This window comes from Amia ocellicauda, chromosome 2 (assembly GCF_036373705.1).
Source record: "Amia ocellicauda isolate fAmiCal2 chromosome 2, fAmiCal2.hap1, whole genome shotgun sequence".
NCBI lineage: Eukaryota > Metazoa > Chordata > Actinopteri > Amiiformes > Amiidae > Amia > Amia ocellicauda.
In genome coordinates, this window is record NC_089851.1 from 10432031 (window position 1) to 10504119 (window position 72089).

The 72089-nt window shown below is 37.5% G+C and overlaps 5 protein-coding genes across 5 annotated transcripts in view; 2 read left to right on the forward strand and 3 right to left on the reverse strand.

Moving 5' to 3' along the window:
- Window positions 1-604: 604 nt before the first annotated feature.
- On the reverse strand, window positions 605-12391 carry LOC136764098 (ras-related protein Rab-18). The gene is made up of 7 exons (XM_066717923.1): window positions 12187-12391; window positions 7912-7967; window positions 4734-4795; window positions 4103-4175; window positions 3702-3820; window positions 3218-3284; window positions 605-2439 (listed from the first exon to the last, which is right to left on the reverse strand). The coding sequence occupies exons 1-7, from the start codon at window positions 12252-12254 to the stop codon at window positions 2267-2269; spliced, it is 618 nt and encodes a 205-aa protein (XP_066574020.1). The 5' UTR covers window positions 12255-12391; the 3' UTR covers window positions 605-2266.
- An 8476-nt stretch (window positions 12392-20867) lies between these two features.
- Window positions 20868-26962, forward strand: LOC136712495 (patched domain-containing protein 3-like). The gene is made up of 4 exons (XM_066689130.1): window positions 20868-21593; window positions 21824-21945; window positions 22364-22509; window positions 24252-26962. The coding sequence occupies exons 1-4, from the start codon at window positions 20868-20870 to the stop codon at window positions 25886-25888; spliced, it is 2631 nt and encodes an 876-aa protein (XP_066545227.1). The 3' UTR covers window positions 25889-26962.
- Window positions 26963-29409: 2447 nt separating this feature from the next.
- On the reverse strand, window positions 29410-44386 carry LOC136764107 (phthioceranic/hydroxyphthioceranic acid synthase). Its single transcript, XM_066717932.1, has 7 exons — window positions 44215-44386; window positions 39418-39498; window positions 38326-38479; window positions 37993-38153; window positions 37364-37567; window positions 36766-36947; window positions 29410-35976 (listed from the first exon to the last, which is right to left on the reverse strand). Exons 2-7 carry the CDS (start codon window positions 39473-39475, stop codon window positions 30388-30390), a joined length of 6348 nt encoding a protein of 2115 aa, XP_066574029.1. The 5' UTR covers window positions 39476-39498; window positions 44215-44386; the 3' UTR covers window positions 29410-30387.
- A 4499-nt stretch (window positions 44387-48885) lies between these two features.
- On the forward strand, window positions 48886-54822 carry LOC136764117 (patched domain-containing protein 3). Its single transcript, XM_066717941.1, has 4 exons — window positions 48886-49721; window positions 50141-50262; window positions 51146-51291; window positions 51779-54822. Exons 1-4 carry the CDS (start codon window positions 49002-49004, stop codon window positions 53479-53481), a joined length of 2691 nt encoding a protein of 896 aa, XP_066574038.1. The 5' UTR covers window positions 48886-49001; the 3' UTR covers window positions 53482-54822.
- Window positions 54823-58395: 3573 nt separating this feature from the next.
- Window positions 58396-72089, reverse strand: part of LOC136764126 (mycocerosic acid synthase-like polyketide synthase) — a 19254-nt gene continuing 5560 nt past the window's right edge. The window contains exons 2-6 of the mRNA XM_066717947.1: window positions 69879-70032; window positions 68961-69121; window positions 68428-68631; window positions 66246-66427; window positions 58396-65663 (exon numbers count right to left, since the gene is read on the reverse strand). Of these exons, the coding sequence (XP_066574044.1) occupies window positions 60078-65663; window positions 66246-66427; window positions 68428-68631; window positions 68961-69121; window positions 69879-70032 (6287 nt within the window). The 3' untranslated portion in view covers window positions 58396-60077. The remainder of the gene's footprint in view (window positions 65664-66245; window positions 66428-68427; window positions 68632-68960; window positions 69122-69878; window positions 70033-72089) is intronic.

Below are 72089 nucleotides of genomic sequence, written 5' to 3' on the forward strand. Positions count from 1 at the left end.
TCCTCATCCTATTTTACTGTAATGTATTTCAAATACAATCATCTGAATATGGAAACAGGATATATGTCCAATAAGACAGGAAAGGCCTGACATTGGGAAGTAAAACAAATTTATAGTTAGTTTTTAATTGTTTTTAATATGGTTAAAGTAGGAAATAACTATGACATAAACAATAAAATAAAATTCAATAAAGTAGTCAACAGTAAATATATTTCAGTTTTAAGCCTTGTAAAACAATCACGGAAAACATTTAAATTTACTTCCCACCTTTTTCAGAATCCTATGGAGAAAAATCTTGACGATACACCTGGGCTCACACTTCTACCTTACGATACTAATGTATTACAGTATTAAGTTCAGGTATTTGATTCCTACTATATTTACATTAATATACATCGTGTTTTCCCTCCCATTTTGAGAAGTTGTAATTCACAGCATGTTGTTTACATTCCTTTTGCAGAGCAGTAAAGCCACCTTATGCAATACTACAATATCATCCCCACTTGCAGTACATTATAAAACACATTGTTTATATGTTTATGATTGTACTTAAGTTAGCATTTGCCCATATTACCAAAAAAAAAAAAAGAAATCTTGTGTACTCTTTAATTTAAAAACTCATATGTTTATTGCCAAAGAAAAATGTCATGACATACACCCGGAAAGACCATTTGTTTTAGGAACAAAAAAAAAGTTGTGTGGGAAGGTATATACCTGGTTTAAAAATAGTCACCAAATAAAGGACCCTTTATTAAGGAGTAAACGTGTGAAGAGTTAAATAAATTTTAGTTACTTACAACACAAATAGTCATACAATTTTTACATGCTATTAAAAAAAATAAAGAATACAAATGAAATATTAGAATGTTTTAAATAAACACAGGCAGAAGGCATGGCCTTTGCATCAGTCCTTACCACCCAGGTGGTCTCAAAGCATGATCGATCGAAATTAATTCCACCATGACAGCGTGGGGACTGCAGAATGTATTCCCTTCAATCAATCTCCATTCTGGCACTCAGGTACTACCAGCATGTTGGTGGTTAAATGTGAGCACATGACACAGGTCAAACGGTATGAATATGGACAAAACTACCCTCAACCCATCTAAGGGGGACAGGCTACATTTTTTTTGGGGGGGGGGGGGGGGGATTTTAGAAAAGGCAAAGAAAAACTAATGTACCTAAAATACTGTAGATCTATTATGTTCCAGCGAACCATAAAGGTTAATAGTTCTTTAAATGTTTCAGACCCAGGAATGATTTATATCCTAAATGCGACTCCGCAAGTTAAATCTTTGATATGAAGATTTTTTTTGTATTTTTTTTTTTTTAAGAAAGACAGATTGTGCATGGGATATGGATCATTAATGCAAGCGCTAAGGAAACATGGAAACCACACTAGACATGCATTTTTGTGTTTTTGCAGTGTACAATAGAAAGCCACAGTGCCAATCCGCTTGATTTATATACCCATCAAAACATGTTAAACTGTAGCTTCCAAGTTAATAAAAGTAATAAAACATAGTTCCAAAAAGCCCTTTACTATAATTTCAAACAAAATCGCCGATTCAGAGTCTCATACATTACTCCAAAGTCTCTGGTTAGATAGCGTGAAGCAGCAATTCAGCAGATAAAACAATAAAATCTAGCATTCCTTCGTTACTTTTTGTTTGCTCTCTTTAATCTGGAATACAAGCGTGATCATGCTGAGCATAAAGCAGCAACATACTACAGAAGATAAATTACTTTAATTCTGGATAAACTTGTGCTTAACTGGACACAATGCATTATAACATCTGCACATTCAAAACAGAGACAGGAAAGGATGATAACATTTTTGCGCTTATAGAAGAAACATGTCATCAAGTATATAAGATAAAAATAACATTTTACTCTAAAAGGCAGCGAGGATGGACGTGTTTGTTTTTTCCGTGACTTAATAAGATTGGGTTAGGACTCGTATCAACCACATTCATTTGCTCTTGCAGGACAAGTCCATTGCTGTTCAGGAGCAGTAACCGTGGACCGGGGGGTTTGCACTCGAGCGTCAGATCGTCCGTGATCTGGAAACTTTGCTCAGCGGGGGGGAATTAACAAACAATGAATGCTGCCATGATACCAGGAGGTGTGCAAACAGCAATGTCCCTATAATAGCAGCAACCGAATGTATAAAACACAGCAATACAATTCAGAAGCCGTTTAAATAGTTAGAAAATTATGTCTATTGTTTTTGTGTTTCCTTTGTTTTCTTCCTTTTTCTTTTCTTTTACACCAAGGAGCAATATCCCCCACAGCCTCCACCTCCCCTCTGCTCTTCATCGGACAGCCTCACGCCCCGGCTCTGAGTCTCGCTCTCCCACAGCCCCGGGGTCTGAATGATTTTCTCCACAAGCTCTTCAAAAGCACACTGCACACCGTCACAGGTTTTCGCACTCGCTTCTACATGGGAAGGTCAAAATGCACACAAAGCTCGTCAGTGTCAAATACAGATGTGAATTTAAATTGAACTTAAATTTAAAATGTACACTGTGGACCACCACCTGGCGCTTTAATTGAAAGGTTGTGGGGAAGTCTGAAATTCAAGGCCGCAACCTTTTTCAGTAAACAAACTCAATTATCGTTTGGACTAAAGTACATCTCAATGGCATCAATAGCTACTTGTGTAAGTTATTCCATTCAAGAACAGACCCTATCAAAGTCAAGGATAATTTGAATGGACCTGTACTCATTTTATTAAAAGTAATAGTGCCTAACATCTTTAGTTATACTGCTTTCATGGTTAAATGTACACATAAGTGAAAAGCAGGTAACAATGTGGAATGGCCTTGGCAATTTCTTACAAGTTGTATAGAGATAATATATTGTGAGGCACGTAAATGTGCTTCACACGAGAAAGAAAAATATGAAGAGTAAAACCCTGAATTAAAAAAAAAAAGACATCTGTAAACTACACTAGTAAGAATGGTTTATCACAAATGGGTTGTGAGGATGTGAATATGGACAATGACATCTTAACTGCAAAGCATAAGCTAAAACTGAAGGGAGCCGAAACGTAATTGTCAGTATGAGATAGCGTGTTAAAAATAGAAAGACAGCACTGCACGCATGTACACATTCCTCCACCGGCATGACATTAATTTAAAAAACAGTTTCCTCTGCATAATTGCCTGTCATAATTCATGGAAACAGTTGTTTAAGGAGAATTCTCCTGACTTACCTATAAAAAGCATGGAATGTTTTCTTGCAAACTTCAGGCCTTCATTCCTGTCTACTTCACGATTTTCCTAAAACAAAAAGTATAATCATTCATCACATGTGTCTTGAGTGTATATCAGACATTGTAAATGAATGAGGGCAGACTAGGCATTTGTAAAAGAGTATCCCATGAAAACTGAAAGAGTATAACAGGCACCAGAGGAATGATCTAAAACTGTCTCATACACACACCATTATGACCTATATTCCCATGAAAAGAGTACAGGATCTAGGTAATGCAGCAAAATATTTCTAAACACTAATGCACAACCAGATGAAGAATGCCAAGGTTATACAATAATTTATGAATACAGTTTTGGTTACCTACACAATTGAAATAGCTCTTAGCAACTTATTTCCATTTAGAGAAAAGTTATTTTGAAGGAAACAGCTTGTTTTTGTTTTTAGCTGCTACAGATAACATTTATAAAACACACATTTCTCACCTTATCAATTTTGTTCCCAACCAACATTTTCACTAGATCATTCCTGGTACAGTATGTCTCCAGCTCATTTAACCAGTTGTCAAGTTTGGTAAAAGTATCTCGTCTCGTAACATCATATACTAAAATAGGGAGACAGAAGACATATTTTAATCCACTTGTATTTAAATTGAACTCACTTTGATGCAAAGTTCCCCTTTAAGATGTGGTAGTCTAACCCATATTAAACACCCACAATATGCACACAGCTTTTTTGTGAGCAGTTAAAGAATCTCTGCTAGATCTCCTACCTGTTATATACATACTTACTTATACATAAAAAAAAAATATACTGAAAAAAAAGTCAGTAACAAGGGTTTATTGATAATGGCATTGACAATTCTGTAATAAAGTGGTTTGCCTACCCAGAATGACACCCTGTGCTCCTCGATAGTAGCTAGGTGTCAAGGTTCTGAACCTTTCCTGACCAGCAGTGTCCTGCAACACAAAAACACATTATTTGACTAAATATTAAGGCCAGAGTGGAAAAAAGAAAGAACTCCAACTCCAGCTCTGAAAACAATATGTTTTGATCCAACTTATATCAGTACAGGTTGTATAGTTATGTATTAGCACCATCTTCTGGATGACTGCATGAGTTGTGCCATATCTTATAATAAAACATAACTTCACTACTTTAGTTATAAATGAAACCCAGAAACCAAAAATATGTATATTTTAATTAGTTTGATCTATAAAATATTACGCAGAAGATTAAATCTTGAATGAGTATTCTATGGTATGGTTACAAAAATCTCCTTCCTTCTAATTATTATAAAACAATTGTGTTATGTCATCTATTATATGATCTTTACGATCTGCTTAGTTTCACAAAATAAATGCATAACTAATAATTATATAATATTATTTAATAATAGTGAAAACAGCATTACTAAAATACAAAGATAAGACCACATTTAGAAGAATGCATTTATAACCTGCTTCAGTTTATTAAAACACAAGCAAGCAACACACACACACACACAAACTGCTTACCCAGATTGCAAGTTTAGCCTTGTTCCCATCCACTGCAATAGTTTTTACTTTAAAGTCAACACCTAAATGCACAGTGAAACAAATGTAGTGGAATTAATATCAACATTTTTACAAGTGTGGAATTAATATCAACATTTTACAAGTGTGAAAGTCTGTTCTGGAAATTGGAAAAAAACATTTTAAAGATTAATTGATGAAACTTAAAGGAAAAGTATACAATCCCCATCTATAACTGTATTGCTAAATTCCAGATAAGCAAGATTACAATCAAGAGGGAAAAAAAAAAAAGGTTTTAATTCCACCACTCAAAGAATTAAAAACGTAAAAACTCCTCTCAACACATGAAAATGTTGGAAGACATCTTATCCATGATTTTAAACATGTATTGAAAGAAATTGTCAGTAATACTTAAATCAAATTTGGGATGTTTTGACATCTCTATCAAATTTCAACCATAATGAAAACAGAAGTGGGACGGGTTGTTTAAGCTTAGCGGGATCCCACCTCCCTGACCTTGAACACTGTCAATCTTCATACAAGCAGCCGTAACAGAGCCTTTATTGTATAAACAAGCTTTTCGACATTTGTCCGTACCGTACACAAATTAATCTAGACGTGGCAAGATATACAAAACACGAGAGGTTTTTTTCAGCAGGCTATTTTACGAAATGTACATTCAGTAGCATACATCTGTACAAAATATAAAAAGGTAAATCAATGACAGCTCTCTCAAACCACCAAGGCATTTTGCTTTAGGAACCTGAAAGTACACCATAGAGCCAAACAGACTCACAAATGGGTAAGCTGGCTGTCCAAATGTATCACACGTACAGGGCGAACACAATTGAAGGTATTGGTTTTATTTGTAGAACATACAGCACAATTCCTGATCTAAATAGTTTATTTTAAAAGTTACAATTTGACTATACTGACTTTATTTCACTGCATCTAATGACCTGCTGTTGCTTTCAAACTATTTCACTTATGTAAAAAATTTAAAAACATGCCAAGAGCTCACAAAATATTTTGAACATTATTCTGTTGACTGTAAAGCTGTAATAATTTTTTGTTTAATGTATATTTAGCTACTCCTTCACTATACTCTTGTTAGCATTGCTTGTTGTAATGACAATTTTTTGGCATTCTTTTTAATTGCCTGAGTTCAGGATATCTAATTCTATGTTATTGTTTGTTTTTTAAAGGGCAATTGGCAAGCATTCAAAGTGTGCATATGATTTGACCAATTTAGTTTCATGTAGGGGTATTATCCCTTTAAAAGACTCCAGGGATATTAACTCCACTTAATACTGTACTGCTACAAAACATAGAAAGAGGATGAATGTCTTAGTGGCTCAGCAGACAGCCTGTGGAAGAAACACACAGCCCGTTCCTTTGATGCTGGGTCTGGTCCAGCCACACTCGTGACAGAATTCAAACAGCTGATGTAAAATATAAAGGAAACTTTGTGAAAGCAGTGCCAACTTTACAAAGGTGGATTTGTTTTCATTTTCCAAAGGACAAAATCTGCTTGCCTAACTGCCATAAAACAACAAACACAAAAAGTAGTTTCTTTTGTTTTTAATGTGGCAAGGAAATGACTGCTGCTAATGGCTGGGAGAATATTATCACTGGCAGGACGTTCACTGGGTTGTATTTCTTCTTTTGTTTTTATACCACCTTCTCGTTCTGATTAATCCAAAAGTGAAATGAAACTGTTTGAACAGATATTTCCAAATTATTTAATTTAATGTTTTCTGTTTTATGCAGTACATCTTACCCCATCCAGGAAAGAAAAATAACAACTTGCCTAACTGGCAGTCAGATGATATTGTAAGTCGTGATATGAGGAGTTCTGGCTGAAGGAAGGAAACTCTTATCGTTTTAACATACTGAAGCACCCTCAGGGGCACAGCAGCATCTGTTTGGTTAGAAATACATAGATAGCCATACACAATGCCACAATATGGCGCCCTATTAAACAATTCAAAATATGTCTTATTCACTTGGCTTCCTAGTGTTAGATAGGCCACACATTAGAGTAAAGTTACAAATTTATTTATGCATTGTCAGACACCTTTATCCAAGTTGACTTGCAAGATTTCCAATGAAATCAATGTAACTGATATATAATAGTATGTGTTGATCTTAACACTGTATCACACATGGAATTACACACTGTATGTTTTTTTTTTACATTGAACAGTTATGGGATTTGACACCGAGACTGGTAAAAAAAAGTCCAGTTCTGCTGGATCCCACAGCAAGTGTTTAAGTCTGTGATAATAAGAAAATAAATAATAATAATAATAATAATAATAATAATAATAATAATAATAAATAATAATGTGAAGATTTCAAATGAATTAATGTTAAAAGTTCCTAAACCTTTGGAATCAAACCTCTGGGGTGAAAAAGAAAAACAACGCAAAACATTTATTTCATAACTGCTCTGTATAAAGTCAGAGGGATACGATTCAATCACGATGCTGGAGGCTGTTTATTAGGAGAGGTACTGGGCCAAACCAGGATGCAAGTCCCAGAGGTACAGAGCGGGCTGCTCGGGCCTTGCCCAGCCACAGTCTTCCCCAAGCTGCTTCCTCAGACACCTAGAGCACAGCACGGTGTGAATACCTCACATTGCTTAAGGCCAATACCCCCCCTCCCCTCCTCTGTGCGTCGCACTGCCCATTTCCACCTGTAACCCATATGTGAGAGAGTGAGACAGAGGGAACGCAGAGCTCAGCCAAGAGCAGAGCATTTTACACCTGCACTGGCATGGTTTTACTGGATGACGTCATAAGGTGCAATCCAAACAGCCCCAATCAGGCAGAAAACATCATTGTGCTGGTCATTTCACTCATGCAAAGCACTATAAAATAAACAGTGGTAAAACTGAGGTGATTAATATATGCTGTATTTATATAAAGGAGTCATTTGACAACGGTTAAGCCTATACCAAGATGTCCAATCTAGCAAGGTGGCTAATTAATGACTGAATAAATACATTGAATATGTAGGTTTAAGTTGGTTTATACCAACTAAGAAAACAGTCTTGGTTAAAATTTTATTTTTCTTAAGAAAACTTTGCAACTCTCTTTGCTGAAGACATCCCTGATAAATAAACACAGACACAGACCTTCTCTGATGTGATGTGATGACAGGACTCATTTAAACTTACCAATAGTTGCTGCAAGTTCTGGATCAAACGTATCATCTGTGAATCTTAGGAGAAGACTGGAGAGAGAGAGAAAAAAAAAAAAACCTTTATGAAACATTATGAAAAAGTCAAAGTATGAATTAAATCGATTAGTCCATTGTGACGCATCCCAACATAGATCCTACACAACACTTTCTGTTCTTCAAAGAATACATCTTACTGTGGGTTTCTCTTGACATTGAGGTTTTTTTAAATGTACCAATATTATGGAAGACACGAGACAGTACCATTGCCACAATATTTGGATTATCCACCACACAAAGAAACATGCCCTTCTACTGTAATTCTTTCATTTCGATACTGCCTTCAAAGCAATGTGTCCGCCTAATATTCAAATTCAATTCTATTCAATTCATTGTCCTCCAATATGAAAAGGTATGGAAGGCCAGTAGGATGACATGTTGTATTTATGCCCTAGGAGAGATGCAAAGACATTTCTTTAAGGTCAACTGAAAAGCACAGCAGAAAGAGGATCCATTTAATTGCACCCTGTACTTGTCTACTGTTCTTGCTGCTTCTGTCTAAATTGCTCCTTTTTGCTGATTTCACATTGCAGTATACATTTGTATAACTCCCAGCAAACTACGTCACTTAGAAACCACTTCCTTTATGCAGTTCTATAATTACTAGTCACACTTTTCCAGTCATTTATTAAGGATTTGGGTCATACATTTCTCTGTCATTTTACATAGTATGCCACACTGGATTCTGGTCCAAACTACTTACAAAGAAAATGGCCAGTTATGTCATATTGTCTGGAGTGTGCTCAAATATATTAAAACCAGGTCACTGGGAAGTTCCCTTCAGAGAAAGAGTTTGCAATCTTATACTTATACTGTAGTATTAGGTCTAAATGTTCTACAGAAAAGGAATAAAACACACACACAAATGGGGTTAATTTTGTACAGAGTGTAGGACTACCCCAACTATTAATTTCCTTCATAATAATAAATTAAATTGTTGAAGACCGACAAACAAAATTGGCCTTTGAATTACAAATACAATTGTAATTTACACTCAAAGCCTTGTATTATATTAATTTTAAACACTTCACAGTCCTGAATTTACTAATTGTAATGATTGGGTTTTGACATCTAAAGTTAAATTGAAAGGAATTTATGATATGAAGTGCAAGCAGTTCAGATGACATCAGTGTGCTTTAGCTCAATAGGGCAGGGTTCAGGCAAACATGCATGACGAGACCAGGACAATAGGTAAATGTACGTTAATCTCAACAACTAACTGAGAGCAATAATTTTTTGCAACTTTGTTGCATAACATGTAGGTATATCTATGTGTATAATGATATATTTGCATGTACCAAATAACTGCAATTCATTAAAAAGCAAATACTAGATTTAACGGAACCACTTCATCATTTCAGAAATAAATTGTAATAAAAATCTAACCTTAACAATAAGATAATTTGAATGATAAGTACATTTTCACCTGTAGCTATCCAAAGGTGGCGATTGGAAAACGGACCATAAATATGTGAAAGTGTCAAAGTGGTCCACCTATAACATAGCCTATTTTAACTAATTTATATATGTGAAGGCTAGGCCTACTTTGTTATTTTATTAATAGGTACTAATTTAATCAAAAATAGAATCACTCAAAAATATTATAGGTATGTTAATTTCATCGTGTTTACCTTACACTGCAAATAACATGGCAAATTTCAACACCTATATTTATTTTTACTTATTTAAATTTGAGAATTGTTAAACAAAAAACAAAACATGTATTATATATATTTTTAAATGGCATAAACATTGTGTTATATAAATCCAGTTTTTGAAAACAAGAAAAAAAAAATTTCAATTGACAGAAATCTCATTGTAAGGCCTTCCAACAATTCACATAAGTAATCTTGCTAAAACATTATCAAATCCTGCCAAATAGTACAAAAGGATCATAAAAATGCCTGAATGGGCTTCAAACCACAGAAAGCAACAACTGCCCTTTGTAAACGAACTGGTTATTGAACGTCTAGCAAATCAGATTGAGAGATGAGGTTTCAAATATATTTTTTACAATTTTAACTTTCTTCATATGAGAATTAATGAACTGTCTAATGAAATAAACTGTCTTTTTCCATATGGAGAATGTATCAGGTTCTAAGGAAAAATTGGCTTTGAGATTAGGACTCAATGATACTTTCAGAAAATGGCTCTGGGTCAATATATTTTATTGTACAGGTGGCTCCAATATTTTAATACTTGTGTTGCATGAACCCTCAATCTGACGTCTGAATTCAGCTATTTGGGTAGGGTAATATAGCACAGAATCTGTAAAGTGTCCAAAAATAAAATCTACTGATTCATCAAAATTGACATACTTCTTAATGTATTCATGTTATATTTGAGTTCAGTAAAGAATAAATGGCCAGTAAATTGGATCAGTTTAAGGGCTGGTTTCACAGACCCAGACTAGCACTAGTGTTTTACTACCCCAAAATATTTCACACAGAGTCACCCAATTGAGGTATTTGCTGAAGATATATAAAGGAGTCCATGTGTAGTAAATCCAGCATGGCCAAAACTACTATGCAATGGGAGTCTAATGTCCACCGCAGCTTGCTATTTAAGCATACAGTACTGTTTCATAATGCTTCACCTAATTTGTTGTACTTTCTGTACATTGTACAGCTTTTTGCTATGAAAAGTCATTATTAGGTTCACCTCACAATTAACTGTAGTTAAAATGTTTTTTCAATGTGAAAAAATAAATAATTCAAGCACAATTGTTGCATGATGTTGTAAAATGTTTTAGTTTGAGCTAATATCAAATTAAACAAATATGAAAAAAGTAAGGTACTTTTTTTTGTAGGGCTTAAAATAAAAAATCTGTAGTAAAGTCATGTACATTACACTAACCAGAGCATGCACTTCATAAAATAAAATACAAATATCTTGTGACTGTTGATTTGTTCAAACAAGCATTTGAAGAATCCATGTAACTCTTAAAGTGATGCTAAAGACAGATGTTTATGTTGTCAGGAATTGTGTTACCCAGGCTGCTTTGTTTTTCCTGATGCATCAGTAGGATTAAAGTTCTGGGAGCTGTTCACATTTTAAATAACATATTTTAAGTGAAAACAGTGGTTTGGAGATGTGGGGAATATGGAGAGAGTATGTAGGCCTATATGCTGCTACAATACTAAGGTTTATAAACATGTACTGACAGAACGCAAGCATTAAGATGATGAAAACTGTGATTGACCTTTCCCCTGCTCTCCTCTGTCCCACTGCTGCCAAGCCCAGAGCCCAATCAGACACGACAGCCCCTCCGTGACCCAGGGTGTCGTCATCCCGGCCGGGTTTGCAACATCACTCCGTGACTGGTCTCTGGTGCCAAGCTGTAACTGACTGCGTACCAACAGCAGCATGCACTTTCATAACTGGCATCTCTTATGGTGTGTACTCAACCGGGGACATGCGTTTGGGTCGCCGTTTGGTTCCACTCCAATTTAGTTTGAAGTTTAAAGGTAGCAAACACTCTGGTCAAGAAGTGTACAATAGAAAAGCGATTCCTGGAGGACCGCCTGCCCTGCTGCTTTGTGTTCCGACCGAGCTCTTAATTACATACTTAACCTTATATTCCATTCTTAGTTCAATTAAGGATCCAATTAAGCAATTAAGATCTCACAATTGGAACACAACCCAGCGGGACAGGGGGTCCTCCAGGACCGATTTGGAAATCCCTGCACCAGAAAAAAGCGAGAGACGCGTCTGTTTACATCACCCATGAACGGACCCTGACTTCGCCCGGATCCTCTCGTCTTCAGGGAATAATTGTAAACACATCAGTGCCAGTTAGCAAGTTACTAATGTGCTTAACATATTGTAAACACGAATCCAACTACAGACAATGACCTCATCAGAACCAAACTTAACCGGTTGGTTAACTTTTCTCCAAGCCAAACCCCAGATGTAATCCCGACTCCCTGTAAACAGGGCTGGGAAAATACACCCAAGCCATTTGAAAAACAACAATGCCTTTGTTTCCCGAAGTGTTGCAATTTCAAGTCGACCCTATCAAACAGTAAGACCGATCCGACTGCGGGACAGTCAAATAAAGACATAAAGGACACAGCACTAAAGATACAGTAAAGATATCGGGTATGACGATACAATGTGGCAGCACTGTGGGGTAAACAAAGCGAGCGCCGGAGCCGGAGCCAGGCCTGCGGGCTCAGCTGCTCTCACAGGCCACGACCACGGCATCCCTCACCTTGACTTCCCCACGCCGCTCTCTCCGATTATCAGTATCTTCAGAGTGGTTAGCACGTCGTCGTCCATGTTTCCCAGTGGTGTCTGTGTTTTGGGAAGCTGTCACTTGACAGAGGCGAGGCTGACGTTGCTGTTTCGCGGATCACAAGGCCCTGCGCTGAGTGGAGAGCTGCTCGCTTCTGCAGCAACTTCCTATTGGAGAGGTGACGTGGTGTCGTCAGTGCGCCTTTCAGCACAGAGCGGCGGTTCAGGGCACGGCCAGAAGGGGGCGTCGAGAGACAGAGATCATGTTTTTGTCATTTTCTTTCTTTTTATTATTATTATTATTATTATTATTATTATTATTATTAGTAGTAGTAGTAGTAGTAGTAGTAGTAGTAGTAGTAGTATTTGTATTTCTTGGCAGACGCCCTTATCCAGGGCGACTTACAACAAAAGTGCAAAAATACAGAGAAGTACAAGGCATCAATCATTACAAATTCAATTTAGCTAAAACATAGCAATTCAAAATAATACATTTTACAAATTCCAATTCACAATTTACACAAGTACAGTAAGTGAGGTCCTACATCCTGGACAGTGAAAGCTAAGTGCTGTCAAGATGTAGGGTCACAGTCAAGGGCTACGGGAAAGGGAGCAAGGAGGAAAACAATCAAGAATGCGAGGAGCATAATAAAACTGTGAAGTGATATCTAGCAGGGATAGAGGACTAATATTACAAGTGCTGTTGGAAGAGATGTGTTATGAGTAAGCGCGGAATGAGGTCAAGGACTCTGCTGTTTTGACTTCGGTGGGCAGGTCGTTCCACCACTTAGGGGCCAGGGATGAGGAGGAGCGGCTCTGGAGGAGGGAGAGTGGAGAGGAGGCAGAGTTAGCCTTCTGGCACTGGAGGAGCGCAGTGGTCAGGAGGGGATGTATGGAGAGACGAGTGTCTGAAGGTATCTTGGTGCAGTGTGGTGAGACAGCAGTAGGTGAGGGTCAAAGTCTTGAACTGACTTTCTTTCTTTCTTTAAAGTAAATGATTTAGGAAAGTTTAAAAGTAACCCAAGGCATGTCAATTCTCCCTGTTAATGGATTGACAAGGTTGTGGCAGCATCAACAATATATATCAATAAATCATATAAAAGCTTGAATGATCACATACATATACACTCACCTAAAGGATTATTAGGAACACCATACTAATACTGTGTTTGACCCCCTTTCGCCTTCAGAACTGCCTTAATTCTATGTGGCATTGATTCAACAAGGTGCTGAAAGCATTCTTTAGAAATGTTGGCCCATATTGATAGGATAGCATCTTGCAGTAGATGGAGATTTGTGGGATGCACATCCAGGGCACGAAGCTCCCGTTCCACCACATCCCAAAGATGCTCTATTGGGTTGAGATCTGGTGACTGTGGGGGCCAGTTTAGTACAGTGAACTCATTGTCATGTTCAAGAAACCAATTTGAAATGATTCGACCTTTGTGACATGGTGCATTATCCTGCTGGAAGTAGCCATCAGAGGATGGGTACATGGTGGTCATAAAGGGATGGACATGGTCAGAAACAATGCTCAGGTAGGCCGTGGCATTTAAACGATGCCCAATTGGCACTAAGGGGCCTAAAGTATGCCAAGAAAACATCCCCCACACCATTACACCACCACCACCAGCCTGCACAGTGGTAACAAGGCATGATGGATCCATGTTCTCATTCTGTTTACGCCAAATTCTGACTCTACCATCTGAATGTCTCAACAGAAATCGAGACTCATCAGACCAGGCAACATTTTTCCAGTCTTCAACTGTCCAATTTTGGTGAGCTTGTGCAAATTGTAGCCTCTTTTTCCTATTTGTAGTGGAGATGAGTGGTACCCGGTGGGGTCTTCTGCTGTTGTAGCCCATCCGCCTCAAGGTTGTACGTGTTGTGGCTTCACAAATGCTTTGCTGCATACCTCGGTTGTAACGAGTGGTTATTTCAGTCAAAGTTGCTCTTCTATCAGCTTGAATCAGTCGGCCCATTCTCCTCTGACCTCTAGCATCAACAAGGCATTTTCGCCCACAGGACTGCCGCATACTGGATGTTTTTCCCTTTTCACACCATTCTTTGTAAACCCTAGAAATGGTTGTGCGTGAAAATCCCAGTAACTGAGCAGATTGTGAAATACTCAGACCGGCCCGTCTGGCACCAACAACCATGCCACGCTCAAAATTGCTTAAATCACCTTTCTTTCCCATTCAGACATTCAGTTTGGAGTTCAGGAGATTGTCTTGACCAGGACCACACCCCTAAATGCATTGAAGCAACTGCCATGTGATTGGTTGGTTAGATAATTGCATTAATGAGAAATTGAACAGGTGTTCCTAATAATCCTTTAGGTGAGTGTATATATATATATATATATATATATATATATATATATATATATATATATATATATATATTGTATTTTCCCCTCAAGAAGGTATTCTCATGTTTTTAATGTTTCTTTTGAAATTCAATATAGTACAGACCTTTTAATTTCAGAAATACTGTACATTTAAAATAAGATTTCATAAACTTGGGTAATTAATAAACACAGGTAATTAGGCACTTTTTATACGTAAACAGGTAAACTGATCTACACTGTACAAATTTATCCTTAAGCACTCAATGAATTAAGACATTTGCAATAGGTTCGATGCTATAAAACACCTCAGCGGAAATGGCATCCAAGTCCAATAGTAGCATGGTAATACAATTGCTTATTTCCCCCCCCGTTACAGTATTTTACAAGAATCACCAACAGATGGCAGCCTTGTTTCATGCATCTCATTGTCTCATGTATTATGTCTTTCTGTATCAGGAGTTCCCAACCCTGGTCCTGGAGGACGCCCAACCCTTAATTGAACCTTAATTGAAGTAACAATCTGCTTAGATTTGACTTTTTTAATTGTGTAATAAGAGAGTTGTTCTTTAATAAGTTATTTATACAATTCTAAACTTAAAACTCCTACTGTTTAAAATAATGAAAAGGCTCTGATATAGGAAGCAGAGTAGGGGTCCTCCAGGTCCAGGGTTGGGAACTACTGTTCTACAGTGTTAAACCAATGAAAACACATGTCCTTACCTTCAGAAAGTGTGTGTATAGGTGGGGGTTCCTGACAATAACTATGTAAAAATTGAAGAAATAAGCAATTATATTGTTGGTAAAAATCCTCTGTTTTTTTCATTACTTAGATATTTTGAATATATACACCGATCAGCCATAACATTATGACCACCTGCCTAATATTGTGTAGGTCCCCCTTTTGCCCCCAAAACAGCCCTGACCCGTCGAAGCATGGACTCCACTAGACCTCTGAAGGTGTGCTGTGGTATCTGGCACCAATACGTTAGCAGCAGATCCTTTAAGTCCTGTAAGTTGCGAGGTGGGGCCTCCATGGATCGGACTTGTTTGTCCAGCGCATCCCACAGATGCTCGATTGGATTGAGATCTGGGGAATTTGGAGGCCAAGTCAACACCTTGAACTCGTGATTCATCAGACCAGGCCACCTTCATCCATTGCTCCGTGGTCCAGTTCTGATGCTCACGTGCCCATTGTAGGCGCTTTCGACAGTGGACAGGGGTCAGTATGGGCACCCGGACTGGTCTGCGGCTACGCAGCCCCATACGCAACAAACTGCGCTGCACTGTGTGTTCTGACACCTTTCTATCAGAACCAGCATGAACTTTTTCAGCAATTTGAGCTACAGTAGCTCGTCTGTTGGATCGGACCACACGGGCCAGCCTTCGCTCCCCACGTGCATCAATGAGCCTTGGCCGCCCATGACCCTGTCGCCGGTTCACCGCTTTTCCTTCCTTGGACCACTTTTGATAGGTACTGACCACTGCAGACCGGGAACACCCCACAAGAGCTGCAGTTTTGGAGATGCTCTGACCCAGTGGTCTAGCCATCACAATTTGGCCCTTGTCAAAGTCACTCAGATCCTTACGCTTGCCCATTTTTCCTGCTTCTAACATATCAACTTTGAGGACAAAATGTTCACTTGCTGCCTAATATATCCCACCCACTGACGGGTGCCATGATAACGAGATTATCAGTGTTATTCACTTCACCTGTCAGTGGTCATAATGTTATGGCTGATCAGTGTATGTTGTATGTTATATGTGTGTGTGCGTGTGTGTATGTAAAGTAGCCTTCAGATGTATCAATACATTTGTTGAAATGTAATGAAAACTTGGTTTAGCAAGAAAAACCAGTTTACACATAGTATTTTCCAGTACTAATAATCAAAATAAATAAAAATGAAATCTAACTTTATAACTATGAATACAGTATGTGTCAATGTAATGTCTGTCAATAGTACCCACAGTGATCAGTACATTGTGAATACTCCACTGGCTTTGGTGACATAGGGGAGACACTTCCTGTATGTTTAAATAGATGAATCATCTCAGGAGACTTATACGACCACTTCCCTGTATAGAGACTCCCATGTATTAAACAGCCTGGAAACCAGTATACACACACACCATATATCCTGTATGACGTGTACATAACATAGTCATACCAATCATTACTGTTGCTCTGAGGCTCACACTTACAAATAATTCATAATACTCCAATCAAGAATCATGAAATAAACAAGGGAAATTTAATAGCACAGGAGACCAACAGACATTTATTGAGCATTTATGTCTTTGGCTTTGGTTTACAGAAGTGCACACAATATCATTATGAAGCCAAAACTATTTGATAACTGAATGACAAAATAATTAATGAAGGCTGATGGACTGACATATGATTATTGTGTTTTCCCATGTACCAAAATATTTTGGAAAAAATGGTTGTAGTCAGTTTATTTCTTTACAAATGACATTATACAGTGAGGGAAAAAAGTATTTGATCCCCTGCTGATTTTGTACGTTTGCCCACTGACAAAGAAATGATCAGTCTATAATTTTAATGGTAGGTGTATTTTAACAGTGAGAGACAAAAAAATCCAGAAAAACGCATTTCAAAAAAGTTATACATTGATTTGCATGTTAATGAGGGAAATAAGTATTTGATCCCCTATCAATTAGCAAGACTTCTGGCTCCCAGGTGTCTTTTGTACAGGTAACGAGCTGAGATTAGGAGCACTCTCTTAAAGGGAGTGCTCCTAATCTCAGCTCGTTACCTGTATAAAAGACACCCGTCCACAGAAGCAATCAATCAATCAGATTCCAAACTCTCCACCATGGCCAAGACCAAAGAGCTGTCCAAGGATGTCAGGGACAAGATTGTAGACCTACACAAGGCTGGAATGGGCTACAGGACCATCGCCAAGCAGCTTGGTGAGAAGGTGACAACAGTTGGTGCGATTATTCGCAAATGGAAGAAACCCAAAATAACTGTCAGTCTCCCTCGGTCTGGGGCTCCATGCAAGATCTCACCTCGTGGAGTTTCAATGATCATGAGAACGGTGAGGAATCAGCCCAGAACTACACGGGAGGATCTTGTTAATGATCTCAAGGCAGCTGGGACCATAGTCACCAAGAAAACAATTGGTAACACACTACGCCGTGAAGGACTGAAATCCTGCAGCGCCCGCAAGGTCCCCCTGCTCAAGAAAGCACATGTACAGGCCCGTCTGAAGTTTGCCAATGAACATCTGAATGATTCAGAGGAGAACTGGGTGAAAGTGTTGTGGTCAGATGAGACCAAAATCGAGCTCTTTGGCATCAAGTCAACTCGCTGTGTTTGGAGGAGGAGGAATGCCGCCTATGATCCCAAGAACACCATCCCCACCGTCAAACATGGAGGTGGAAACATTATGCTTTGGGGGTGTTTTTCTGCTAAGGGGACAGGACAACTGCACCGCATCAAAGGGACGATGGACGGGGCCATGTACCGTCAAATCTTGGGTGAGAACCTCCTTCCCTCAGCCAGGGCATTGAAAATGGGTCGTGGATGGGTATTCCAGCATGACAATGACCCAAAACACACAGCCAAGGCAACAAAGGAGTGGCTCAAGAAGAAGCACATTAAGGTCCTGGAGTGGCCTAGCCAGTCTCCAGATCTTAATCCCATAGAAAATCTGTGGAGGGAGCTGAAGGTTCGAGTTGCCAAACGTCAGCCTCGAAACCTTAATGACTTGGAGAAGATCTGCAAAGAGGAGTGGGATAAAATCCCTCCTGAGATGTGTGCAAAACTGGTGGCCAACTACAAGAAACGTCTGACCTCTGTGATTGCCAACATGGGTTTTGCCACCAAGTACTAAGTCGAAGGGGTCAAATACTTATTTCACTCATTAACATGCAAATCAATTTATAACTTTTTTTGAAATGCATTTTTCTTGATTTTTGTTGTTGTTATTCTGTCTCTCACTGTTAAAATACACCTACCATTAAAATTATAGACTGATCATTTCTTTGTCAGTGGGCAAACATACAAAATCAGCAGGGGATCAAATACTTTTTTCCCTCACTGTATATGTTATACTTGTTTTATTACTGATGTATTTATTGCAGGGGAACAATCCATAATAAGCTTACTGTTGACATTAATCTTTATCAGCTGGCTTCTATGGAAATAAAAAACAAAACAAATGGGAACATGTCGACAGTCTCCAGAGACCTTCAGCATCACACATTTTAAATAAGCCTTGTTTTCTATTCTTTAAATACATGTTCTGTGTTTGTTTAATTTAAAAAAAATCTAAGACATTAGTATGGCAATCCTTACAGCATAAGATGTGATATTAATATTGTTGATAAATGAAACGTGTATAACCACCACCAATGATGAGGAGACAATTCAAATTAAATGTATGGGAATTCATGTAAAATAATTTGTATAACCGTTAAAATATATGGCTTTCTATTTGTATTGCTTTAGTTGTTTTGGTTGCTTCATTCAGAAAAAATATCAGACATATTCAAATCTGAGGAAAATGAAAAACAGGATTTTACTTTTCTTTCTCTAGAGCAGCTGAATAATTTCCCTGAATAACAGGCGGTCATTTTATGAACAAAGAGGCTTTACAGTCACTAGACCACTGACACTTAATGTTTTAAGTACAGGGTGAATTCAACCAGCTTCATGACTTAGAACAAGCTGTCTATTGACCAGCGCTGCTAGTACTAGGAAGCTCCTTTGAGTCGGACAAAAGAGAAACCTTACAACAATGTGATTGTGGCATTAAACTTTTAAATCATTAAATATATAACAAACCCCACTGTATATATGTTCATTGAGAGTTTAAAAACTATAATTGGAAATGTGTTGTTGTTTTAGGTCATTTTAGGAAGTAGAAACATTTTTATCAGTGAAAAACATTAAATTAATCTAACTGCATAAGTATGATAACCCAGTGATTTATATATACCGGTTACTTAGCGCTCCCTAAAATACACAAGAAAAGCGCAGGTGGTAGAGCATTCAGTTATAGGGCCCCGAAGCTGTGGAACGATCTTCCAGCCAATGTAAGAGATGCCCCCTCTGTCTTAGCCTTTAAATCACATCTGAAGACTCATCTGTTTAGTCTCTGTTTTTCTAGCCCATAGTGCCGCCGGTGTGCCATGGACATGCAATTGCACAACTGTCTTTGGAAATGTCCTGCACTGCATGACCAGTATCTGAGCACGACTGCCCTCTTGTCTTCCAGCAACAGCCTCCTCTGAGGGTCCAACGAGGCACCTCGTCCCCCACCATGGAAGTCTGATGAGGCACAACCCATCCCAGAAGCACCTCACCACGGAGGGTCAACGAGGCATCCACACCCAAGGTTTGACGAGCCATCGCAACCCAAAGCCTGTTGATGGTCCAAACCCTCCACCCCGGATGGCCAGCGAGAGGCCTCCTCCAGAGGGAAGAGCACAGCCAGCAGCACCGATAAAGAACTTTCTGATCTCCTGCTGCTGTAACAACTATACTGCCTGGAGGGGAGGCAACCATTAGGACTTGTTGACTAGGCCCTAAGCCGTGGACCCCCAGAGATTCATTTTCTCCTACATGCCATCCATATGAGTTTTTTGTTTTTCTCTCCTCCGTGCCTAAATGGTTTATTTATTTAAATGTTCACTCACTTTATTCTAGATCATGTAAAATGTTTACAGGTCTATATTTGATTTGATTGTATTTATGTTTTTTATTTTGCTATACGTTTGTTGTATGTTTACCAGTCTGTAAAGCGCTCTGTGGCTACCCTGCGAAGGGCGCTATACAAATTAAAATTGATTGATTGATTGATTGATATTGTCTTTGGGCTCGAAACAAAGTTAAAAATGTAGTGTATTTTTAGCTGTAGAGTCATTTCCAATCCAATACGCATTTATCAGCATTTCCTTGAAAACTTTACGGTCCTTGTTTAAAAAAAACACACACACTCACACAGAGAACACAGAACAAAGACAGTTCTGAAATGTCAACATTTTAACAAGCTATAGCATTGTCTGTAAGTGCCAGGCACATAAAAGACTATGTTACTCTGGGAAACTATACTAATGATAACAGTAGTTAATTAGCAACCTAATATCATATTTCATTATAGTTCAAGGTAACACTTACATCACTTTTTATGCAAATCTGTGTGTGGAATACTTATAATATTGGCCTGTGGGGCTTATAACGTTTTGATTCCAGGACAGCTCGGACAGTACAGATAGTATATTGGTCTAGAAGCACAGATAGATAATAATTTAAGCAAAATATTAATACTTACCTCTAACAGATGAACATGGCTAGATGTCACACAGACTGCTTAGAAAAGCCCATTTGCAGGGGGTTTAAGGCATTTGGTGGTGTTGTAGGAAGGAAACCCTGGTGGTTTCTTGTCATCCCTTTGCTGCTGTCGGCTGGGCTGGGAGGAGGTTTTTATCGTCTGAAAGAGACAGAAGCAAATGACATCGAGGACCAGTTCACCCCAATGAACGGTCCTGCGAAGGCTGAGAGGGAGTTGGTGAAGAGCAATTTCCCGCAGGATGATGCAGACTTCTCCAGTCAGCGGCTGGTCACTGAAGGGACATATGCGTCTCTCATACTGGTGTCGGAATCCGATATTTTAACAAACAAGACTTTTATGCAAGTACAGAGTTTAGACAAAAAAGTTAAAAATATAATTGCAGTGAAAGATAACGTTCAGATTAAATACGAAAATATTTGTGCCACAGTCAATAAGAAATGCGTCTCCAATGCAATATTAGATATTGTAGAAATTAATTCGGGTTCAGTAGATCAGACCCCAATTCATTTCCCTATGCATTCCTTTGAAAACACTAGTATTTTCGTGGGGACCACGTTGGGTGGGGTGAACACTACAAGTCAAGGTGTTGTGACATCTGCAAAGGCAATCAGACTTTTGTACTATTTGAGAGAAAATAGCACGTCAAGTACTTTGTGGCTCCAAGAATTTATTGAAGTGTTTAAAAATGAATCGACTGAAATGCCGTATATTAAGGTAAGTAGACTTTATTATTTGTACTTCTTTATTCTAACCTATTAAAGGTATGATTAGTTACTGTTAAATACAAATATAATGTGATAAACACTGGGGAAGTAGTAGTTCTTCTCCTTCTTCTTCTTCTTCTTCTTCTCATTATTATTATTATTATTATTATTATTATTATTATTATTATTATTATTATTATTATTATTATTATTATTAACAGTTAATTATTTTTCCCCCAGGTAGCGTACTTCACCTCTATATCAAGACAGGAGGAGTTCGAACAAAATTCAAAGACAATCATCCCCTTATTCGCCATCACATATTTCTTGGCCATTTCATTTTCAATCGTTTCTTGCATGAGGTTTGTCATTTACTCAATACTGCTGTAAGAACATATATGAAATATCTGGATATGCCTTATGTGTATGTGTATGTGTACACAAATATAAAAATGAACAAACATAAATTATACTTTAAGTATTTATTGTATATTATTTCTTACAAATATAACCCTTATTTTAATTAATAACAATTTTATATTATACTGTCATAAGAAAACGAAGTTGAATTGTAATGTAATATGGGCTTATTCACTCTTTTCAATATTGCAATTTCTTGAGTTGATACCTGGGCAAAAATTGCATAAAAAATCTTTAACAGTAATTGTAAAACACCAATGATATCATCAGCATACAGTATACTTGCTTATGAATGCTTGCTTGTTATGAAGACATCACACATTGAATAATATTGTTGTTTCATTTCGTGATTTTGTTTAGACTGGACTGTGTGAGGAATAAAGTATGGGTGGCCACAGTTGGTGTCGTGTCAGCAGGCCTATCAGTGCTGTCCAGCTTTGGGTTGCTGCTCTACTGTGGAGTGCCATTTGCTATGACTGTGGCTAATTCCCCATTTCTGATTTTAGGTAAGAATCTGTCCATTCTTTGGGTTTCAGTGTTTATTTTGCTTAGCACTACTTAAAATCTTAAATCTTACACTGTCCTTAAGATGTATATGCACACTAAGTCCAAGAACAATTTGTTTAAATTGTGGTCAAGGACAAAGCACAATGAGAAATCTGATACTGAAGGCAAAGAAAACTAAATACCAATTAAAACAGTATCAGAAGTGATTAGAGGGAGTAATGAAATTGAATATGATTGGTATCATTAAAAAAAAACGTCCATATGCTAAATATAGTACATATTGTACAAAAGCACCTAGTGTAAAGGGTGTCCAGTTTGCATAAATCTACAATCTTATACATAATAAAGTCTTGATCTTATGTAAGAATGTACTCTTGCATACAGTGACGCTGCATAGTGTACTATGATGGCAGCACTGTGGAGTTGTGGTTAGGGCTCTGGAAGGTTATGGGCTTGAATCTGGTGTGGGGCAGTGCTGTTGTACCCTTGAGCAAGGTACTTCACTTAGATTTGCTCTAGTAAAATGCCCAGCTGTATAAATGGGTACAAATGTAAGTTGCCCTGGATAAGAGCATCAGCTAAATGACAAATAGTGTAATGTATGAGTTTATAGGTGTACAGACAAAGTTCAATATTGATTTGATCTAGTTTTTCTAATTTCATAAATAATACTGAACACAAACTCCTCAAACTAAATGTGTTTCTACAAACAGTCAAGATCAGGGTTTAAAGAAGAGAAAATACTTACATAACCAGTTAAAGCATCTATATTTAATTGATTTTACAAGCATCATTCACAAAGGTCTCCTATAATGAAATCTACATTGTTATAAAAGTACAAATTGTAAACAAATCTATATTGTGATGGGAGTCCAAAATATATGTCTGTGACTGGAGTTTGCTCTCTTGGTCCAAAAAACAAAGTTTGAGATGATTTTCCTGTCAAGAATGGTCAGAGAAAAAAAGCCCAAGTACACATTTATTCCAACAGGCTCAGTTTGGGTTCTCCATGAAATTGCATTCCCTAAAACAAACAATAGGAAAGTCCAACAGCACTACAAACAATTTCCAGGATGGCAGGCTGAAGGGGTCTCGGGTCTCGGGTCTCGGGTCTCGGGTCTCGGGTCTCGGGTCTCGGGTCTCGGGTCTCGGGTCTCGGGTCTCGGGTCTCGGGTCTCGGGTCTCGGGTCTCGGGTCTCGGGTCTCGGGTCTCGGGTCTCGGAGAACAAACACAGGCCCAAGAAAAAACACCACCCCATTGTTCTTCTCACTCTGGTTATATAGCTTAGGCCCCTCCCTCAACAGGTGCACTAACTTAGCCCACGTAATTTAACAAGCCACACCCCTCCATTCTGTAACCTCACCCATTTAGTTTGCAGTGCTCACCCTTACACACACACACTCTCCTACCAGCAGGTAACAAACATCAATAAGAAATAACCACCACAATAATAATATAGTTTCCCCATTTCCCCACAGATTAACACACATGGATTCAAGTTATAAACTTTACAATGCCATTCCTAATATGCAGTGTTCTTTCTTGTCTCTCCTCATGGCTCTTGGTGCACATCCGATGAACCGCCTGGCCAGGTAAGTTCGATTGTCCATTAACAGTCCATAGCCCCAGACCATAAGTCAATAGTGAATAAAAGTCAGATGACCAGGCCTAGTGACATTCTCTTTCACAATGTCAATATACAATCTTATAAACAATAATGTCTTGACCTGTGTTTTCTAGGTATCGGCGTTGACGACATGTTCATTATGATCTCCTGCTGGCAGCAAACGCAGGTTCATGATCCAGTTGAGGTCCGTTTGGCAGACACATATAAAGAGGCCGCCGTGTCCATCACGATCACCACTCTGACTGATGTCTTGGCTTTCTACATCGGCATCATGACGCCCTTCCGGTCTGTGCAGTCTTTCTGCCTCTATACTGGCACTGCTCTTCTGTTCTGCTACTTTTACAGCATTACATTTTTTGGGGCTTTTATGGCTTTGAATGGAAGAAGAGAAGAGAGTAACAGGCACTCTCTGACCTGTATGAAGGTACCAACAGTCTGCCCACCGGGAAGCTCTGCAGGGTACATCATGTGCTGTGTAGGAGGGAAATATGATACCAAAACAGGCTTTGAGGAAGAGCAGCCAATGAATTATTTCTTTAAGAATCACTATGGTCCTTTTCTGACCAAAACCTGGACTAAAGTGTTTGTGATCTTGCTGTATGCAGGGTATCTGGCTGCCAGTATTTACGGGTGCCTCCAGATGAAGGAAGGTATAGACCTTAAGAATCTGGCATCGGATGGTTCATATGTAGTTAACTATTATGATTATGAAGATAAATATTTCTCTGTCTATGGTCAAAATGTTATGGTAGTTGTGGAAAAAGAAGTGGAATATTGGAATAACAGCATTCGTACTGAACTGCAGTCATGTATGACACACTTTAGAAACCTTAATTTTGTTGATAAGGAAATTAACATATCATGGCTTGACAGTTACGAATCCTTTGCAAATTCATCGCAGGTCAATTTGAATAATGAAGCTGCATTCATGGGAAATCTAACTACATTTCTGCAGTTAGTTCCACAGTTTCAACAAGATCTAAACATGTCTAATGATAAGATCTACGCCTCCCGCTCCTTTATTCTGACTGTGAACATCACCAGTGCAGTTGATGAAAAGAATATGTTGAACGAGCTGAGAGACACTGCGAAGAACTGTCCCATCCCTCTGCTGGTTTATCATCCTGCTTTTATCTACTACGATCAGTATGCAGTCATAGTTGACAACACCATCCAGAACATCGGGGTGGCCACTGCTGTGATGCTGCTGATTTCCCTCCTGTTGATTCCCAACCCTCTTTGCTCTCTGTGGGTGACGTTTGCCATTGGCTCTGTCATTGTGGGGGTGGCTGGTTTCATGTCATTGTGGGATGTTAACTTAGACTCCATATCCATGATCAACCTTGTCATCTGCATTGGCTTCTCTGTAGACTTCTCTGCACACATTTCCTATGCCTTTGTCTCAAGTACTAAACCCAATGTCAATGACAAAGTTGTTGAAGCGCTCTGCAATCTGGGTTATGCAATAGTGCAGGGAGCCGTCTCCACCATACTGGGGGTGGTGGTGCTGGCGGCAGCCAAAGCCTACATCTTCAGAACCTTTTTTAAGATCATGTTCATGGTCATATTGTTTGGGGCAGTTCATGGCCTCACTTTTATTCCAGTGTTTTTGACCTTTTTTAGGGTTTGCAGCAGCAAAGGTGAAATCAGTAATAATAAGAATAGTAAAAGCACATCCTTATCTGGAGCTGGTGGCTCTTATGTGAATGGTGCCGATGGACCTCAAATGCATATAGAACTGAACAAATGAACATTTTACCTAGAGATCATAGGATTTTGACTTACTTAAGATCCCATTGCCATACATAGAAATAAGAAAATACAGTAATAAGGGTATTGGAGTCTCTGTTTTCACTGGTATCCATTAAGCTTTGATTTAGTAAATATTACTTTGTTTGTGAAAAGTTAACTTCTGGAGCATCCATTTGTCAATCATTACATTACAAGGTTGCTCTGATGAGAACAAATCTGAATCTCCAGCAATGATGATTTAATAAAAAGCTACAAAGCTCTGCAGGGACATGAATATCTCTCTCTCTCATGTTCTATTCTTATTTCCAAATGCCCTTTTCTTCTTTATCATGGTCTACAAGAATATCCAGCAAGTGGCATGTAAATACTACTCAGGAGCAGGGATTTCTAAAATATGTATTATTGCTTCTACATTTGTTTATTTGTTTGTTTGTGACTTACAGAAGTAAAAGCTGTCTATATGGTGGCTTTAAGTTCACAAATCTATATATATATGGAGCTCTAAGCTCACAGAGCTCTAAGGTGGAGTTGTTTTCTTGATTTGTATATTTAATTTTAGAAGTATATGGATTTTCTGCCAGGCAGGCATGCTCTGGCAGTACATGCCAACTCCAATCCACTAATGACCCTGCCGAGCCTTACAGTATAACACAATAAGTATGACAATAATTTTTAAATTACAGAAATTAGGGTATATGTGAAAACCATATTTGGAATATTCTTAAATCAATACATTCTTAGTACCTTGTTCCAGGCATGCCATATTCTTTTCTACATTTCTTCCTTCCTTAGACTAAGCCTATAACTCCTATGATCCTATGCATCAGCAGCTCTTAGCTTCTTTATCCCTCTCACTATATCATGAGCCTCTCTTGTCGAACTCTACATCTATGTGTGTATTAAAGTGTATTGAACTGTAATCCTTCATATGATTTGCCATAGTTGCTATATCCAACACTCCATTTTTTATTTCTACTGTAAGATTTTGTATTTTAAATAAATACTGACATGGCATGGATTTTCTATAGAAAAACTAAATCACTCATAATAAATTATGTTGTCAATTCTTTAATGAATATCTTTATGTGAAATGTTTATAATGTCTCTCATTTGTAATCAACTGTCACAAGCAGAAATATATGGTACTGTCCAATGTGTTCTTCAAGGTAGAAATTAACCTGTGCATAATATTGACAAGATTTAAACTTTAATATTATTTTATTTATATTTATACAATTATAAATACATGTAAAATTAATATTGTCAATAAGAAGAATATATACACTCACCTAAAGGATTATTAGGAACACCTGTTCAATTTCTCATGAATGCAATTATCTAAACAACCAATCACATGGCAGTTGCTTCAATGCATTTAGGGGTGTGGTCCTGGTCAAGACAATCTCCTGAACTCCAAACTGAATGTCTGAATGGGAAAGAAAGGTGATTTAAGCAATTTTGAGCGTGGCATGGTTGTTGGTGCCAGACGGGCCGGTCTGAGTATTTCACAATCTGCTCAGTTACTGGGATTTTCACGCACAACCATTTCTAGGGTTTACAAAGAATGGTGTGAAAAGGGAAAAACATCCAGTATGCGGCAGTCCTGTGGGCGAAAATGCCTTGTTGATGCTAGTGGTCAGAGGAGAATGGGCCGACTGATTCAAGCTGATAGAAGAGCAACTTTGACTGAAATAACCACTCGTTACAACCGAGGTATGCAGCAAAGCATTTGTGAAGCCACAACACGTACAACCTTGAGGCGGATGGGCTACAACAGCAGAAGACCCCACCGGGTACCACTCATCTCCACTACAAATAGGAAAAAGAGGCTACAATTTGCACAAGCTCACCAAAATTGGACAGTTGAAGACTGGAAAAATGTTGCCTGGTCTGATGAGTCTCGATTTCTGTTGAGACATTCAGATGGTAGAGTCAGAATTTGGCGTAAACAGAATGAGAACATGGATCCATCATGCCTTGTTACCACTGTGCAGGCTGGTGGTGGTGGTATAATGGTGTGGGGGATGTTTTCTTGGCACACTTTAGGCCCCTTAGTGCCAATTGGGCATCATTTAAATGCCACGGCCTACCTGAGCATTGTTTCTGACCATGTCCATCCCTTTATGACCACCATGTACCCATCCTCTGATGGCTACTTCCAGCAGGATAATGCACCATGTCACAAAGGTCGAATCATTTCAAATTGGTTTCTTGAACATGACAATGAGTTCACTGTACTAAACTGGCCCCCACAGTCACCAGATCTCAACCCAATAGAGCATCTTCGGGATGTGGTGGAACGGGAGCTTCGTGCCCTGGATGTGCATCCCACAAATCTCCATCAACTGCAAGATGCTATCCTATCAATATGGGCCAACATTTCTAAAGAATGCTTTCAGCACCTTGTTGAATCAATGCCACGTAGAATTAAGGCAGTTCTGAAGGCGAAAGGGGGTCAAACACAGTATTAGTATGGTGTTCCTAATAATCCTTTAGGTGAGTGTATATGATGGCTTTTAATCAGTAGCTTTGACTGTCAACAGGGGGTGGGATGTACAGTTTTGTAGGGAAGCTAGGATTCTCTAAAAGGACTCTTTAAAGTATATGTTCATATCTAAAAGCATTCCAGGGTTTAGATGGACTGTTTCGTTCCTAATTTAAGAAACTTCCTAACAGTCAGAGGTATGAGAAATTAAGAAATACAGAATAGTCTGAAACAATGTTGTAGAAAATGCAGGGTGATTTTTATGATTATCATTATGATTTATTTATTTATTTTATTTTATTGAACTCTTACCTTTCTTGGGTTGGTTTAAGCTAACAGACAGGAATAAATATCCATCGTGTACTCCATCATATACAAGTTCTGCCATGAAAACTCAGCTAAGAGCAGCAGAGTGCTGGCCATTAAAATGCAATAGACACTAGGTGTTGTGTTTCAGGGAACCTTTATACAAACAACCTTTGCTTCATGGTTCTTTTACTGCATTATGTGTTCTATTTATAATTTATAAATGACTTCAAGCCATCTGTCATCCACCTTTTATTTCTAAACAAATACAACTGCAGACTTTACTTTCACTTCAGTGGCCCAGAGGATCAATATGGAAACATCAGAATGGGTGTTGCGTATAAAGCAAGAGACAAGAAATATGTCATACAATGTCATCAAGTCACCACTTTAAATTAACCTTCTTAATCAATAACATATAATATATACATTAAACATATTACTATTTTTTGTTAGTACTTAAAATATTAATTTTGTCTTCTTATGTACACTATATTTTATTTAAAAAATCTAGTTTAACCTATGCATATTTAAATAAATAAAAAGTAATACATATTAATTTAATAATATAAACACAACTACAATATTTGAATTAATTCTATATATATCTTTAATATTATGTTAAGAAGCAAAACATTCAATCAAACACAATATACACTCACAAGCATATATGCCATCCCATAATTTGTATATCAGATGGCATGGAAAGAGTCCTGCATTGTGCACATTGTGCATAAAGCATCTTTGATCAAGAGTCTTAACATAGCAATCTACCATAATAGCTTTAGATTAGAAGGCAGATTGGGGACAAGCGGTCAACCAAGTAACTTAAAAAATGCTCAATGGTCTCTGTCTCTTTTCACATATGTAGGGTTTAGTCCCTGCAATAGTAAGTATTGAAAAGCTATTTCTAAGAATGTGCATTTTTACATCTACATGACATCAACCTAAGTTTTCTGTTGCATGATGCATAACTGAGGATACTTTTTAAAATCTGAAATGGACACTTTATGAAAGGGTGGTGAGCATTTTGTTTCACTGCTTGTCAGCATAAAAGTGGTTTGAATTACCAGAAATGTTACATTTTCTTTGCCACACAGATAAATAATTTAAACTGTTACATTTTTGGTTTCATTCGATTTTATTAATTTTATTTTCATACATAAATGTTATTTAATCAAATTTTGTGAAGTGATCTATTCCCTCTCTGTGTAATTTCTGGGCTTACATTTCTTACACAATTGATAGATTTTGAACTACATAAAACATTAAAAATGTGCAAATTACACTTAATTTCATTATACATCAACCATGATAAAGGTTTTTCCCCATATAAGTCGAAAATGTATTTCTAAAGCCTTTGTTGATTACATATCAAACAAATACACATTTGTTTTACAACATTTACTGTGCTAGGCAGAGTTGTTATATACACCACAGAGAACATCAGAATTTTGTTATTGACAGAACAATCTCTAGAATAATATTTTAGATATCATTCTCTCTAATTTAATTTACAATGGACAGTTTAGACCTATTATGTTTGTTAAATACATTAGACATTCACAGCAAATGTCAGTAGTTTGTCTTCTTCGTCTTCTTATTCATTAATGTGGCAACTGGACTCTAATCTGGCTCAGCTGACTCAGACAGAATAAATGTCAAATATAGTAACTGGAAATAATCTTAGGATTTAGAAAAATAATCTAAAACTCTGTGTTGTCATATTCATTTTCCACCTCACTCTTGCTCAAGGACATTTCCTCATTCTGAAATTCTTCTGATCTGCCTTTTTGAAGGACAGACACTAACGAAGACACTGTTGCGTTCGGGTCAAGTAATTTAACAAGGGCAACATTCACATTTCTCTCTTGAAAGATTCGATTTTGCAGTGTCATAGCCAACATTGAGTCGATACCCAATGCAGAAAGTGTTGTATCATTTCTCAGGTCATCAATGTCTATATTACTTTCATCAGACAGCAGAGACCTAACATACTCATCAGATGAGGAGATTGAAGTGGTCTGCACAGCCCGAGGTTCGATTAATTTCACATTTTTTAGTTCCTCTGTCACTAAGGCAACCAAACGCATTTTTAGAGAGGGGTTTTGAGAAAGGACATGACTGCTTAGGTTTTTAAAGCTAAACTTGCACACAACCTGCTGGGGATTATTCATCATCAAACACTGTTCAAGACCTTCAAGAATCTCTGTCACCTCCATGATCATCATTCCCTTTGCCTCAAGAAATCGCTGGAAATGCTCCTTGTTCAGCAGGAGACCCAGATTCAAAGCCCCCCAATTAATGGACTGCCCGGGAAGCCCAAGGTTTCTCCGGTAATGGCAAAACACATCCAGAAATGAATTTGCTGCTGCATAGTTTGTTTGAGCAGAATTACCAATGAAGGAGGTGATGGAAGAGTAGCAAACAAAGTAGTCTAGCTTACAGTTCCTAGTTGCATAATGCAGGTTCAAGGCACCATTAACTTTAGGTTTCAGGACTTTCTCAAAGTGTAATTTGTCTAGAGTTTGAATTAACCCATCATGTAAAACGACGGCACTGTGAAATACCCCTCTGATGGGAAATGAAGGAAATGTCTGTCCAATAACATGCATTGATTTCATAACATGCTCGGGAACTGAAATGTCACACTGCAAGCTAATAACAGAGGCTCCAACATCTTCCTGTAGATTATTAATCTCCAGCAGCATCTCAGGTGAAGGAGCACGTCTAGAAAGAATGACAATGCAGCCCCCTCCTCGCACAGCAATGAACTTCACGGTCTCAAACCCCAAACCTGAGAGCCCTCCTGTCACTATATACACAGCATTTTTGTGGAAAAGCTGTTTTTCAGTCTCCAGAAGTGGAATATCAGAAAGTTTGCCTTGTGATGTGTTGTCCAGCACAACTACAGGTATGGTCTTAGACCTGATATAGGATTCAGACTCTTCAAAAGGCAGAAAGTCAAAACTTCCAGATGTTGATCGTTGGAAAACGGTACTTTGGAGATCTAGAGATTTCTTGTCCAAGTGCATTGATTTAATCCAGTTATAGATTTTTTTTTTCTGTGTCTTGAGATAAGCCTTTTGGAAAACATTGCCTACTTGAACAGTGTGAAGGCAAAGTCTTTCATTTTCACTTTGAAAGAGGTTTTGAGAGAATGTTGATGGCAACTGGTTGTCACACACTACAATAATATGTTTGGCACTGGAAACACTGCATGCCTTTGCAACTGAGGATGCATCAAATGGAGGCAAAAGGACAAATGCATCACAGTTATTTACATTGTCTAATAGTCCACTGAACTGTGTCCCAGCAAAAGCAACCCACCCAGATTTGTTTGCTGCAACTAACAAAACCCGCAGAAAACTTGACTCAGGTATAGTGGAGATTATGCCCAACTTTCTCTGTTTTATTTTGGGTAATGCATGATTCAGGATTTCCCAGGCCAGTATGAAGAAGGATACACATGGTACATCCATGAGAAATGGAAGCTTCTTTGCATTATAACATACATCTTCAGCAATAATGACCTTGGAGGATGCAGCAATGGGGTAACATGACACAATGTGATCTCCCACTTTCAACTTTTTGACATCACTACCTACAGCTGTAATTTCGCCACAGAAGTCGAGTGCTAAAAGTTTGTGGTTTTGAGATGCATACTCACTCCAGTACATTGTCTGACCATACTTCAAATCAGAAAGGCTGACAGGATAGAAATCTGATGAATGGACACACATTTTTTTTATCTGAACCTCTACTGTTTGTGTCATAGTTTGCTTATCAGTGCTTATCATGGAGGGACTGGCACACAAGCTTGTCATTTTATATGGATCAGCAGTTTGCAGGGCGAACCGTTGTGAATCTGAGGCCACAGCTTTTCTCTGAATGCTGCCAATGGTTTTAATGGGCGTACGAGTAATTTCAGTTGTGTAAATCTGACCTTTGCTAATGATTACTTCAGGATATTGGTGACCCTTCTGTGAATTAATGACCTGGGCCAACGCAGTAATACTCTCACTGTTTACAGAATCTATATCAATCAGCTGGAAAGAGAGATTTGAAATCTCTGCTGCACAAGACCTTGTCATACCAGAGAGCACAAACCCTGGACTAATGTGATCGATCACTTTTGCCGTCATTCTGTAGGTGATAGCTCTGATGGCACATGAGGACCTTTCCTCCTTCATCTTCTTAACAATCTGACGGTAAACTTCACAAACACTAACCAAGTACTCGAGAACTTTCTCAGTTTTCAGATCAGTGAGGTTTCCAATCCCCCACAGGAACAAAACCTCATCATAATCTCTGTCAACAGGCAGCTCATTTAAGTTGGCAAACATATCAAGGACGTTAAAGGTAAACAGCTTTGCCGGGTCCTTGTAGGATATGTATGTAGAGTTTTTATGCAAGTGCTGTCTTAGTGCTTTGACCACTCCTAGTTTGTCTGCAAAGACCAAGGCCTTTGTTTTACGATCATCGGAGCCCAAGTCCTCCTGAATTACCGTTAACTTATTTTGAAAGAAGAACTCTTCAGCAACTGAGAACGCTCTTCCCAAAAAAGTAATCCTAACATGTTTAAGTTCAACTAAAACAAGGCCTTCCTTGCTTGTGAAGCACCCACACACCTCAAGATAGGTAGATGTCTCTTTGGTTGTTCGTAAATACAGAACCATTTCCTCCTGCAGGGGCTCTAAAACTGTCAAACTGCCTATGGCTGAAGGGAACCCGGGTCTTGATTTGAACCCACTGGCTGCTACAACAGCTGTCATCTGCAAGAAATAATCTAACACCACTGGATGAATGCAGTAGTCATGTAACTGGGTCACAGTTTCTTCTGGTACCTTCACACTAGTCACAGCTTCCTTTAACTCTGCCCCACAGTGCACATCTCTAAGTTGTTTGAAAACTGAGCTGTACTGAAACCCAACCTCAGAGAGTTTCTTGTAGATTTCTTCCGACTTTACTACCGAGGCACATCTTTCGTAGACAAGGTCCAGTAAGATAGTACTTTCATCAACTGCCTTTCTTCTGCTACAATCAATAGTTCCAGATGCATAGGTTGCTAATGGCGACTTTATTTTAATTATATTTTCTGTCTCTGTTAGTTCAAGCTGCACTTTCATTTCAGGAGAATTGTGGCTTATAATGAAAGGGCTCTGGAAATGAAGAGTGATTTGCAATGAGCTGAGGGGCACTTTTGGTTTTGCACTTGCCATGAAAGATGCCAATCCCAATTCAACATACAGGGCAGCTGGCACTATAACGACACCATTGTTTTTATGGCCGTAAATATAAGCTATTTCATCTGATGAAAGGTTGCACTTGAATTCTTTACTGTCACTGTTTGTCTGGCGGAGCACAGGGTGATTAGAACCTGACACATGCTCGTTTCCTTTCCGTACCAATTCAAAATATGTCTCTTTCTTTAGACTGTCAAACTGATACTTTGGGAAAGGTGTTGGCACTGTCTCTTGTCCTTGGAAAATGTGTGCCCAGGAGACTTCGAACCCCATCTCAAAGAGATTTGACACAAGAGAAAGCAATGCCTCATGGTCATTGTCTGGCTTTACTGATGGAAAGACTGTGGTGTCATTACCTATTGTCTCCATGATATTCCTCTGCAGTGCCCTTCTTGGGCCTATTTCTACAAACACTACATTCTTGTCTTTGGCCGCAAATCTCACTGCCTGCTCAAATTCAACGGGTTCTCTAATGTTCCTGGCCCAATATTCGCCTGTGAGGAAATCTCCTGTAGAGCAAACCTTCCCTGTTACAGTTGAAATCAGCTCTATGTCCAATTTATTCTCTTTTAAGAAACCTATGTTTTCTTTAATTGGGTTCAAAATGGGATCCATCATGTGGCTGTGGTATGCAGCTGGGACATCCAAAACATGTAGGAACAGATTCTTGGTTTGGAATGAGGTTTTCAGTATCTGATGTAGGCTTTCTACAGCATCTGCATCCCCTGATAAGGTACATGACTGAGGGCTGTTAAAGGCAGCAAGGCAAAGTTTTCCTGAATAGTCAGGGAGCAGCTTTAAAACCTCTGGCACTGCTATATTGCTCACAACAAGCATTTTCCCTCCAGTCACCTTAGCCTGCAAAGTGCTACGGAAGAAAATTACTTTAACTGCGTCCTCAAGGGACAGTAATCCTGAACAATGGGCCGCAGCAATCTCTCCCACAGAGTGCCCAAGTATTACATCTGGTTTGATACCCCAGTGCTTTAACAGGCTGGCAATAGCAACTTGAATGGCAAAGAGGAGCGGCTGGACAACATCTGGTTTAGAGAAATCATCGTTATCATAATTATTCTCTAACTTTTCCAAGAGGTTCAGGGGTTTGTAATTCTGGAAAATGTTTTCTACCTCTTTCACCTTTTCTCTGAAAACATGCTCCTCTTTTAACAGTTGCTTGCACATGCCTCTGTAGGTCACCCCATTCCCACAAAACACAAAACCTAGTCGGGGATCTGCTTTTGATGGAACAATCTTTTTCTTTGTTGCAGAATTAAGTTGCTCAGTTAAATTACTGAGAGAAGATGCAACAAAGGCTTTTCTGTATTTGAGTCTTGAGTGACTTCTCCTACATGCAGATGTATAGGACAGATTTGGAAGGTTCACTCTCTTGTCTTTGCTGATTCTTTGGACTGTGTCTTCCAACATCATTTTCAAAGACTTTTCTGAGGCTGCAGACAGCACAAACAATTTAGGAGAATTGTGAACCTCTGCCTTAACAGCATGGTTTTGTCTGTACTGTCTCACAACAGCATGTGCATTGGTGCCTCCAAACCCAAAGTTATTGATACCTGCAGCCCTTCCTAGTGGCCCACTATTTTCCCACTTCACTGCTGTGGTGGGCACTCTGAGGTTCAGGGCTTTGGCATCGATGCTTGCATTGTCTTCAGAATAAAACAGTGAGGGGACAATGGTTTCATGGTGCATCATCAACAGTACCTTGATGAGCCCTGCTATGCCTGCTGTAGACTCAGTGTGTCCAATGTTACCTTTCACAGAGCCGATGTAAAGAGCTGGTGATCCTTGGGGTCGGGCTTTGGCAATGATGCTGGAGATGCTGCCTGCTTCTGTGGGGTCACCTACAGGGGTTCCTGTCCCATGAGCCTCTACATATTGGACATGTGAAGGGTCAATCTGTCGACAGTAAATGGTTTTCAGCAGTTCCTCCTGTTGAGTCATGGAGGGCTTGGTGATTGGAGTGACTGTGCGGCCATCTTGATTAATGGCAGTGCTGCTTATGATGCCCCACACATGGTCAAAATCCTTCTGAGCCTGTTTACAGAGGAGGTGAAAATGAAAGGTCTTTGTATTAATTCATCTTTCTAGATTAATTTAATGAATAGGCTATTCTGAGGATATTTTTCTAATGACAAGATTCCACAAAAACTGCTGTTCTATACAGACCATTAATTAAGTTTCTGAAAAAATGTACAATGCAGGAGTTAACGAAATTGTGTATGTCCTATTGGTGATTTGTGTTAGCTGTTGTCTTAAAACATCAGTTAAACAAATACATACAAAACATCTTAATATAAATATGAAATAATGTTTCCTTCATATTCTTTAGCAGCTATGCTTTAGTCATTTCAGATTGAAACTGTTACTTGCAAAATGATTGAGAAATGTACTTTAATATAATTCAGGTTATCCTTATCATTTAAGAAGAAAAAAAAAAAAAAAAATATATATATATATATATATATATATATATATATATATATATACACACACACACACACACACAAATTATGTATTTATTCATTTTTCTTAACAAATGGATACGGATAACCTGAATTATTTTATAGTACATATATATGTTGCAGGTGCAGTAGAGTGAGAAGCATGCTACACCAAATAACACAGGAGGGTTATCACTGTACTGATTTTACAGAGGGGTTTAATCACCTATAGCAAGCTCCTGTACACTATGAGACCCGTTACATATGAAACAACACTAATATAATTTATTTGTGTTCTGATAGCACTTACCTGCTCTCTTTAAATCAGTGATCAGTGCTCAAATCAAGTCAAATTCATGAATTGTATGTTTGGAAGTGTTACCTTTTTCAGTGGCTTAAGTAAGACAACCCCACAGCCTTCCCCTCTTCCATAGCCATCTGCTTTACTGGAGAAGGGTTTGCTGGTGCCTTCAGGTGAGATCATTTTTGCTTTGCTGAGAGCAACAAAAACTCGAGGTTCAATGATGCAACTGACACCTCCACAAATCGCCATTTCACAGTCCCCTGGAAATTATAATAAAAATGCAGTCAATAAAAAAAACAATTGCAGGAAATTTAAGCTCGTGGATGAGTTTAATTAATCTGCTATTTTTCTTTTCTTTTTCTTTTTTTTTTTTTACAAACTAACAGAAGAAGTTTGGTCTTGAATATTTAGTGTAACAGTATAGGATGGTCATGACTTCCAGCATACTAAAGAGACAAAGACTAGAATGAAATTAGGGAGGGAGCTCCTTGAAAAAAAATCAAATCAAAAAACTAAAAAATGACCAGGAGGTTAAATGCACAGTGCAGAAAATGCAAAAAGATTATACAAACAAACAATACAATGTGCCAAATAAAATCAGGTTAACAAAAGGATACTGTATGACCTCAATGTGAAATACTCTACATTAGACATCACTAACAGAGAGTGTTGTTACCTTGTCTTATGGCCTGGGAAGCATAATGAAGAGCAACAAGGGATGAGGAGCAGGCACTGTCTAAGGCAAAGGAGGGCCCAGTGAAGTTGAAGGTGTAGGAGATCCTATTGGCTGCGATGCTCATTGCTGTGCCGGTGCCATTGTAGTGGTTTATTGTGCTGGGACTGTTGTTCACCAGACCCTCATAATCTCTGTTCATAAGACCTGACAATGACCAGGGTTTAAAAATACAAGAAGCCAATTAATAAATCCTTAGGCAGTGATTCATATTGAATATTTCAAATAAGTAGCACCCCTTACTCTGTGGAAGAGATATGAATTGCAACGTGTTACACTGTCATAGTCAATTGGCATGATACATCTCTAGGTTGCTAATTGAAAGGAACCTGCTGTAAGACCTGCAGGAACACAGCTCTCGTGGATTGGAGTTGTCTATCCCTGTTCTATCTGTTTTTGCTCACGCCCTTTTGTGCAAGGATTGTACAACTTTAAGACACTACTGAAACTGTAACTTTATAATCTGTGTCCCCTTACTATCAATTCACTTAGTACAGGAATGTTAATTTTGCTCAAAGGCAGATTAATTTAAGTAAATAAAATAATATAAAGATAAATATAAAGATAAATACCAATGAAAACCCCAGTTCGTGTTCCGCTGGCCCTCTCCATTGGTATCCCAGCATCCTCTAGGGCTCTGAAGGTACACTCCAACAGAATCTTCTGCTGGGGATCCATGTGGTCAACTTCAGCCTCATTGAGGCCGAAGAGCTTGTGGTCCAGTGCGTTGAACCTGGAATTTGGAGAGCATGACAAGAGGAAATATAAGAAAGAAAATAAATATTCCAATCAAATATTTCACCTATGCCCTGATTCCATTATATTTCTCCTTCATATATAGTAGTAAAGTATTTATATGTGTGAGGATGCACATCAAATGTCATAATTATGAAATATACCCTTACCCATCAATAAGAGCAGCTCTGGCAGTCCGGGATTTCCCAGGCTTGTTGTCATCAGGATCATACCAGGCAGTGCTGTTGAACCTCTCATTGGGAATCTCCACAGTACAGTTCTTTCCTTCCAAGAGAACCTTCCAGAAACTGTCTATTCCTTCACCTTTACATAATGTTAGGAAAAACAATATTGATGGTTGATGTTTTTCTCCTCATACTCCATTGAACTAAATTAAAGCAGCTGTTGTCAACTTCAAAAGATTACTCACTCTGGACCTAGCTGTCCCTGTGGCCAAACTGTGGGCTGATTGCCCATGTAATTTACTAAATATGGAATGGGCAGTTTGCCTGATTGCCCGAAAGAAATATAAGAAATACCCCGTCTTAACGCTGGTCAGTAAACTGACATTTATAGTTTTCTCTAGGCTTAATCAGTATTTATCATTATCAGAAATATGAATAACAATATTTATTAAAATAATCACAGAATAATATTTCAGATGAAGGGTGTTAATACATACAATTGGAACCATATGCATGTTTTAATGTCATGTTAATTATCTAAATGCTTAAGACACATATTTATTGAAGTGATTTATGATTTATTTAATTTATTGATTAAGTGCACTGAAACCAGATGAGACACAATAAAACAATATTTTATAACAGTGTGTCCTTGACTGCTTGCCAGATAACACTGCTACCACTTTACTACAATGGGAACAATTCATGTGACAGTACATGCTAATGACATGATAAATAGTGACAATAAAAATATCTAACTATAACTTCCTGTTACCTTGTATCTTATTTCAGCTTTCCATATATTTCACATTAGCTTTATGCACAAATTCTTCCCTACCTTGATAAGCAGACTGGACACATATGTTATGTTTGTGACACATCCTTCTTGTAAACTTTTTTTTTAACATACAGTACTCAAGCAATTTCAGATATATAGCATAGCATAGCATGTTGTCAGGTATTTAAAATAAAATCATAACATTTCCCTCATAACAGAAACATTACATATTTGTAAAAAAACAAATTACATCACAACATTAATAATTTTGTATTTAATAACATTCGAATACTTCCTACCTCCAGGAAAATTGCATCCAATGCCTACTATAGCAATATCTTCACCAATGTCCTCCATATTTTTAATATATGTCACAGATTCTGAAACATGCAGTAAATTATCAGTGGAAGAAATTAAACATTTTGATGTAAACATATATGTAAAAAAATTGCCAAAATTTAATGCAATAGTGAATTTGTAAGTAAAGACAAAGTATATTAAAAGAATATACAAAAATGACATACTAATTATATGTAATATAAAATGTATTTATTTTAATTATAAAATCTTTTGTATCTCAACAATAATGAAAATCAATTAATTATGTTAGTGTTTTGTGATATTATCACACTGTGATATATTAATTTTCTTGTAAATTCTTTACATCAACTTAATTAAATGTAGAATGAGTGACTGCATCAGATACAGTGGAGGAGATAGTTAAAAAATGTAACAATGTGAAATTCTTAAGTATTAATTAATGTAAGGAATGGAATTGAATGAAAGAGTCAGAAAAAATACTTCAGCAAAAAAGTATTTTTAAATACTTAAATTGCACAAAATGCCAACCACTAACTTTCTATTTTAAATTATTATGACAATGAAAAAACAAATGTTACAGTACCAATAACAAAATGTTAGATTTTTTCAAAAAAGTTAATATTTATTTTTCCAATAAAACAGGAGGTCATATGTTGAAATAAAGATGTGTGAAGGGGGTCTACCTCTTTTCATCATGGAGTACATTTCATGACCAGGTTAGTTCATCACCAATTTGCATATTCTGTTATAAACTACACAACTATTACTTTAGTATAAATACATGTTAATTTGGTTTCATATGTTTTTTTTTTTCTGAATTTATGTGAACGAAAAGACACAAATTTGCACGTTTTCTTATTGGAAATATGTAAATTTCAAAATATCACTGTCCTGGTCACAAAAGGAAAGTTTGTGGGGACTAATAGCCATTTTTTATACCTTTGAGGCATAAGCAATTAGGAAATAACACTTACTACCCTGGAACAAAAATTGTGTTACATAGTGTTATAAACCTCAACAGCCCAGAGGTTTGGTATAGAGAAAACAAAGCTGTGGGTTAAGTTAGAAACCAGGCAACATTCAATGTAGTTTTCAAGTTTAAAATAATTGTAATTACATATAACATTTGTTTATTAATTGTAAACATTTTAATTTTGGGGATTTACATTGATTCTTTGTGTAATGCTCAACATATTGATTAGTGAAATATGTTACCTACTATGAAATCTCTATTGTTACAAGTATCAAATAGAAATAGTCAAAGTCTCATGAAAACTAATCATATTCAAAAGTTAATGATCAATGATAATGATCAGAATATTTGTGCTTATAATCTGCTATTGTCTATTCATCCTGGACAAGGGCGTCTGCTAATAAATAAATAATAATAAAAAGGAAAGGGAACTCAGGGAAGCATATCAGAGAGAGATCTCTCAGCATTGCACCTAAGCCCCGAAATGCGTTATTTAAAATGTGCACTAAAGGGCTCTTTTGAACGCCTGTATTGTCCCCATGAATCCGAACACATCCAAACCCAGTTGACTTTCACAGCTACTGATTTAAACTCATCTTACTAAACTCATGATGCATTAACTTGTTTTAATTTATATGTTTTATTGATAATCCTGAGATAAATGGGAACATTGAATACATACATAAATATATATATATATATATATATATATATATATATATATATATATACACTCACCTAAAGGATTATTAGGAACACCATACTAATACTGTGTTTGACCCCCTTTCGCCTTCAGAACTGCCTTAATTCTACGTGGCATTGATTCAACAAGGTGCTGAAAGCATTCTTTAGAAATGTTGGCCCATATTGATAGGATAGCATCTTGCAGTTGTTGGAGATTTGTGGGATGCACATCCAGGGCACGAAGCTCCCGTTCCACCACATCCCAAAGATGCTCTATTGGGTTGAGATCTGGTGACTGTGGGGGCCAGTTTAGTACAGTGAACTCATTGTCATGTTCAAGAAACCAATTTGAAATGATTCGACCTTTGTGACATGGTGCATTATCCTGCTGGAAGTAGCCATCATAGTAGTAAAGTATGGTATGTACTATAGTATTTAATGCTATACTACAGTATACTAGGAAATGTACTATGGTACAAAAATTGGTACCATGTTGTACAATGGTACAATCTAAGAATGTATTATAGTATATCTTAGTATACCACAGTATACTACAGTTTTGTCATACTTCTTGCTTTGCATTACTAGTGCTTGTATTGTTTATTTCATTTCCCCTATTAGCTCCCCTATTGATTCCCTTAGATCTTAACTATAACTTCACATCCTGTCTGCACTTATTAGCTTTTACAATCTAGGATATTGGACTTATATTGTTTACTGTATAATTCCTATACACTCATGTACATTGGAATTGATCAATTACATTATGCTTTGAACTGTACTGTATTATTGCACTTTGTATTGCTCTAATATATTTTGTAAGTCGCCCTGGATATGGACGTGTGCTAATAAATAAATAAATAAATAAATAAATAAATAAATTGCCCAACAATGGACTGTTGTCCGGGTGTATTCCTGCCTTGCACCCTGTGCCTGCCAGGATCGGCTCCGGCTTCCCCATGACTCTCACCAGGAGAAGCTAATTATTCTTGGTGGTATGTCTTTTTATTTTGATTGGGGATGGGAGTGGGAGATAGGTGAAGAATATGAACAATACTGCAGTTAATTTATACACTGAAGGATTTAAGTATTAGAGTTGAATATAACACTATAGTTAATTTACATTTTACTCTTGGAAGTGTTGACACATTAGTTAAATGTTGACACTGAAAGAGTGTTTTATAACACTAACACCAGTGTAGTGTGAATGAAACACTGGCTTAGTGTTGGCTAGTGTTAACATTCAACAACACACTGGCAGAGTGTTAAAAATGTAACACTGTCTAAAGTGTAACTTTAACTCTGTTTAGAGTGGACACATATATACACTTTCATGGTTTTGAATTTAACACTGTAAGAGTTGATTTAACACCTGCAATTTTGCTATGTAGGATAAACATATGTTATACAACACACACTTGATCATTGCATTTTGTTTAATCATATTTTACGAATTGTAATTTTTGTAAAGTCTTGAATCACTTGTTTTCATAATTATTAAAACAGTCACTTTATACATAAAACAACCAGGTGTATTAGAGACACATTGTTGACTTATGAAAACGGTGAAACACATCCACACAGATTCTAATAACAGTGGCATTTGTTTTTTCCCAAGGTCAAGATTAGTTTTTTAAAAATAGGCTAAATTAAGACCCAAATAAATGAATAAATAAATACATACATACATAAATAAAACAAATAAACTGTCCTGCACCCTAGCAGTCCAAATTCATTTGTTTAAATATACTGAAGAAATTGAAAGTATGGAGTAGGTCGTGTAAATCAAAGTAAAAATAATATCCCATTTAAATGCATGTAACGCAACACAATTTAAAGAAGCACAGTGGGGTGAATACTCCCTAAAGTAATTGTTTATACATATATCGACAGTCAACAGCACTACAGTGTGCACAGTAAATATAAAAATATGTCCTTCACATTCATATATTGGCCCAGATATTACATAACCCATTTCTCCTTGCCGATTAAACCCAATTATAAGATAAAAGCCGCAAATTGCTATTTCTCTGGCATTTTTGTCACTTTCACTGCTCCTTCAACCCTCCATGCCAACCCATGCTTTATTAAAGTCACTCCAATACATGTTCATATCAGCAATGTATTAAACATGGATTTACGTTAAGAAACAAACTGTAATGCATGCTATATAAAAAAGTCCACGCTGCTATGAAAATGTATAAGCCTGTAATTCTTCATGGTACAGAAAATCTGTGCCAAATGTTATTTCTGGCAGTTTGTGTTTTCTCCTCGTTGTTACAATTACCATTGTCCTTAATCACATACATGAATGTGTTAAAGCAACACTTACTATTATTATTTATTTAATTAAGGCTAAGTAATTGTAATTGAAGAAAAGTATTACATTTACATTTTAGCAAAACTACTACTACTACTACTACTACTACTACTACTACTACTACTACTAATAATAATAATAATAATAATAATAATAATAATAATAATAATAATAATAATAATGTGATTTTAAAATGTTCTTCATTGTTTTCTCTCATCGTTTTCAGGTTTACAATGTTAGTTATTAAATTAATTAATTTAAGAATTAATTTAAGAATGCAATTGATGGAATGTAAATTCAAATACAGTTGAATGTCACAGCATATTTAATGGATTAATTAATGGTTTTCTTTTGCAAAAAAGTAACACTTTTAAGTAAGTTGTAGTTTAAAATGTTCATATTCATATTAAATTTTGTAAGGGAAGGTAACATCAGTACCACAATATCACAGTAAATGTCATGGTTTACTAAAATATACAATAAAATAGATCGTACATATCAGTAACATAAATTATATGGTACACAATAAACCATACTCTCAAGAGTATGGTTCATTGTGTGTACTATATATATATATATATATATATATATATATATATAAATATATATTATATGGTACACACAATGAACCATACTCTTGAGAGTATGTCATGGTATTACATTTGACCAAAAAACAAAACAAAAAAGTATTATATTTCCTTCTATGGCTATGAGCTCTTAGTAAGTCAAGTCTATATGAAAAGTCAAACTTGAATTATACATTGTTGTAGAAATTAATAAAAATGCATCGCCACTTACCTGATGTGCTTTTTCTTCTTGACTGACAGGGTTTTCCTTCCACTTTATATAGTCAACATCTTTAATCTGTTTCCAATACCTAATAGATAACCTGCAACCACCACCAATCAATATGATGAAGAAAATGTAAGATTAAACAAAACGAGCGAAATAACCTGTAAGAGCCCTTTGGAGTCATTACTTCATTTTCACCATATATTACTTGAATGAGTAACAGATAGCATATATGAGGTCTTTGATCTTAACCTAGCAATTTACAATAATGGCTTTTAATTAGAAGGTGGGGGATTTGGGATGTGAAGTCAGTCCCTGAGCCATTCTGACACAACACACAACAGACCTTCTTTCATAATACATGGCAATTGCGGCTTACTTAAAGACTGGCAATATAGTTTTATATCTAAATTACATATAGCATACCTTACTAGTGTCCTGCATATGTTGTAAAACTGCAGAAAGTAATTATGCCACAAAATATTGTTTAAACAGTAACAAATTGATTGACCGGGTTTTTCCTGGGAATATTTTCGTCCAAGTTTCCGGGTCCATGTATTTTTTTGTTTTAGTTTTAATTAAATGGAAATTAGTGAATAATTGTGGAGTCTTTCCTTTACTAAAGATTGGTTGAAAAGCTTTGTCACAAATAAGAACTGAAAAATACATTTTACATGTAATGAGGTGTGATGTAATGAGTCTTGTTCTTGAAAACCCAAATAAATGAATAAATAAATACATACATACATAAATAAAACAAATAAACTGTCCTGCACCCTAGCAGTCCAAATTCATTTGTTTAAATATGCTGAAGAAATTGAAAGTATGGAGTAGGTCGTGTAAATCAAAGTAAAAATAATATCCCATTTAAATGCATGTAACGCAACACAATTTAAAGAAGCACAGTGGGGTGAATACTCCCTAAAGTAATTGTTTATACATATATCGACAGCCAACAGCACTACAGTGTGCACAGTAAATATAAAAATATGTCCTTCACATTCATATATTGGCCCAGATATTACATAACCCATTTCTCCTTGCCGATTAAACCCAATTATAAGATAAAAGCCGCAAATTGCTATTTCTCTGGCATTTTTGTCACTTTCACTGCTCCTTCAACCCTCCATGCCAACCCATGCTTTATTAAAGTCACTCCAATACATGTTCATATCAGCAATGTATTAAACATGGATTTACGTTAAGAAACAAACTGTAATGCATGCTATATAAAAAAGTCCACGCTGCTATGAAAATGTATAAGCCTGTAATTCTTCATGGTACAGAAAATCTGTGCCAAATGTTATTTCTGGCAGTTTGTGTTTTCTCCTCGTTGTTACAATTACCATTGTCCTTAATCACATACATGAATGTGTTAAAGCAACACTTACTATTATTATTTATTTAATTAAGGCTAAGAAATTGTAATTGAAGAAAAGTATTACATTCACATTTTAGCAAAACTACTACTACTACTACTACTACTACTACTACTACTACTAATAATAATAATAATAATAATAATAATAATAATAATAATAATAAATAATAATAATAATAATAATAATAATAATAATAATAATAATAATATTAATAATAATAATATCAACAAGAAAAAGAAGATGAATTGCTGATATCGAAATATGTGCAAAACATTTATGATATCAGAAATATATTTTTTGATATCATCAATTCAATTTTTGATACCGACAATTCTATTTTTGATACAAACAATTCTATTTTAAATATTAATAATTCCTATTGGAAGTACATTGTTATGCATTTTTGATATCAACAATTACATTCTTGATATCAACGATTATATTCATGATATCACTTATATTCATGAGACCTGGTTAAGACCAGACGACACTATTGCATTAGTAGAAGCCTCCCCTAATGAATACTCTTACTGCCAGAAGGCCCGTGCAACAGTCCGTGGTGGGGGGCTGGCCAGCATCTACCACACAGACCTGCGGTTGTCTACTAAGCCATTAGACAGCTTCACATCTTTTGAAATTCACCAGGTAGAATTTAGGCTTAATCCACCTCTTCAGTTTATAGCTATTTATAGGCCACCGGGCCCCTATTTCTTTTTTGTGATTTAGCAATCTGACTTAGCCATTCACTATGATAAACTCATTATTTGGGGGACTTTAACATACATATTGACATTAAAGACGACCCCCTCACTGTTAGTTTCTTGTCCCTATTGGAGTCTGTAGGCTTCACTCAGAATGTGTCAGGACCCACACATCGTCACAATCACACACTAGATATAGTCTATAGTACCCGTGGGGTACAGATTCACAACCTAATAATATCACCCCAAAACCAGACGATTTCCGACCACTGCCTTATTACATTTGAGCTGCCGGGGGGAGAATCAGACACACAGGAGAGGAACATAGAAACTCGCTGCCTAAATCCCACTGCTATTCATGGTTTCACACCGCGGTAAAGTCAGCTTGACGTTTGATACTGGTTTGATTTTCGACTCGCGCTACCCGACGTGAATGAAAAGAGCTGCATCTCCCCAACCACAGCAGCTAGCGCCTTCTAACCGACTTCCACAGGAAGAGGACCAATTGTGAATGATTTCACAGCCTTTGTTTTACTTGTGAATCATAAGAGTGATTTGTGAAAATCAATAACGCACTGGATATGTGCGCATAGCCATGCGTAAAGTGTCTGTATCTCCCCAACCATAATAGGTAGCGTGTTCAAATCAACTTTCACATGAAGAGGACCAATTGTGAAATATTTCACAGCCTTTATTTTACTTGTGAATCATAAGAGTGATTTGTGAAAATCAATAACATCACATATATGCAACCAAACTCCCGGAATCATTGAAAAAAATGTGTATCTCCCTAACCACAGCAGATACAGGGTTAAGATATACTATTATTTAAAAAATACCAATTGTTAATTGTTTCACAGTCTCTGTTTTACCTGTGAATACTAAGAATAATTTAAATCACAACATATTACTAGGCATACATAAAACAGACTATGAAGTGATTCCCAATGTGTCTCTCTTATGATTTGTGTTTGTCTTGATTTTAATTGTAAATCCATACTATTCACAGGTACAAAACATTCTGAAACAATGAAACAAACAACTGGTCTTCTTCACATAAAGTTATTTTTAAAATGCTAGTGACTGTGGGAGCACCCCATGATACACTGTTTCTAGTGGTGGTTAGGGATATCAAGCAATGTCAGGCATGTCACAAATTATTCTTAGTATTCACAAGTAAACAGAAACTGTGAAACAATTCACAATTGGTCTTTTTAAATAATAGTATATTTTAACCCTGTATCTGCTGTGATGATTCCGGGAGTTTCGTTACATATATGTGATGTTATTGATTTTCACAAATTATTCTGATGATTCACAAGTAAAACAAAGGTTGTGAAAGAATTGACAATTGGTCCTCTTCATGTGAAAGTTGGTTTGCAAACGCTAGCTATTGTGGTTGGGGAAATACGGCCATTTATAGGCAATGCGCGGTGTGTTATTGATTTTCACAACTTATTATTATGATTCACAAGTAAAACAAAGGCTGTGAAATAATTCACAATTGGTCCTCTTCATGTGGAAGTCGGTTAGAAGGCGCTAGCTGTCGGGTAGTGCGAGTCGAAAATCAAACTAGTATCAAACGGCAGACTGACTTTCCCGCGGTGCACAGGGCATGGGAATACAGTATAATAAGATACAAGCAGCCCTGTCCTCTGCTAGGTCTGCCTACTACTCCAATTTAATAGACACGCATAAGAATAACCCGCGTTTTATTTTTAATACAGCAACACTTACTAACCAGCAGGTAAAGCCTTCAGAGGTTTTCCCACCCAATTTCACCTGCAGTGACTTAATGGATCATTTCAATAGCAAAGTTAACGGCATTAGAAAACAGATAGAACAGGAAACATATACAGATACGAGGTGGTGGACGGTGCCTCCTTGTTTTATGAACAAGGAGGCATTGTTGTCAATAGACAGGGTGAATTCAACCAGCTTCATGACTTAGAACAAGCCGTCTATTGACCAGCACTGCTGTTACTAGGAAGCTCATTTGAGTCGGACAAAAGATGAACTTTAAATTAAAAAGTGGTTAATTCACTGTGGAATCAAATAATTAATATAATTAAAGACACAATGAAAGCCTTTGAATATTGAACATATTGATTGTAACAGAGAATTGGACGTTATTTTCTGTCATCTTTGTTTTGTGATCACTGAATCTTTTCATTTCATGGTGTTTTCGCTTAATCCACTGTTGAAATGTTAGTGTATTTTTTGTGTTTCTTATTTAATGTAATTTAAACAAGCATGCACACACATACACATTATTCTTATTCGGTTTCTTTCATTACTATATTATGGTCCTTGTTTGAAAATATAAATGGAAAATATAATAATATAAAAAATAAATGAAACAATGTGTGTGTGTGTGTGTGCGTTTATACAATGTTTTATACTTGAAGAAATTTATAATTTTTTCTAATCAGAAGGGGAAAATGATATATAGCATTGTCATTCAGTCTCAAGCAGATAAAATGTTAATTTACTTTGATCAAATTGGTTAATCAGTAACTTCATCCTGACGTATATGCAGATCGGGTGGCAGCTTCCGTCATTTATGCAAATGTTACTGTGTGAGTTACTGTTACTATAGTCCTCTGTGGCTCATAATGTTTTGTTTTCAGACAGTGTCGGAGGCATTGATCAGTAACATTAAAAAGCTATTTGAATTTAAAAATATTTGACATCTTTTACTGTAGATGAAATGTCTAGATGTCACACAGACTGCTTAGAAAAGCCCATTTGCAGGGGGTTTAAGGCATTTGGTGGTGTTGTAGGAAGGAAACCCTGGTGGTTTCTTGTCATCCCTTTGCTGCTGTCGGCTGGGCTGGGAGGAGGTTTTTATCGTCTGAAAGAGACAGAAGCAAATGACATCGAGGACCAGTTCACCCCAATGAACGGTCCTGCGAAGGCTGAGAGGGAGTTGGTGAAGAGCAATTTCCCGCAGGATGATGCAGACTTCTCCAGTCAGCGGCTGGTCACTGAAGGGACATATGCGTCTCTCATACTGGTGTCGGAATCCGATATTTTAACAAACAAGACTTTTATGCAAGTACAGAGTTTAGACAAAAAAGTTAAAAATATAATTGCAGTGAAAGATAACGTTCAGATTAAATACGAAAATATTTGTGCCACAGTCAATAAGAAATGCGTCTCCAATGCAATATTAGATATTGTAGAAATTAATTCGGGTTCAGTAGATCAGACCCCAATTCATTTCCCTATGCATTCCTTTGAAAACACTAGTATTTTCGTGGGGACCACGTTGGGTGGGGTGAACACTACAAGTCAAGGTGTTGTGACATCTGCAAAGGCAATCAGACTTTTGTACTATTTGAGAGAAAATAGCACGTCAAGTACTTTGTGGCTCCAAGAATTTATTGAAGTGTTTAAAAATGAATCGACTGAAATGCCGTATATTAAGGTAAGTAGACTTTATTATTTGTACTTCTTTATTCTATTAAAGATATCTTCATTTATATGATTAGTTATACTGTTACATCGACACAAACATATATATATATATATATATATATATATATATATATATCAAATCATAACGATTAAATGTGATAAACACCAGGGAAGTAGTACACCTGTTTTATACAGAATCACATTAATGATAAAAACACTTTTTGTACAACTTTGCACATCAGACAGGTGTTAAGCATGCGCTTCAGATTAGTTTGCTTGTGTGTAAAGTTAAGTGGAAAATCGTATTATTTATGTATTTATTTATTCGTGTATTCGTTAATGTATTTCTCCTCCTCTTCCTCCTCCTCGACCTCCTTCTTCTTATTATTATTAACTTTTGGTTCACTAAGTTACATTTTTTTCCCCCAGGTAGCGTACTTCACCTCTATATCAAGACAGGAGGAGTTCGAACAAAATTCAAAGACAATCATCCCCTTATTCGCCATCACATATTTCTTGGCCATTTCATTTTCAATCGTTTCTTGCATGAGGTTTGTCATTTACTCAATACTGCTTTAACAAAATGTATTAAATATTTGATATGCCTTAGTCATATGTAACTCTTACGTTCAAATATACCAATTAAAATATTGTTTCTTACAAATATAGCTTTTATCTTAATTGTAAGAACTTTATATCATACTGTCATAAGCCATTGAAACGAAGTTGAATTCTGAAGTAATATGGGCTTATTCAGCTTTTTCAATGTTATTATTTCTTGGGTTGATACCTGGGTCAAGTTGCATAACAATCTTTAGTATTAAGTAACTTCAACTTTAAATACTAGTTAAATAAAAATACATTTTGCAACATTCTTTAACTGCAGGATAACTAATCGTTTCTAAACTGATATAGCCTCTGTGTACACATGTGCTAGCAGGAGTGTAAATGTACAGTATAGATTTTGTTTCTGTAAAATTAAATATTAAATCCTGAAAGTGTAACTTTCTGTATTTCAGTATATGAAGTTTTATCTCTGATAGCATATATTATTATTATTATTATTATTATTATTATTATTATTATTATTATTATTATTATTATTATTATTATTTTATTTTAATTTTTTTAATTTAAATTTTTTCTAAGGTTAAGATATCAATGCACCACTGATCCTCATCATTACATGAGTTTGTAGTGCTATAATTTGACTAAAAGTTTGAAATGTATCCTTCAGTAAGAAAACAAATTGGACCATTGGAAAATAGTCTGATCGCAAATAGATGCAGAAATAGTTTAAATTATAACAGTAATTTTAAAACCTGTAATACCAAGGACATCATCAGCATAAAGTATACTTGGTTATGAATGCTTTCTAGAAGAAGACATCACACATTGAATAATATTGTTGTTTCATTTCGTGATTTTGTTTAGACTGGACTGTGTGAGGAATAAAGTATGGGTGGCCACAGTTGGTGTCGTGTCAGCAGGCCTAGCAGTGCTGTCCAGCTTTGGGTTGCTGCTCTACTGTGGAGTGCCATTTGCTATGACTGTGGCTAATTCCCCATTTCTGATTTTAGGTAAGAATCTGTCCATTCTTTGGGTTTTCAGCCTTTAATATGCTTAGCACTACTTAAAATCTTACATCTTATGTGTCCTTAAGATGTATCTGCATACTAAGTACGAGAACAATTTGTATAAACTGTGGTCAAAGATTAAGCACAATGAGCAATCTGATGAGTTTAAGGGGGAGAAAAAAGTCCATATGATAAAGATTGTATTGTACACAAATGCATGGTGCAAAGGTAGACCAGTTTACATAAATGTACAATCTTATACATTGTAAAGCCTTGATCTTTTTATCTTAGGTAAGAATCTCCTCTTGCATACAGTGGTTTCTCATTTAATAATTAATACAGAATAAAACTGCTCAAACTGAACATGATTAAAAAATAAGAATGCCTAATATATATATATATATATATATATATATATATATATATATATATATATATATATAAACAATACAATCTTATAAACAATAATGTCTTGACCTGTGTTTTCTAGGTATCGGCGTTGACGACATGTTCATTATGATCTCCTGCTGGCAGCAAACGAAGGTTCAAGATACAGTCGAGGTCCGTTTGGCAGAGACATATAAAGAGGCCGCCGTGTCCATCACGATCACCACTCTGACTGATGTCTTGGCTTTCTACATCGGCATCATGACGCCCTTCCGGTCTGTGCAGTCTTTCTGCCTCTATACTGGCACTGCTGTCCTGTTCTGCTACTTTTACAGCATTACATTTTTTGGGGCTTTCATGGCTTTGAATGGAAGAAGAGAAGAGAGTAACAGGCACTCTCTGACCTGTATGAAGGTACCAACAGTCTGCCCACCAGGACGCTCTGCAGGGTACATCATGTGCTGTGTAGGAGGGAAAAATGATACTAAAACAGGCTTTGAGGAAGAGCAGCCAATGAATTATTTCTTTAAGAATCACTATGGTCCTTTTCTGACAAAAACCTGGACTAAAGTGTTTGTGATCTTGCTGTATGCAGGGTATCTGGCTGCCAGTATTTACGGGTGCCTCCAGATGAAGGAAGGTATAGACCTTAAGAATCTGGCATCGGATGGTTCATATGTAGTTAACTATTATGATTATGAGGATAAATATTTCTCTGTCTATGGTCCAAATGTTATGGTAGTTGTGGAAAAAGAAGTGGAATATTGGAATAACAGCATCCGTGCTGAACTGCAGTCATGTATGACACATTTTAGAAACCTTAATTTTGTTGATAAAGAAATTAACATATCATGGCTTGACAGTTACAAATCCTTTGCAAATTCATCGCAGGTCAATTTGAATAATAAAGCTGCATTCATGGGAAATCTAACTTCATTTCTGCAGTTAGTTCCACAGTTTCAACAAGATCTAAACATGTCTAATAATAAGATCTACGCCTCCCGCTCCTTTATTCTGACTGTGAACATCACCAGTGCAGTTGATGAAAAGAATATGTTGAACGAGCTGAGAGACACTGCGAAGAACTGTCCCATCCCTCTGCTGGTTTATCATCCTGCTTTTATCTACTACGATCAGTATGCAGTCATAGTTGACAACACCATCCAGAACATTGGGGTGGCCACTGCTGTGATGCTGCTGATCTCCCTCCTGTTGATTCCCAACCCTCTTTGCTCTCTGTGGGTGACGTTTGCCATTGGCTCTGTCATTGTGGGGGTGGCTGGTTTCATGTCATTGTGGGATGTTAATTTAGACTCCATATCCATGATCAACCTCGTCATCTGCATTGGCTTCTCTGTAGACTTCTCTGCACACATTTCCTATGCCTTTGTCTCAAGTACTAAAGCCAATGTCAATGACAAGGCAGTGGAAGCACTCTTTACTCTAGGTTATCCCATATTGCAGGGAGCCGTCTCCACCATTCTGGGGGTGGTGGTTCTGGCAGCAGCGGCGAGTTACATCTTCAGAACCTTTTTTAAGATCATGTTCATGGTCATATTGTTTGGGGCAGTTCATGGCATCACTTTTATTCCAGTGTTTCTGACCTTTTTTGGAGTTTGCAGCAGCAAAGCTGTGGTCAATAATGATAAAGACAGTAAAAACATGCAGTTACATGTAGGTAGGGAGAATCCTAAAACTACCCTCTGTATGAATGGCAGTGATGAACCTCAAAGGTCAGTTCATAACCAAACACGCCAGCAGCCGGTCCATTGTTTTTCCAATGGTGTAGATCCTGATTGCCCATAAAATTCAAAATTATACAATGTAATACTAAATGTTAAATGAGGCTTTAAAAGTAAAATCTTTATTTTAATTTTTTTTAATACTAAAATATGTTCATTAAGAAATTTGTAAGAGTATTTTTATGACGTGAAGTAGAAAATGTTTTAAATATTTATTTGTTCAAACCAAATAGTAAATCTGAAAAATAGTATTTTTTTAAAATAGTAAAAAAAAACATTTTCCTATTATAACTTTGGGAAACAAAAGGTATGGATTGATAGTAAAGTTTAACACCAGGTATAATAAATACTGGAATGTTTTTGCTCCTTTTGGAAGCAAGGGTTAAACTATTTTTTTAACCTAAATATGACTTGCTACAATAAATGGATCATCAATGTAGAACATTTGAGATATTTTAAACATTATTGTAATCTAAAACTAGAAAATGAAATACAATAATAACCATATCAGAGTTCCCATTTGTAATGAAATCCCTTATGCTTTGTGAAGAGTCGTAGAAATCTGGAGAGAGATATATGTTTCCAATCAAACGTTTTTATTACATGCAGCTGCAAGGAAGAGGTTCAAGAGGCGATCTCAAGAACAGTCTAAGAGAAGTTACAAACTACAGGCAGAAGAGAAAGATAACAGGCCCACATGTCTGTCCCGTGATGAGTGGAAGTTCTGCCTGACAACTCATTAGGAAAACCCATATATGGTTAAACTATGGAAAATTAAAGCATACGTAATGTTTAATATTAGGGGGGGGTTTGTACGATGTATCAAGCCCAAATTGCTGGAAAAAACTGGGTCTTAGAAGACTCTGTTCCTCTGGGTATCAGGGTTGCACTATGGCACAGTACCATAGCACAGCAAGGCCACGATACAGTGACCTTGTTTACACAGACACACAGGGAAAGAAATGCAGTTCATCACTTTGAGTTTGTAAATTGTCCTTGTGTAACAAAACTACCTAGCAAAGTTTCTTTGTTGCACTGACCTGATGACAATTTACCTACATCTTCAGTATTGATGCTGACAATTTATATTTTTTGCTACAAATATCAGCAGTATATTCTAGAAAACATCTAGTAACAGTGGAGCAATACACTGCACTCATATTTAACTGGACTGCTATAAATATACCATATATTTGTAGTTTATTTAAGAAAGGAGATTATCAATTGCATGTATATGACCCATATAATTGTGTTGATGCTAGTATGAGCTTAGATGTTGTATTGCATTTTATATTTGGGTATACACAGATCACTTTAGTAAATATTTATACAAAAGAAGTTCATCTTTGTGTGTGTGTAAGAAGCAGAATGAGCATTTAATTTATTGAATTTGAATATGATGTAGTTATCTGTCAACATCTCTAATCTAAAATAAATCATTTAGAACACAACTTGTCTTTTTCATTAATAAAGGTAAGTATAAACGGCAAATAGGGCTGACCGGAAAAAAAAGTTAAATAAGAGAATATTTTCTGAACTGGAAAGTTGTTTTCAAATGGGGATGCTGAGATTACAGGTTTCCATGCAGGGGCGTCATGCAGCATTTTTTTTTTTTGGGGGGGGGGGGCAGCTGGAATGCAGTAGGCTTGGATTATTCAGGTAGAGACATGGAAAAAACTAAAATGAAATATTTTTTGGTTTTCATCACACATTATGGTAAGCTAATCAGTGCATTGATTAACCCTTGTAGTAGTGCCTGATGTAGTGCAAACTGTTCATAACTTACCAGTGCATTACAATTGTTTGATAAATAAATGCAAATATATAACACTATTTCAGTCCAAAGTAGGATTTGAATGTTTATGGTATGAATATATATGTTTAGGAATTGGAACACAGGAAAGCAACTGAACACTTAAATAATAAAGTACCAAAAGTAAAATGATTGACAGCAATTTATTCTATACAACTCGGTTACACAAAAACATGGAATAGCTTTACTATTTAAAAGAATAATTTAGCATTTTTGTAAAAACAAGCTTATATGTTTTATTTCCTTGATTTTTTTTTTGTATGTCTCAAACTGGCACTGAATAAGATAAACTAAAATGCCTAAACAAAGAGAATTTTGAAGTACATTTCTTAATAATCAAAGTGTCGATCAGAGCGTGATGAACTGTACCTGCTGCCTGCATGCGCCGGGTTAAGGGGCTGTTGCTTAATTGCATACTGTAGGTAAAGTGGCGAGGGATCAAGATTAATCAAATTTACTTAAATGTTAGGTTTGACATAAAAAATACGAACAATGGAAATCATGTTGAAGGGGTTTGTGTCCCAAACACATGACGCCACTGTGTCCATGTGAAGCAGGTCAGTATTGCATTTTGATTTGCCCTGTGGCGACTCCTAGCTTGTAGGCATAATAGGGAATACATGTTTGTGGTGTAGTCAAAAATACTAAAAATTGATTGTGGGATTAATTGAGCGGGTCACTGTTAATCAAAGTAGTTACCAAATGTACAGTAACGCCCCCTTTCCATTTTACATGATTTTATGTTGTAATGACTTCTATGTGTTAAGAAGGAGTGTCTATAATACAATCCAGGTGCATCGTGTTAAAAAATGCAATTGTTTTTCTTAAAGAGAGCTTTAAGTATGAAATTAGGCTGGTTTGCCATTATATAGACAGGGAGAAAAGCGCTATCGCAACTCTTTGTTACTCCCATAATTACTCGGGTAAGACATGTCCCAATGTTTAATAGGCGGACTTGACTATCTTGCTTAAATAGAGGATCTTTGTTAACAAAATGCACACATTTAGATGTACTAATTATTCTTCCTGTAAACAAATGAGACCACGGTAAATGTAAAATGTCTGACGAGTATTTACACTCATATAATTCATTCAATTGATATGATTTATGTATAAATCATTAGTACGGTAGTATGCGGTTTTGGACGCAGTTTAAGATTCGAGTCAGTGTAGTCGGCATAGTGTTGCTCCAGCCAAATGCTGTTCCAGAAATTAAGTATGGGCTCAAATTAACGCCATATCGAATTCAAAATAAAAAATAATATTGTAAATGAGAAAAAAAACAGATGTTGAGATACAAAAAAAATATTTTTTTAGAGCAAAATGTATAGAATTGTAAATAAAAATAATTATATAAAAAGCAAAACATAATAATAATAATAATAATAATAATAATAATAATAATAATAATAAACAAAACACTGAAAGCAAATAATGTTCAAGTGAGAGCACTGGAGTCCCTGCCTTTGGTTGCGATGCTGCAATCTTTGCTTTCGTTTTTTGTTTTTGTTTTTTTTCGTTTATAGTTTTGGCACAGTTTTGTCATGAGGGCGGGATTTACATGGAGGCGTGGATCCTGGGTCTCCATTGGTCCAGCAGGTTTGAGTGACTGTTCCTCTTAACCCAATCAGTGAGCAGGTGGGCTGGTCTGGGTTTGAACAGCAGCGCCGGTTCAGCGACTCATTAGAGCCCCTGTGTGCGCAGACCTGCAGTCAAGAGCTGATCCCACTGCCGCCTTTAAAATATCCTCCATATAGCACTGAAATAAAACACAGCATGTATCTGCTACGTGCAAAGTAAAACATGTAATATCATGTTCATATGAATTTAACCTGCAGGAGCACTTTAATTCAGCTCCTCAGATAACACAGCGCCAGACTGATGCAGCTCACACCATTTAGGCAAATGTAGGAGCATTGTATTCATTAAGAGCCTGTGATGTCCCACTTTATGTTTAGGTAAGACATACACATATATACACTGTCAACTCCAAAGTACCTGGCACCATGGGAAGAAAGGCTCTATAAAATAAACACGTAATACATATGTAATATGTAGAAAGCGATTGGCTATAGCTTTCATTAAAACATGCTTTGTTTATAATTAATTTCTGATCCACTCAGTCGTGTGGGTACAATCAGTGGTAAAGTGAAAGATTCATTGCATAGTGGTGTCTGTCAGCCAGCTCACCTGCTCGCTGGTTGGGTTAGGAAGAACCGTCACTAAAAACCTAGTGGACCAAAGAGCCATGACCTACACCTCCCTCTGAGCCCCGTCCGCACGACAAAACTGTGCCAAAACTGCTTAAAAAATAAATAATAAAAGCACAGAAACTGGCGGTGAAAGCAAAGGTAGCAGCATCATAACTAAGGCCAGAATCTCCAGTGCTCTTCACTTTAACATTTAACATTTTGTCCCCCCAACTTTATTTCTCGTTTACAATATTTTTCTGCTTTTGAATTCGTTACTTATGGCACTAAATTGAGCCCATAATGAAGTTCCTGTTTGCTTGCACCCTGCGCCTCCTCCATTATTGCTGCATAGTGTGGCGGAACCTCAACGAGGGCCAGTGTCCCCTCACTAGACAGATTGCACAGCACACCAACACAGCAGGCACTGGATGAAGTATAACAAAGTGTTTTGCAGTGCCTGGAATAAAATAATCATGTCAAATAATAGCCACAGCGACAGATGCATCTTTCGGGAAAATAGGGTGATGGGGCAATGGAACATGCATGCAATTTTTTTATGAATGGTTGTCGTGACTTTTCTGATTTTTTCCATTGACTTACAGCAAAGCAGCATCAGAGTTGGCGACGTGACATATATTTTGATCTCTGATTTCTTGTTCATAGAATGAGCTGGACATGAAAAACTCACTCCACAGAATATGTTTCTACTTATAGAATAGCCTGAGAAAATATGGATTTTCTGAGGAGTTCCCCAAAAATACACTTGTAGCTACTTGTAGATGTAGCTGTAGACAATTTTGGATATCTGCAGGTATTCTAATGCGATTCAACATGGTATTCTTTTTCAAATCTGTTTTTGAGGTTATTTTTGAATTTGTGTTAACAAATGTAATGTTTTTGTTGAGAGGGTACGTTTATTTTGAATTCCATGGCGATCAATTTACTCTGTAATAGAGTATATTTGCAAGTCTACAAGAAGAATCTGTCACAAGCATAGAAATATATGGTACTGTCCAGGTAGAAATGAACCTTGTGCATATTATTGACAAGATTTAAAGTTTAATATTATGAATACATATAACATTTGCTAAATGCTAACAATATCATGTATTTTATTAAGCATTGTTAACAGGGGTGGGATGTACAATGTTTGTAGGGAGGCTAAGGATACTCAGAAATGACTCTTTAAAGTATATGTACATATTAATCAGAAAAGCATTTCAGGGTTTAGGTGGACTGTTTCCTCCCTCTTTTGTTAATTAAAGAAACATCCTAACTGAGGTGTGAGAGATTTCAAAATGCAACAGTTTTTGAAATAAAAATGCAGAGTGTATGTTTTTCTATTTTATTCATTTGAACTTTTACCTTTCTTGGGTTTGTTTGAGCTATCACATAGTAATACATATCCATTATGTACACCATACACAAGTTCTGCCATGAAAACTCAGCTAAGAGCAGCATAGTGCATAACAGCATAACATTTTCTTTGCCACACAGAAAAATAATTTGAACACATTTTTGGTTCATTCAATTCATGTTATTTTCATAAATATGTTATTTAATCACATTTGTGATGTAAAATAATCCCTCTCTGTGTAATTTCTGGTCTTACATTTCTTACACAATGGATAGCTTTTTAACCACATACAAAATTAAATAAAGATTTGCAAATTACACTTAATTTCATTATACATCAACCATGATAAATAAAGTTTTTTCCCCCCTTTAAGTTTAACATTTAATTTATTTTTCAAGCTTATGTTGATTACATATCAAATTAATACACATTTCAGGTAGAACATAAGAAAGTTTACAAATGAGAGGAGGCCATTCACCCCATCGTGCTCGTTTGGTCTCCATTAATTACTAAGTGATCCAAGCATCCTATCCAGTCTATTTTTGAATGTTCCTAAATTGTCGGCTTCAACCACATTGCTGGGGAGTTTGTTCCAGATTGTGATGCCTCTCTGTGTGAAGAAGTGTCTCCTGTTTTCCGTATTGAATTCCTTGGAGCCCAATTTCCATTTGTGTCCCCGGGTCTGTGTGTCCCTGCTGATCTGGAGAAGCTGCTCTGGTTTGATGTGGTCGATGCCTTTCATGATTTTGAAGACTTGGATCAAGTCCCCATGTAGTCTCCTCTGTTCCAGGGTGAAAAGGTTCAGTTCCTCAGTCTCTCAGTAGGACTTTCCCTTCAGACCTGGAATAAGTCTGGTTGCTCTCCTCTGAACTGCCTCTAGAGCAGGATATCCTTCTTGAAGTGTGGAGCCCAGAACTGCACACAGTATCCAGATGAGCTCTAACTAGTGCATTGTACAGTCTGAACATTACTTCCCTTGTTCTCAATTCTACACTTTTGACAATATACCCTAACAGTTATACAACATTTACTGTACTTGGCAGAGTTGTTATATCCACCACAGAGAACATCAGTATTTGTTACTAACAAAACAATCTCTAGAAGTCGACACATTTTTAGATAGAGAAGCATTATTTCCAAATGTATTTCACAGTGGACAGTTTATACCTATTATGTGTGTTAAATACATTAGACTTTGACAGCAAATGGCAGTAGTTCTTCTAATTTATCCATGGCAACTGGGCTCAGCCACAACAAAAGACAAATATAGCAACTGGAAATAATCAAAGGGTTTCAATCTAAAATTTTGAGTTGTCATTTTCATTTTCCATCTCAGTCTTGCTCAAGGACATTTCCTCATTCAGAAATTCTTCTGATCTGCCTTCTTCCAGAGCAGACACTAATGAAAACACTGTTGCGTTCGGGTCAAGTAATTTAACAAGGGGAACATTGATATTTCTCTCCTGAAAGATTCGATTTTGCAGTGTCATAGCCAACATTGAGTCGATTCCCAATGCAGAAAGTGTCACATCATTTCCCAGGTCATCAATCTCTATATTAATTTCATCAGACAGCAGAGACCTAACATACTCATCAGATGAGGAGATCGAAGTGGTCTGCACAGCCTGAGGTTCGATTAATTGTCCCTTTTTCAGTTCCTCTGTCACTAAGGCAACTAAACGCATTTTTAGAGAGGGGTTTTGAGAAAGGACATGACTGCTTAGGTTTTTAAAGCTAAACTTGCACACAACCTGCTGGGGATTATTCATCATCAAACACTGTTCAAGACCTTCGAGAATCTCTTGGGCCTCCATGATCATCATTCCCTTTGCCTCAAGAAATCGCTGGAAATGCTCCTTGTTCAGCAGGAGACCCAGATTCAAAGCCCCCCAATTAATGGACTGCCCGGGAAGCCCAAGGTTTCTCCGGTAATGGCAAAACACATCCAGAAATGAATTTGCTGCCGCATAGTTTATTTGAGCAGAATTACCAATGAAGGAGGTGATGGAAGAGTAGCAAACAAAGTAGTCTAGCTTACAGTTCCTAGTTGCGTAATGCAGGTTCAAGGCACCATTAACTTTAGGTTTCAGGACTTTCTCAAAGTGTGATTTGTCTAGAGTTTGAATTAATCCATCATGTAAAACGACGGCACTGTGAAATACCCCTCTGATGGGAAATGAAGGAAATGTCTGTCCAATAACATGCATTGATTTCATAACATGCTCGGGAACTGAAATGTCACACTGCAAGCTAATAACAGAGGCTCCAACATCTTCCTGTAGATTATTAATCTCCAGCAGCATCTCAGGTGAAGGAGCACGTCTAGAAAGAATGACAATGCAGCCCCCTCCTCGCACAGCAATGAACTTCACGGTCTCAAACCCCAAACCTGAGAGCCCTCCTGTCACTATATACACAGCATTTTTGTGGAAAAGCTGTTTTTCAGTCTCCAGAAGTGGAATATCAGAAAGTTTGCCTTGTGATGTGTTGTCCAGCACAACTACAGGTATGGTCTTAGACCTGATATAGGATTCAGACTCTTCAAGAGGCAGAAAGTCAATGCTTCCAGATGCTGATCTTTGAAATATGGTACTTTGGAGATCTAGAGATTTCTCATCCATGTGTATTGATTTAATCCAGTGATAGATTCGTTTTTTCTGTGTCTTGAGATAAGCCTTTTGGAAAACATTGCCTACTTGAACAGTGTGAAGGCAAAGTCTTTCATTTTCACTTTGAAAGAGGTTTTGAGAGAATGTTGATGGCAACTGGTTGTCACACACTACAATAATATGTTTGGCACTGGAAACACTGCATGCTTTTGCAACTGAGGATGCATCAAATGGAGGCAAAAGGACAAATGCATCACAGTTATTTACATTGTCTAATAATCCACTGAACTGTGTCCCAGCAAAAGCAACCCACCCAAATTTGTTTGCTGCAACTAACAAAACCCGCAGAAAACTTGACTCAGGTATAGTGGAGATTATGCCCAACTTTCTCTGTTTTATTTTGGGTAATGCATGATTCAGGATTTCCCAGGCCAGTATGAAGAAGGATACACATGGTACATCCATGAGAAATGGAAGCTTCTTTGCATTATAACATACATCTTCAGCAATAATGACCTTGGAGGATGCAGCAATGGGGTAACATGACACAATGTGATCTCCCACTTTCAACTTTTTGACATCAATACCTACAGCTGTAATTTCGCCACAGAAGTCGAGTGCTAAAAGTTTGTGGTTTTGAGATGCATACTCACTCCAGTACATTGTCTGACCATACTTCAAATCAGAAAGGCTGACAGGATAGAAATCTGATGAATGGACACATATTTTATTTATCTGAACCTCTACTGTTTGTGTCATAGTTTGCTTATCAGTGCTTATCATGGAGGGACTGGCACACAAGCTTGTCATTTTGTATGGATCAGCAGTTTGCAGGGCGAACCGTTGTGAATCTGAGGCCACAGCTTTTCTCTGAATGCTGCCAATGCTTTTAATGGGCGTACGAGTAATTTCAGTTGTGTAAACCTGACCTTTGCTAATGATTACTTCAGAATATTGGTGACCCTTCTGTGAATTAATGACCTGGGCCAACGCAGTAATACCCTCACTTACAGAATCTATATCAATCAGCTGGAAAGAGAGATTTGAAATCTCTGCTGCACAAGACCTTGTCATGCCAGAGAGCACAAACCCTGGACTAATGTAATCAACCAGTTTCTCTGTCATTCTGTAGGTGATAGCTCTGATGGTACATGAGGACCATTCCTCCTTCATCTTCTTAACGATTTGACAGTAAATGTCACAAACGCTAACCAAGTACTCAAGAACTTTCTCTGTTTTCAGATCAGTGAAGTTTCCAATTCCCCACAGGAATAAAACCTCATCATAATCTCTGTCAGCAGGTAGCTTATTTAAGTTGGCAAACATATCAAGGATGTTAAAGGTTAACAGTTTTGCTGGGTCGTTGTAGGATATGTATGTAGAGTTTTTATGCAAGTGCTGTCTTAGTGCTTTGGCCACTCCTAGTTTGTCTGCAAAGACCAAGGCCTTTGTTTTACGATCATCGGAGCCCAAGTCCTCCTGAATTACCGTTAACTTATTTTGAAAGAAGAACTCTTCAGCAACTGAGAACGCTCTTCCCAAAAAAGTAATCCTAACATGTTTAAGTTCAACTAAAACAAGGCCTTCCTTGCTTGTGAAGCACCCACACACCTCAAGATAGGTAGATGTCTCTTTGGTTGTTCTTAAATACAGAACCATTTCCTCCTGCAGGGGCTCTAAAACTGTCAAACTGCCTATAGCTGAAGGGAACCCGGGTCTTGATTTGAACCCACTGGCTGCTACAACAGCTGTCATCTGCAAGAAATAATCTAACACCACTGGATGAATGCAGTAGTCATGTAACTGGGTCACAGTTTCTTCTGGTACCTTCACACTAGTCACAGCTTCCTTTAACTCTGCCCCACAGTGCACATCTCTAAGTTGTTTGAAAACTGAGCTGTACTGAAACCCAACCTCAGAGAGTTTCTTGTAGATTTCTTCCGACTTTACTACCGAGGTACATCTTTCATAGACAAAGTCCAGTATGATTGTACTTTCATCAACTGCCTTTCTTCTGCTACAATCAATAGTTCCAGATGCATAGGTTGCTAATGGCGACTTTATTTTAATTATATTTTCTGTCTCAGTTAGTTCAAGCTGCACTTTCATTTCAGGAGAATTGTGGCTTATAATGAAAGGGCTCTGGAAATTAAGAGTGATTTGCAATGAGCTGAGGGGCACTTTTGGTTTTGTACTTGCCATGAAAGATGCCAATCCCAATTCAACATACAGGGCAGCTGGCACTATAACGACACCATTGTTTTTATGGCCGTAAATATAAGCTATTTCATCTGATGAAAGGTTGCACTTGAATTCTTTACTGTCACTGTTTGTCTGGCGGAGCACAGGGTGATTAGAACCTGACACATGCTCGTTTCCTTTCCGTACCAATTCAAAATATGTCTCTTTCTTTAGACTGTCAAACTGATACTTTGGGAAAGGTGTTGGCACTGTCTCTTGTCCTTGGAAAATGTGTGCCCAGGAGACTTCGAACCCCATCTCAAAGAGATTTGACACAAGAGAAAGCAATGCCTCATGGTCATTGTCTGGCTTTACTGATGGAAAGACTGTGGTGTCATTTCCTATTGTCTCCATGATATTCCTCTGCAGTGCCCTTCTTGGGCCTATTTCTACAAACACTACATTCTTGTCTTTGGCCGCAAATCTCACTGCCTGCTCAAATTCAACGGGTTCTCTAATGTTCCTGGCCCAATATTCGCCTGTGAGGAAATCTCCTGTAGAGCAAACCTTCCCTGTTACAGTTGAAATCAGCTCTATGTCCAATTTATTCTCTTTTAAGAAACCTATGTTTTCTTTAATTGGGTTCAAAATGGGATCCATCATGTGGCTGTGGTATGCAGCTGGGACATCCAAAACATGTAGGAACAGATTCTTGGTTTGGAATGAGGTTTTGAGTATCTGATGTAGGCTTTCTACAGCATCTGCATCCCCTGATAAGGTACATGACTGAGGGCTGTTAAAGGCAGCAAGGCAAAGTTTTCCTGAATAGTCAGGGAGCAGTTTTAAAACCTCTGGCACTGCTATATTGCTCACAACAAGCATTTTCCCTCCAGTCACCTTAGCCTGCAAAGTGCTACGGAAGAAAATTACTTTAACTGCGTCCTCAAGGGACAGTAATCCTGAACAATGGGCTGCAGCAATCTCTCCCACAGAGTGCCCAAGTATTACATCTGGTTTGATACCCCAGTGCTTTAACAGGCTGGCAATAGCAACTTGAATGGCAAAGAGAAGCGGCTGGACAACATCTGGTTTGGAGAAATCATCGTTAACATAATCATTCTCTAACTTTTCCAAGAGGTTCAGGGGTTTGTAATTCTGGAAAATGTTTTCTACCTCTTTCACCTTTTCTCTGAAAACATGCTCCTCTTTTAACAGTTGCTTGCACATGCCTCTGTAGGTCACCCCATTCCCACAAAACACAAAACCTAGTCGGGGATCTGCTTTTGATGGAACAATCTTTTTCTTTGTTGCAGAATTAAGTTGCTCAGTTAAATTACTGAGAGAAGATGCAACAAAGGCTTTTCTGTATTTGAGTCTTGAGTGACTTCTCCTACATGCAGATGTATAGGACAGATTTGGAAGGTTCACTCTGTTGTCTTTGCTGATTCTTTGGACTGTGTCTTCCAACATCATTTTCAAAGACTTTTCTGAGGCTGCAGACAGCACAAACAATTTAGGAGAATTGTGAACCTCTGCCTTAACAGCATGGTTTGGTCTGTACTGTCTCACAACAGCATGTGCATTGGTGCCTCCAAACCCAAAGTTATTGATACCTGCAGCCCTTCCTAGTGGCCCACTATTTTCCCACTTCACTGCTGTGATGGGCACTCTGAGGTTCAGGGCTTTGGCATCGATGCTTGCATTGTCTTCAGAATAAAACAGCGAGGGGACAATGGTTTCATGGTGCATCATCAACAGGACCTTGATAAACCCTGCTATGCCTGCTGTAGACTCAGTGTGTCCAATGTTACCTTTCACAGAGCCGATGTAAAGAGCTGGTGATCCTTGGGGTTGGGCTTTGGCAATGATGCTGGAGATGCTGCCTGCTTCTGTGGGGTCACCTACAGGGGTTCCTGTCCCATGAGCCTCTACATATTGGACATGTGAAGGGTCAATCTGTCGACAGTAAATGGTTTTCAGCAGTTCCTCCTGTTGAGTCATGGAGGGCTTGGTGATTGGAGTGACTGTGCGGCCATCTTGATTAATGGCAGTGCTGCTTATGATGCCCCACACATGGTCAAAATCCTTCTTAGCCTGTTTACAGAGGAGGTGAATCACTTTTGTGTATGTGTCCATTACTCTTTTTAAAGATAAATACATTAAAATTACATCTGAAAAAAGGTGCTTGGAATATTTGTCAGCCAAAATCAGCATTTCTTTATATAAAATGTATGCAGATGTTACAGTTTAAATGACTGAGGAGAACAATTCATTATTATCTATACTTAGAAAAGCTGTTAATTTTTTATTAAATATGCATTTAAAAACTGATGCACCCTATCATACAATATTGTCAGATATTTCAACTGAGTCCCCCATAATTTTTACAGCTTAGATTTTTATATATATATATATATATATATATATATATATATATATATATATATATAATCACAATTATTAATAAATCAAGATTGTTGTTTTCTGTACAAGAATGCACGCAACGATTGTGTGCCTGATTGCAATTTCATAAACAACATATATATCCCTAGAACACTACTTCATTCATACAAATATACATTTTCTAAATTGATTCTTAAGCACATATGTGCATACAACAGTACATTTTAAACATGTTCATTAAATCTCTTAAATGTAATTCGTTGCAAAGATTACCTTTTCCAGTGGCTTAAGTAAGACAACTCCACAGCCTTCCCCTCTTCCATAGCCATCTGCTTTGCTGGAGAAGGGTTTGCTGGTGCCATCAGGCGAGACCATTTTTGCTTTGCTGAGAGCAACAAAAACTTGAGGCTCAATGATGCAATTGACACCTCCACAAATCGCCATTTCACAGTCCCCTGGAAATACACAGCAATATATATTAAATGTATGTTATCAGAAAAAAACATTATTTTAGCAAAAGTTTAGTTTTTGAGGATGAGGTAAAAAAACACAAGAAATACATCTATACAGTTATATACTATTACATCTACAGAACAATGTTCATCAATTAGAATAGTAACCAGGATCGTTATGACAAATCACAGATCATTTGCCAAATATATGTATTTGAATTGAATTAACTGCCTATGTACACTCACCTAAAGGATTATTAGGAACACCATACTAATACTGTGTTTGAACCCCTTTCGCCTTCAGAACTGCCTTAATTCTACGTGGCATTGATTCAGGCATTGATTGAGGTGCTGAAAGCATTCTTTAGAAATGTTGGCCCATATTGATAGGATAGCATCTTGCAGTTGATGGAGATTTGTGGGATGCACATCCAGGGCACGAAGCTCCCGTTCCACCACATCCCAAAGATGCTCTATTGGGTTGAGAACTGGTGACTGTGGGGGCCAGTTTAGTACAGTGAACTCATTGTCATGTTCAAGAAACCAATTTGAAATGATTCGACCTTTGTGACATGGTGCATTATCCTGCTGGAAGTAGCCATCAGAGGATGGGTACATGGTGGTCATAAAGGGATGGACATGGTCAGAAACAATGCTCAGGTAGGCCGTGGCATTTAAACGATGCCCAATTGGCACTAAGGGGCCTAAAGTGTGCCAAGAAAACATCCCCCACACCATTACACCACCACCACCAGCCTGCACAGTGGTAACAAGGCATGATGGATCCATGTTCTCATTCTGTTTACGCCAAATTCTGACTCTACCATCTGAATGTCTCAACAGAAATCGAGACTCATCAGACCAGGCAACATTTTTCCAGTCTTCAACTGTCCAATTTTGGACATATCAAAAAAGGTAACAAAACTCCCCCAATGACATAGTTGGATAATGAAAAAAAAAAAGATTAGACAATGGAGGAGTTTACATGCAGTGTTTTTAACTTGTGAAATGGCCCAAGAGCTGCCCAAACCCTCAACAGAATCAGGTGTGCGTCCAAAACAAAACAGCCCCAGAGAAGCACAGGGTCAATCCCAAATACTGGAGTAAATGACATAAAATGACGAAAATACAGTAAAAACAAGCCCATTTCCACATGTAAAGCCACATTTCACGGGTAAGAGTTACAGAGATAATCATATATATCCTTAAATGGACGCATTTTAAAAGTGAAAGATAACTGATCAGTTTATTGTGGGTTTCAAGGTAAAGTAAGTTGCTGATGGATGTTTCATGGCTGTGGTGTATTTTAGGTTAAAGGCAATGTGGAAAGCTGTTTTTATTGTTGTGGATTTGTTATGCTGTGTTTAGTACTGTACATTGTGTTGTAATCCACACTTTATAAAACATTTCTATTTATGGCTTGCTAGCTCCATTAGTGACATGAAATAAAACAAACTTTTGAACAAGGCACAAGCCACAGCTGCACACTGTTTAATTTGAACACGTTGTCACATGACAACTCCGGATTTGGTGATGTAAGTGTCTTGAGTATTGTTCTCCGCACATGTAAACCACCCTTTCTGGGATTTTCCAGCAAAATCTGCACGACAACTGTATGTAGAGCTAATTTACATATTAATTCACTCCATTGCCCTTAATTTGCGTGTCATAAAACCATGTAAACGCCAAGCAAGAGAGGGTAATTTCAGCTTTGAATCGAGCATATTATCTCAAGGCCCTGTAGCCCATTAGGTTAACCACCCCTGTATTTCAACCATAGGTTTAGAAGATGGTGAACATGGTCTACATATTTGTTTGTTTGATTCAGAACTAACACAGGGAAATGTCTGCAGAGCTTTACTGAACAATAACACTCAGGACTGCAAAAAGATCATATGAAGGAAAGATAGTTTTGGAAAAAAAAATACAAAATAAAGCTATTGACATTTTGCAAATTTGGAATACTGTCCTTTACATATCAGTCAAATAAAGAGTGTTGTTACCTTGTCGTATGGCCTGGCAGGCAGTGTGAAGAGCAACAAGGGATGAGGAGCAGGCGCTGTCTAAGGCATAGGAGGGCCCAGTGAAGTTGAAGGTGTAGGAGATCCTGTTGGCCGCGATGCTCATTGCTGTTCCTGTGCCTGTGTAGTGGTTAATTGTGCTGGGACTGTTGTTCACTAGGCCTGCATAATCTCTGTTCATGAGACCTGCAAGAAAATTGTTTTTGGGGGGAAATTAACAAGCCTTGTGAATAGTGAAAGGTAGGCCTACATTATTCCATCCCTTAGAACAGTGGAGAGCAACCTAAATTAATCAAAAGAGGAAGGGCAAGGAGTGTGGGCTCTGAGTCATCATCTTTTGGTATGACCAGGAAAGGAGCTCCTTTTGCAGCAGGGATCAAGTGGGAGTCCAGGGACTCAGTGTAGCCTTGTGAATCCCCTTTCCCTGCACCAGGATTTAAATAATGTGTAAGATAGTACTAATGTAGTCATGGATATATTAAGTCACCACAACATTAAGAAAATAAGATCAATACCAATGTAAACCCCTGTTCTGGTTCCACTGGCCTTCTCCATTGGCAGCCCAGCATCCTCTAGGGCTCTGAAGGTACACTCCAAGAGAAGCTTATGTTGCGGGTCCATGCCACCAGCCTCGGCTTCAGTAATGCCAAAGAGCTTGTGGTCAAATGCGTTGAACCTGGAAAGTGGGAAAAAAGTCAACAGACATTTTAAGAGAAGAGAAGATTTTATAGAATAAAAACTGTACTTAATTGAACTTCAAATACAGCAGTACCAGTATATGCGAGAGCCAGAGGCGATTCTAGGGTATGTGGGGGCCCCAGGCCAAATAATTCCTGACGGTGATGCAGCGGAGGGGCAGTGAGGCTGAGTTTTCTTCCGTGAGAGCCTGATAGCTGGGGGGGGGGTGGGTTGAGGTTTCTTCTGTGAGAGCGGGGGGGGGAGGTGGCATTTGGGGCCTCAGCCCGGGTGCCTAGGATGCCTACCCCCTTGCAACGCCCCTGGCAAGAGCCTGTTTATATGCGCGTTTCAGGAAGATCTACCACAATACGCACAATACATACCAGATATACAAGATTAAGCTATTGTGAGTTTCTAGTATTGATCAGCAACTATTTTGGACTTATCCAGATTAATGATTGTTGTCTTATACAATAACTGTGTGTATCTGCCTTTCTTTCTGTGTCTTGAGAAGTCTGTAGCAGACAGAGACATTCAGTTCTGAAAACATTTGATTTCCCTTGCCTTGACACTTTCGGGGGAATATTGAATTGTATGAATTTCTTTGCTCGGGGCTCAGAACCGTTGCTGAGTCTCTCACCTCTATCTCTGTATTATTTTTTTACCATTATCTAATAAACATCGTATTGATTCACTTTGGTCCTGTGGATTCCTTACACTATGATATTAATACTTTAATTAATAGCTTCTCTTACCCATCAATAAGAGCAGCTCTGGCAGTCCGTGATTTCCCGGGCATGTTGTCGTCAGGATCATACCAGGCAGCGCTGTTGAACCTCTCATTGGGAATCTCCACAGCACAGTTCTTTCCTTCCAAGAGGACTTTCCAGAAATTGTCTATTCCTTCACCTTAAAATAATAAAATGACATGTTGATGGTCAGTGCTTTTTCTTCTCCACTTAGGGCCAGATTAAAACCACCTGCTAATAGGAAACTGGAAGCCTGTACTCAGGAGATGCTTATATTTCTTCATCAGATGCTTATTTTGTCTATTAATAAAAAACATATCAAGCACATTTGAAATGTATTTGATATCAACGTTTGTATTTTTTAAATTATAACATTTTATTTAATTATTAATTGATTTAATCTGATTACTCAAGACGTATCTTTTCAGACTCTACTTCTAATTTAGCCATTCATTCTCCTGTAAGATTGCACTTTTGATTGTACTACTGTCTTGCGTTACTAGTACTCGTATTGTTATTTTGATTTCCAATATGCTCCCTTTCCCTTGACCCTTGACTGTGACCTAACAATGTCTGCACTCGGCTTTTACAACCCAGGATGTAAGACCTCATATACTGTATACACTTGTGTAAATTGGAATTTATAAAATGTATTCTGGTTTGAATTGCAATGTAATATGTAAATTGGAATTTGTAATGTTTTATGCCTTGAACTGCACTGTATTTTTGCACTTTGTATTGCGCTTATATTTTGTAAGTCACCCTGGATAATGGTGTCTGCTAAGAAAATAAATAATAATAATAATATAGGGTTCAGGGGCCACAGTATAGTTAACACATTATTTATCTTTCATGAATACATTTAACTCTACAAATAACAATGGTATATGTTTTCCCGTATCTGAAAGCGAAAGATGGACAAGATGGGGGGTCTGGGGGATGGGGGTAGGTTGATGGTTGGGTCTTGTCAGAAAGTTTTGAACCAAAACCTGACAGTCCATTCAGGTAACTAAGATCTTTATATGGAAATTACACTTTCCCAGTAAATCTCAAGGCAAATCTGTTAAATGTGTAATTTGAGTGTAATTTCACACATAAGAACATAAGAAAGTTTACAAATGAGAGGAGGCCATTCGACCCATCATGCTCGTTTGGTGTCCATTAATAACTAAGTGATCCAAGGATCCTATCCAGTCTATTTTTAAATGTTCCCAAATTTTCAGCTTCAACCACATCGCTGGGGAGTTTGTTCCAGATTGTGACGACACTCTGTGTGAAGAAGTGTCTCCTGTTTTCTGTCTTGAATGCCTTGAAGCCCAATTTCCATTTGTGTCCCCGGGTCCGTGTGTCCCTGCTGATCTGGAAAAGCTCCTCTGGTTTGATGTGGTCAATGCCTTTCATGAATTTGAAGACTTGAATCAAGTCCCCATGTAGTCTTCTCTGTTCCAGGGTGAAAAGGGACATTGCCTTCAGACCTGGAATAAGTCTGGTTGCTCTCCTCTGAACTGGCTCTAGCTGCGATATCTTTCTTGTAGTGTGGAGCCCAGAACTGTACACAGTATCCAGATGAGCGCATTGTACAGTCTGAACATTACTGCCCTTGTTCTCAATTCTACACTTTTGACAATATACCCTAATATCCTGTTTGCATTTTTTATTGCTTCCCCACATTGTTTGAATGGAGAAAGTGAGGAGTCCATGTAGACTCCTAGGTCTTTCTCATGTGTTACTTCATCTAGTTCAGGGGTGTCAAACTTGGGGGCCGAATATGGGCCCCCAATGGTGTAAAGGTGGTGTATCGTTAAGTAAATGGCCCACGACAGGTTTTGAATGAGGAAATTGTGTGTGAAAAATACATTTCCCTTCAGCCATTGCGAAGTAGGGTTTTAACAGCCAATCATAGGCTGAGTTACTTTCCATGTTCCTGTTCTTTTAGTAATCTGCAATAAACAACTCAAAATGTCCAAGAAAAGAAAAATCGACAAGGAAGGTAGAGTGTTTCAGGAAAGGTGGGAGTGGGAATATCTGTTTGTGGAGTTTAAAACCTGTATTCCTCGATTGTAAGGAGAGTTTAGCTGGGATGAAAAAATTCAATATACGGCGTCACTATGAGACTAAACACAAAGAAAAGTATGGGTGTTTGGAGAGAGAGCAAAGGCTGCACAAAGTGGCTGGAAAAAAAAAAAATTCTTGAACTACAGCAAACCATGTTCAAAA

Bases quoted from the DNA above. Each gene is read 5' to 3' on its own strand.
- LOC136764098 (XM_066717923.1), bottom strand. From the start codon at position 12,254: ATGGACGACGACGTGCTAACCACTCTGAAGATACTGATAATCGGAGAG. The intron at 4,176-4,733 runs GTAAGCAGTTTG...TTTGTGTTGCAG, and splicing joins AGGCTAAACTTGCAATCTGG to GACACTGCTGGTCAGGAAAG. The intron at 3,285-3,701 runs GTGAGAAATGTG...TTTTTGTTTTAG, and splicing joins TTGGGAACAAAATTGATAAG to GAAAATCGTGAAGTAGACAG.
- LOC136764107 (XM_066717932.1), bottom strand. From the start codon at position 39,475: ATGGAGGACATTGGTGAAGATATTGCTATAGTAGGCATTGGATGCAAT. The intron at 38,480-39,417 runs GTAGGAAGTATT...CATTATGTAAAG, and splicing joins TGGATGCAATTTTCCTGGAG to GTGAAGGAATAGACAGTTTC. The intron at 36,948-37,363 runs GTAACAACACTC...TATAATTTCCAG, and splicing joins TTCCCAGGCCATAAGACAAG to GGGACTGTGAAATGGCGATT.
- LOC136764117 (XM_066717941.1), top strand. From the start codon at position 49,002: ATGTCTAGATGTCACACAGACTGCTTAGAAAAGCCCATTTGCAGGGGG. The intron at 49,722-50,140 runs GTAAGTAGACTT...TTTTTCCCCCAG, and splicing joins CTGAAATGCCGTATATTAAG to GTAGCGTACTTCACCTCTAT. The intron at 51,292-51,778 runs GTAAGAATCTGT...TGTGTTTTCTAG, and splicing joins TTCCCCATTTCTGATTTTAG to GTATCGGCGTTGACGACATG.
- LOC136712495 (XM_066689130.1), top strand. From the start codon at position 20,868: ATGAACATGGCTAGATGTCACACAGACTGCTTAGAAAAGCCCATTTGC. The intron at 21,594-21,823 runs GTAAGTAGACTT...TTTTTCCCCCAG, and splicing joins CTGAAATGCCGTATATTAAG to GTAGCGTACTTCACCTCTAT. The intron at 21,946-22,363 runs GTTTGTCATTTA...GATTTTGTTTAG, and splicing joins TCAATCGTTTCTTGCATGAG to ACTGGACTGTGTGAGGAATA.